We start from the raw sequence: 72,089 nt of genomic DNA on the forward strand, positions 1-72,089 counted from the left end.
CTGGTATGTTTTCCTTAATAGACAATAGACAATAGGTGCAGGAGTAGGCCATTCTGCCCTTTGAGCCAGCACCACCATTCATTATGATCATGGCTGATCCACCACAATCAGTATCCTGTTACTGCCTTATCCCCATAACCCTTGATTCCACTATCCTTAAGAGCTCTATCCAACTCTTTCTTGAAAGTATCCAGAGACTTGGCCTCCACAGCCTTCTGGGGCAGAGCATTCCATACACCCACCACTCTCTGGGTGAAGAAGTTTCTCCTCAACTCTAGTCTAAGTGGCCTACCCCTTATTTTTAAACTGTGTTGTGGTTCTGTTCGCCGAGCTGGAAGTTTTTGTTGCAAACGTTTCGTCCCCTGGTTAGGCGAAATCATCAGTGCTTGGGAGCCTCCTGCGAAGCGCTTCTTTGATGTTTCCTCCAGTGTTTATAGTGGTCTGTCCCTGCCGCTTCCGGTTGTCAGTTTCAGCTGTCCGCTGTAGTGGTTGGTATATTGGGTCCAGGTCGATGTGTTTGTTGATGGAGTTTGTGGATGAGTGCCATGCTTCTAGGAATTCCCTGGCTGTTCTCTGTCTGGTTTGCCCTATGATAGTAGTGTTGTCCGACTGGGACAACACTACTATCATAGGGCAAGCCAGACAGAGAACAGCCAGGGAATTCCTAGAGGCATGGCATTCATCCACAAACTCCATCAACAAACACATCGACCTGGACCCAATATACCAACCACTACAGCGGACAGCCGAAACTGACAACCGGAAGCGGCAGGGACAGACCACTATAAACACCGGAAGAAACATCAAAGAAGCGCTTCGCAGGAGGCTCCCAAGCACTGATGATGTCGCCTAGCCAGGGGACGAAACGTTTGCAACAAAAACTTCCAGCTCGGCGAACAGAACCACAACAACGAGCACCCGAGCTACAAATCTTCGCACAAACTTTAAACTGTGTCCTTGGGACTCACCCATCAGCGGAAACATGCTTCCTGCCTCCAGAGTGTCCAATCCTTTAGTAATCTTATACGTCTCAATCAGATCCCCTCTCAGCCTTCTAAACTCAAGCATATACAAGTCCAGTCGCTCCAATCTTTCAGCGTAAGATAGTGCTGCCATTCCGGGAATTGACTTTATGAACCTACGTTGCACTCCCTCAATAGCCAGAATGTCTTTCCTCAAATTTGGAGACCAAAACCGTGCACAATATTCCAGGTGCGGTCTCACCAAGGCCCTGTACAGCTGCAGAAGGACCTCTTTGCTTCTATACTCAATTCCTGTTGCTATGAAGGCCAGCATGCCATTAGCTTTCTTCACTGCCTGCTGTACCTGCATGCTTGCTATCATTGACTGATGTACAAGAACACCTAGATCTCTTTGTACTGTCCCTTTACCTAACTTGACTCCATTTAGGTAGTAATCTGCCTTCCTGTTCTTGCCAACAAAGTGGATAACCACACATTTATCCACATTAAACTGCATCTGCCATGCATCCGTCCACTCACCTAGCCTGTCCAGGTCACTCTGTATTCTCCTAACATCCTCCTCACATTTCACCCTGCCACCCAGCTTTGTGTCATCAGCAAATTTGCTAATATTACTTTTAATACCTTCATCTATATCATTAATGTACATTGTAAAAAGCTGCGGTCCCAGCACCAATCCGTGCGGCACACCACTGGTCACCGCCTGCCATTCCGAAAGGGAGCCGTTTATCACTACTCTTTGTTTCCTGTCAGCCAACCAATGTTCAATCCATGTCAGTATTTTGTCCCTAAAACCATGTGCCCTAATTTTGCTCACTAACCTCCTATGTGGGACTTTATCAAAGGCTTTCTGAAAGTCCAGGTATACTACATCCACTGGATCTCCCTTGTCCATTTTCAGAGTTACACCCTCAAAAATTCCAGAAGATTAGTCAAGCATGATTTCCCCTTCATAAATCCATGCTGACTCTGACCTATCCTGTTACTGCTATGCAGATGTGTCGTAATTTCATCCTTTATAATTGACTCCAGCATTTTTCCCACCACTGAGGTCAGACTAACTGGTCTATAATTCTCTGTTTTCTCTCTCCCTCCTTTCTTAAAAAGTGGGACAACATTAGCCACCCTCCAATCTGCAAGAACTGATCCTGAATCTATAGAACATTGGAAAATGATCACCAATGCATCCACGATTTCTTGAGCCACCTCCTTCAGTACCCTGGGATGCAAACCATCAGGTCCTAGGAACTTATCAGCCTTCAGACCTAACAGTCTCTTCAACACCATTTCCTGCCTAATATAAATTCCCTTCAGTTCAGGTCCTTCAGCCACTATTATATCTGGGGGATAGCTCATGTCTTACCTAGTGAAAACAGATCTAAAGTACCAATTCAACTCTTCTGCCATTTCTTTGCTTCCCCGTAATAAATTCACCCATTTCTGTCTTCAAGGGCCCAATTTTAGTCTTAACCATTTTTTTTCTTTTCACATGCCTTTAATATCCGCCTCTATATTTTTGGCCAGTTTACCTTCGTACCTTATTTTTCTTTGCATATTTCCTTTTTAGTTATCCTCTGTTGTTCTTTAAAAGCTTCCCAGTCCTCCGATTTCCCAGTCATCTTTGCTATGTTATACTTTTTTCCTTTGTCTTTATATGGTCCTTAACTTCCCTCGTCAGCCACAGCCACCCCTGCTTCCCCTTAGGATCTTTCTTCCTTTTTGGAATGAATTGATCCTGCATCTTCTGCGTTATACCCAGAAATACCTGCCATTGTTGTTCCACTGTCATCCCTGCTCGGGTATTGCACCATTGAACTTTGGCCAGCTCCTCCCTCGTAACTCCATAGTTCCACTTATTCAACTGAAATATTGTCACTTCCGATTCTATCCTCTCGCTTTCAAACTGCAGATTAAAGCTTATTGTATTGTGGTTACTACCTCCTAATGGCTCCTTTACTTCGAGGTCCCTGATCAAATCCGGTTCATTGCACAACATCAGATCCAGAATTGCTTTCTTTCTGGTAGGCTCCAGCACAAGCTGTTCTAAGAATCCATCTCGGAGGCACTCCACAAACTCCTTTCTTGGGGTCCAGTACCATCCTGATTCTCCCAATCTACCTGCATGTTGAAATCCCCCATAATAACTGTAGTAATATCTTTGCAACAGGCCAATTTCAGCTCCTTATTCAACTTACACACTACATCCAGACTACTGTTTGGGAGCCTGTCGATAACTCCCATTAGGGTCTTTCTACCCTTAGGATTTCTCAGCTCTATCCATACTGACTCTACATCCCCTGATTCTAGGTCCCCCCGCGCAAGGGACTGAATATCATTCCTTACCAACAGGGCCACACCACCCCCTCTGCCAATCAGTCTGTCCTTATGATAGCACGTATAGCCCTGAATATTCATTTCCCAGGCCCTGTCCACCTGAAGCCACGTCTCAGTTTCCCCACAACATCGTAACTGCCAATTTCCAAATGAGCCTCAAACTCATCCACCTTATTTCTAATGCTTCATGCATTCATATATAATATTTTTAAATTGTTACTCCCCTCACCCTTCCTATCAATCCCTATTTCACTTGACCTTACGGCATGATCCTTTTTCGAGTTTTCTGCTCCATTGATTCCGTTGTCTTTCTTGACTTCTCTTGTTCTAACTTTCACTTTAATTTCCTTCTTAAACTTCCAGTTTGTCCCCCCAGCTATTTAGTTTAAACGCAGCTGTGCGGCAGTGGCAAACCTACCTGCCAGAATGCTGGTTCCCCACCTATTAAGGTGCAACCGATCCCTCTTGTATAATTTATCCTTACCGCTAAACATACCCCAGTGATCCAAGAATTTAAATCCCTGTTTCATGCACCAGTTCCCCAGCCACACATTCAAGTCCATTATCTCCCTGTTCCTGTCCTCTCCAGCCCGAGTAACTGGAAGCAAACCGGAGATAACCACCCTGGATGTTCTGCTTTTCAGCCTTCTTCCAAGTTCTCCGAAGTCCCGCTGTTGAATGTCCCTCCTCTTCTTTCCGACGTCATTTATGCCGACATGCACCACCACGCCTGGTGCTTCATCTTCGCCCTTGAGGATTTCATGCACTCTGTCTGTGATGTCCTTAATCCTGGCACCAGGAAGGCAACACACCATCCTCAAATCCCGTCTGTTGCCACAGAAACCCCTTTCAGTCCCTCTCACTATGGAGTCCCCTATTGCCATGGCTCTGTGTGATGTCTGACTCCTCGGCTCTGCCTCCACGCCAATTTCTGATTGGCAGACCTAACCGCCTCTCGGACTGGCAGTGACATCTATCTCTATGGTTTCCAAGAGATTCAACCTGTTCCTGACAGGTACTTCCCCTGGGGTCTCTTGCACTTGTCTCATCTCCGCCTTCCTCATCGTCTTCTCCCTTCTACTCTCTTCTGGTATGCTCGGCGTAATAACCTCATTGAAGGTCCTGTTCAGAGAGATCTCGTTCTCTCGGATGAACCTGAGGTCATCTAGTTCTTTCTTCAATGCTACAATATGCTCTGTCAGAAGCTGAACGGGTAAACACTTTCCACAGTTATACAAGCCAGCTACACCAGAGTCCCTGACCTCCCACATCATACGTGCAGTACATTGAATCAGCTTGGCAGTCATGTCTTCACCGCTTCAACTGTGGCATAATCACTTCTCTCAAATTCTTTGTCGAAGACTCCTGAGCCAAAGACTCACTCTTTTCTCAACAGAAACTTCCCATGACCCCATGTTTTGTTGCAAGTCTGTGGACTTTTAATTTAGGTTACAGAAGGCCCTATTGTGTAGGACCCGGGGCCTAGAACACACCTACTTAAATAACACTCACCCATCTTCCCAACAGCCTCTGCGCTCCGACTTCACTTCCGCCCAGCTCCCGCCGCTCACTGCTACAAAAAGACCACTGGCTTCGAGGTAAGTACTTAAATAACATTCACCCACTTTCCCAACAGCTCTGCACTCTGACTTCACTTCCACCCAGCTCCCGTCGCTCTCTGCTGCAAAAAGAACAAAACATTGAGTACAGGAGTTTGAAGTCATGTTGTGGCTGTACAGGACATTGGTTAGACCAGTTTTGGGATAGTGTGAGCAATTCTGGTCTCCCTCCTATTGGAAGGATGTTGTGAAACTTGAAAGGGTTCAGAAAAGATTTACAAGGTTGCTGCCAAGGCTGGAGGGTTTGAGCCACAAGGAGATGCTGATCAGGCTGGGGCTGTTTTACCTGGAGTGCGGAGGCTGAAGGGTGACCTTCTAGAGGTTTATAAAATCATGTGGGGCATGGATAGGATAAATTGACAAAGTATTTTTTCCTGGGGTCGGGGAGTCCTGAACTAGAGGGAATAGGTTTAGGGTTAGAGAGGACAAATTTAAAAGGGACCTAAGGGGCAACTTAATCACGCAGAGGGTGGTGAGTGTATGGAATGAGCTGCCAGAGGAAGTGGTGGAGGCTGGTAGACTTAGAACATTTAAAAGGCATCTGGATGGGAATACGAAGAGGAAAGGTTTAAAGGGATATGGGCCAAGTGCTGGCAAATGGGACGAGATTAAGTTAGGATATCTGGTCGGCATGGACGAGTTGGACTGAAGGGTCTGTTTCTGTGCTGCACATCTCTATGACTCTGTGACTCCTACCAGACTTCAAAGGACAGTAAGTGGGATGGGGAGGGGAGGACTTGGTACAAAGCTCAAAGAAAGGAAAGAAATGATTCCCATAGCCCTTCCCGTAGCTGGTCATTTTAACAGTGTTGTGCTTGCATGTCCATGTCTGTCCTCAGCATGCTGCAGTGTTCTACTGAATCACAGCGAAAACTAGAGGAACAACATCTCATTTTCAGACTCAGCAGTTTACAGCCTTCTGGACTAAATATTGAGTTCAACCTCTTCAAATTGTGAACCATTATTTTCATTTATTTTCAGTTGTTATCATGTCCTCTCCTTCCCCCATCCCACTTACTGTCCTATCAAGCTGATAATTTCATGGAAACTACTAAAATCTTTTCTCCACCTGCTATCCCCAACACCATTCAGCCCCTTCCCTCCATCCCCAACAGAATGATAACAGAAATGCTGACCCCTTCACACTTCATTTCAGCTCTGATGAAGAGTCATCTAGACTCGAAACATTAGCTTGCTCTTGTTCTCTCTCCATGGATGCTGCCTGACCTGCTGTGATCTACAGCATTTGTTGTCGTCAGTCTTGTAATCATATTTCATTTCAACTGATTCAGTGCTGAATCATTGGCAGAGGATTTATTTTCTTTCTTTTTCACCCCTCCTGCCAGGCGGAATGCACAGTTTGGAAAACAGGTTAGGGATTTGCGATCCCACCTGTCCAAGCTGCTCAGAGTTGTGTAAGACAGGCTTGATTTGAACTTTCTTCTGTTCCCTGTTGGGCTAATTAAAGCAGTCCTTTGCTGCCAGAATCTCTGTCGTTGACATTGAGGATGAGTCATGCTGAGTGTCATGGTTATTAGCCACGTCCTGCTAATTACCCTGAGGTAATTTGAAGCTCCTGAGTACTGATCAGTTCCAGGTCAATTCTCTCATCACAAAAGATCCGTGAAGAACTCTACTTCTGTGAGGCAATAAAATGAACAATGTGAGACAACAGTGTATTTTGTCTGGGAAGCAACAGACATTCTGCTGAGTGCTAGAAGCAACACTATTGACAGAAATCTTTCCAGCATTATTCGTAGTGTAATAAAGACTGCTATGTGGAAAGATATCGCTGCCAGAAATACAAGCAGTATTTGAAGTCAAAGCACACCAGATGTTTTGGAAACAGGATTTAAATCATTGTACCAGATCTGAGGTGTGCCTGTAGGCATTATCTGCAGTGAAACAAGTATTCATTTTTTTTTAGGATTCTGATTTCCTCAATATCGGAACAGTCATTCTCTAACAAGCAATCAGGGAATCAAATCAAGCCTTTTCTCAACTGAGAAAGTTGGAAACAGAAGAGCAAAAATTAACCAAGACCATTTCTGTGTGCTTTTGACTATTCAGACTGAACTCATCACTGAGTTTTTCAGACACCAGTTAAGATTCGAATGGTTACAAGTACACAAGAAGGACTTGCCCAAAATCTGCAACTTCTCAATGCAAAATAAGGATGACTGGAATGGGAAATGGGAGAAAGTGAGGACTGCAGATGCTGGAGAAGTCAGAGTCAAAAAGTGTGGTGCTGGAAAAGCAAAGCAGGTCAAGCAGCATCCGAGGAGCCTTCATCCTAGATTAGATTAGATTACTTACAGTGTGGAAACAGGCCCTTCGGCCCAACAAGTCCACACCACCCCGCCGAAGCGCAACCCACCCATACCCCTACATTTACCCCTTACCTAACACTATGGGCAATTTAGCATGGCCAATTCACCTGACCTGCACATCTTTGGACTGTGGGAGGAAACCAGAGCACCCGGAGGAAACCCACGCAGACACGGGGAGAACGTGCAAACTCCACACAGTTAGTCGCCTGAGGCAGGTATTGAACCCGGGTCTCTGGCGCTGTGAGGCAGCAGTGCTAACCACTGTACCACCGTGCCGCCCACTAGTCCACTTGAGACCATGGCCCCTAGTCCTAGTCTCATCCACCAGCAAAAACAACTTGCCTGCCTCTATCTTATCTATCCCTTTCATAATTATATATGTTTCTACAAGATCCCCTGATGCATCCTGATGCTGTGACCTGCTGTGCTTTTCCAGCACCACACTTTTCGACTCTGAAAGGGGAAATGGAGAAGTTCACGCAAGAGTTTTAGGAAGTGTTGTTTTGAAGATTAAGTTACAATGGAACAGAATAGAAGAAGCTTGGCTTTGCATCTGGACATGCAATACTTTTCTTGGATGTGCTTATTGTACCTGGTGCCAAAAGTGGAAAATTAGTTATTGCCCCAGCATAGACACCCTCAAGTTTTGGAGTATGGGTCTGTTGGGATCCAAACCAGTGACAAATGATCATCACCAAGCTTGAAAACATCAGATGGAAGGGTCATTTAACACACTTCATGTCGGGTCTGTTTATTAAGTACATGACAGTTGCTAAGAAACCACAAAGAAATCCCCTTGTATCCTATAGATTCCAAGGGAACATAACGAGTCATAGAGTCATAGAGATGTACAGTACGGAAACCGACCCTTCAATCCAACTCATGCATGCTGACCAGACATCCCAACCTAATCTAGTCTCATATGTCAGCACTTGGCCCACATCCTTCTGAACCCTTTCTATTCATATACCCATCCAGATGCCTCTTAAATGCTGTAATTGTACCAGCCTCCATCACTTCCTCTGGCAGTTCATTCCATACACGCACTACCCTCTGTGTGAAACAGTTGACCCTTATGTCCCATTTATATCTTTCTCCTCTCACCCTAAACCAATGGCCTCTATTTCGGAACTCCCCCACTCCATGCCCCTCATTTTATAAACCTCTATAAGGTCACACCTCAGCCTCCGACACTCCAGGGAAAACAGCCCCAGTCTATTCAGCCTCTCCCTGTAGCACAAATTCTCCAACCCTGTCAACACCCTTGTAAACCTTTTCTGAACCCTTTCAAGTTTCACAACATCCTTCCAATAGGAAGGAAACCAGAATTGCATGTAATATTCCAAGAGTGGCCTAACTAATGTCCTGTACAGCCGCAATATGACCTCTCAAATCCTATGCTCAATGCTCACTCCCTCTTTTCTTTAAGAAAATGATGTTATGTTTGCTACTTTCCAAAATATCCTGGCAGGCCCAGTGGAGTTTATAAGCATCTTTTTGCACTCGATGTATAATGACTGAAAGTTTGATTTCAAAAGCATTTGATACAAGATTCAGCATCATCTGTCAGGATCATATCATAGAATGCTTTGCAATTACTTCACCAAATAGAAAAATTGGCATTAAATGTTTTATTATGCTGTTGTTTTAAGATAATGAACTCTGAAATTTGGAACAGTGTCTGGATCTGATGAGAATTTTATGTGAAGAAACATGCTTATTTAATGAGAGTCATGCTGTCGTGCTACTGCTTATAAATTAATCATATTAAATTGCCAAGCTAGTGTTGACATCACATTTTATGGCAGATTTCCATCTGTTTGTAAATATTCACCATCTATTTGCGTTTAAAGTAGTCAACCAAATTTGAAAGCTTCAGCTTCTCCAAGATAGTATTGCTTTCTCAGAGAATAGACAAAGTAATTATCAAAATAAAACAGAAGTATAAGAAGCACACAAAAATAAAAAGAATTATGGGTGCTGGAAGTAGAGTCATATCTGAAACAAAAACAGAAATTGCTAGTGAAATGCAGCACAGTGGGCAGCATCTGTGGGAAGAAAGCAGAGTTAACAATTTGAGTCCAGTGACTCTTCATTAGAACTTAGTTTCACCAACAATTCTGTTTTTGACACTCGTAACTTAGTTTTCTGTTCTCAGAGCTTTCAAGAGCTGTTCACGGGAAGTTAGACAGGGAACTTCCAACTCTTAATGGAGTAGCATCAATAATCAGATTCTAGTTTCCCCAAAAACACAGTCTAAAACTCAAAATTCAAACTCTGACTACTCCCTAATAGACTGACTTTATCTCCACAAAGTCACAATTACCATTCAATATCTGCCACCTGTTTAAGCATAAGGCCTATTCCAGACTTGCTGGAACCAATTCCTTAGTACTTATCTCATTAATAGCCAATCTGCTCTCTGTTTAAACATAATGCTCTTCCCTGGTGATGAGGTGTCTTCAGAACCTTGATCAGGAACCAATCTGTAAGTAATTTCTAGGTCTGGCCTCGAAATAAACAAGAACTTGTTTGGTCTGTTTTCATTTTCATGCAAGCTATTACACACTGTCCAAAGTCATCTTTAACTCCCAGCTCCCAGTTCACAGTTCCAAACCAAAATGATGAAAGAATAAAATAAAAATAATGAAAAAAAGTAAGTGCTCTAATAGTTATAATCAAAAAGGCAGCTCAATATCACATTTTCAAGGACAACAAAGAATGGGAATAAAAGTTAGGCTAGGCAGTGATACCCATAAGGTGATATCTGAGAGTTATTGCTTTACAAATGGTCATCACTATAAATCCTGATACTTTCTGCCCTGGCAATCTGCCATTGATGCAATGAAGGACTTTTTGCCAACAATAGGCTTTTGTACCCAATGAGGTGATACTTAGGTTAGCTCCTATGACAGAGAACCAGGTATAGGTAACATAGTACTGAAAGATTTAATACAACTGGCTGGCTGGCTTTTTGTTTGATGCGAGGAATTTTATTTATTCTAAAATAACAGCAACAATCTAGCTCTAGTAATGCCTGAATTCAAGATAACACTGCTTAGTCAAATTATTCATATAATTTATTTCAGTAAGTACTGTTCCATACTAATATGGTTAACATACGCCACATCTTTTAAAACAAAACAGTTCCGCTTATTATTGAACTGAATACAATTATCATTAACTCCATTTCAGATCCTCCTTAGTCTCCAAAGTTGTATCTTTGACAATTTGCAGACAGTGACTGTGAATCCGTAACCATCTGTTTCTAGCTGACTGGTTGGATTTCTCTTTTAAACAACCTTCTTCTGTGAATTTGTGTTGACTCTCAGTTTTAATCCTTTAACAAAAATAAATGGCACTACGTTTCTTCAGGCGGTTCTACTGTGTGCATGTGAATTTCTTTCGCATAACCTGTCATTTACCTTGCACATGGTTAAGCCAAGGTGAGAACTGATGTCATAAATAAGGAAATAATTAAAGGAATTACTGAATCTGACAGTGTGACAGAAGTGATGCAAAATTAGCCAAGGTAATGGTCATTTACATAAGATTTCAATGATCATGTCATTTTAGCGGCACATGTTCATTCAGTTCTTCATATTATCACTGATTTGTACAACTTTAAAATGACTCAACTTTACCAATGACATTCTCACTATTTATCTTCTGGGGAAAGATAACAAAGGGAAAAAAGGTTAAATAACGAGACTAATATTATGCTTGTAATTTGTTGTAAATACGATAGGTGGATAAAGTGTATTCATTTAGCTAATGTGTTGAATGTTTTTCTTGGTTAAGTTGCTGAAGTAAAGAATAAATCTCCACTTGTACAAATGTACAAGACACCATTTTTCAGGAGAACTCCAGTAGCCCAAATAATTTGGATTTAACCTAATTGAGCATGATGATGGAAAGATGGTATCTATACAAACAGCATTGATGATTTTCTCTTGCTCAGATATTTAGTAAACTAGCAAATTTTTCTCATAACTCACAATACAGCTTAATACTGTTCAAAATGCAGTGAAGGTTATTTTTTTTTTAACTGAGAGGTTTTCCACAACATGGCATTGCTTTTGGTCAAACAGAAAAGAAAATGACTTAAACCAAAATGGTTCATTGATGTAATTTAACCAGCAGATAATACTTCATTTTGTCGAAGGGTTAAGCCTCTTAAAGTATCAAAGTTAAGTCCAAATATAAGTGGCCCTAACTTATCCATTTGGATTAGTTTATGAACCTCTATGAATTCAGAAACCTCTCAAAGGCAACTGTCTCACACTGATAAAGTGTCTGCCAGCAGCATCTTCAGTGCAGTTCATGGCTCCTGTCAGCTAAAGAGAGCACCCTCATTGCTGAAAATTATTCTGATAATACCCATGAAATTATAAAGCTAAATTAGTACTGGAGGCCAGATTTTGGAGGATTATATCATTTTATGAATAAATTGTGTGAAACCTGGAATTTATATTGAACTAGTTCTGAAAATAAGCTGAAATAAATTTCATTTACCACCCCTAGCAAGGGAAAATTCAAGAGAGCTAATTTATAATCACAAAAAGCAACTTTGAACATTAGCTAAGAAATACACCAATGTAAGAAATCTTGGGTACTGCCTGTCTTGCCATTGGAATATAAGATGCAAAGACACTTTTACCTGCTGTTTGTTTCAGTACAGAGCAAGAATGCTATTAACATATATTAGACACCAGTTGACTATTTATCACTTCTTTCAGCTGTTGCACAATAAGCGAGATGAATAGTTATTAAAACAGAGGAACTGTCCCTAAAAATAACTCTCTGCTAATTGCTTCATGGTCAACAAGAACCAATACAAATTTGTTGCCCTCTCTGTAATGAATAGGATTCTCATTAACAAAAACAGCTATTGTAACTGAAGGCAGAGTGATAGCAAGTTGATCTCACATCACAGCATTAGATTAAGTGGGCTTTATAATGAGTTTGTCTGGTATATTATCCATTAAAAGGTGAAGGACTTAAAGGTTAATTGGACTGCATTGAGTATCGTTGCCTGGAGCATAGAACAAAGTACTGTACAATAATAATTAAATATCTTTCTGGAGAACTTGTTGGAACAAAGAAATGACCTTACTATAGCACAACATTAGGTATTGTGTTAACTCAGTTACAAAGCACACAAACCAATAAATTGCTGCAATTGTGAAGTTTCTAGTTAATAAATTAAGAAAATTACAATGCAATAATATGCCACTGAAATAATTTAATGTAGAATCCTATTAAAATGCAGAAACATTAGGAATAAACCAATATTAATTTTTGCTCCCCAGACTAATGGAAATATGGTTTCAACACATACAGTCAAAAGTGTTTTCAGAATTCAATTGCAGTGACCCTGTTGAGAGTAAAGCAAGCAATGGCACTCTTTAACAAGGTGGCAAGGTCTCATGTGAACAGAATCCATAAGTATTTCAATCTGTTACCTTGTAGGAACTCTACTCTCTAAATAATTACTGGTCTTAAGAATTCATATATTTAACCAGGTAACTGGCCACATGAGGCTTGTCAGATCAAATTCCTTAGCTATTTGTCAGAACAGAGAAGCAAAAGATAATTTGAACTCAATACTTCAGCACAGAAACATGATATCGTGTGTCCATAATTACATTTCAAGGATCAACAGACCATTTACTTGGTTAGTTTGAGATTAAAGAAAATAAATCAAATGGGATAAGTGAAAATATATTTGTATGTATCCCAAGTAGATGGTACTAAGCTTGGAAGAATTGTAATCTGTGAGGAGGATAGTGTGGAATTGAAAAAGAATGTGACCAACTTGGTGGAGATGGCAAATAGGTGGCACACAAGATTCAATGCAGAGAAGTGTGCATGGAAGCATTTTGGTCAGAAGAACATTGACAGACAATAGGTGTACAATTCCAAGATGGGGTGGGGGCAGAAGCAGAGGGATTTGTGTATATATGTGCATAGATCATTGAAAGTGACAGGATAGGTTAAGAAAGCAGTTAATAAAGCATATAGTATTGTTGGCTTTAATAAAGGAAATAATTGGGAAAGGCATGATGCGTTGGAGAGAGTGTAGAAATGATTTACAAGGATAATTCTAGGAATGAGGAACTTCAGTTTGGAGAATAAATTGAAGAAGTTGAGATTGCTCTCCTTGGAGAGAAAAAAGCTGAAAGGAGATTTGATAAGGGTTTTCAAAATCATGAATGGGCCAAATAGAGTAGATACAGAGAAAATGTTCCTGCTCATAAAAGAGAAAAAGAACAAAAGGGCATAGGTTTTAAGCAACATGCAAACCAAGCAAGGGTGATGTAAGATGCTGAGTATGGAATGCACTGCTTGGAAATGTAATGTTGGCAGCTACATTTGAGACATTCAAGGAACATTGGGTTATTATTTGGATAGAAATGGTATGCAGTGTTATGGGGAAAAGGCAAGAGATAATCACTCGGTAACAGAGCTGGTGCAGGCACAATGGGCTGAATGACCCCCTTCTGCACTGTAACAATTCTGTGATTTAGGCAAAGTATATTGGGCTGCTTTGATTTTGAGTTTTCTATATTTGTTTCCTTTGGCTCAGAGGTCAGCCCCACTACGGAATATTATTTCTGTATCTTGCATTACCTTAATACTTGCAAATACATTTGTTGTGTAATGGCTCATAACAGATACACAATAAAACATGAAGGAACATGTTCATGACATCATCACCATATCATGCATGTGACTTAGTCTCCAGTCAGATTCTATCCACAGGACCTGTGAAGCTCATTAGGGCTATCAGAAGAGCTATCAAGAAAACTACCAAGAGATCTGTCTGGAGATGTAGCAAACTATGAAGGCACTTAAATCTCCCACCCTTTTAACCTTGGAAAAAAATGTCTGAAAAACAATGTGCATTGTCTGTTGGCATAATCCTGAGCACTATCATTAAAGAATTAATGCTTTTTAACCAATTCCATCTCTTTTCATTTTCACAACGCTGTTTGGTTCATGGTCCATGGGACTGAAGTCAGTTTACAAAACAGATTTTGTTTACATAAGAACATAAAATGTAGAATAGTACAGCGTGCAAACAGGCCCTTTGGCCCACCATGTCTGTGCTGGTCAAGCTGACATCAGCTTGCACGAGGGGGCATAAGTACAAATTGAGGGATGATAGATTTAAGACAGATGTCAGAGACAGGTTCTTTACTCAGAGAGTGGTAAGGGCGTGAAATACCCTACCTGCCAATGTAGTTAACTCTGCCACATTAGGAAGATTTAAACAATCCTTGGATAAGCACATGGATGATGATGGGATAGTATAGCGGAATAAACTAAGAATAGTTCACAGGTCGGTGCAGTATTGAGGGCCGAAAGGCCTGTTCTGCGCTGTATTGTTCAATGGTCTATGTTCTAAGTTTGTCCTATCTTTCCTTATAGCTAATACACTCCAATCCAGACAAATTCCTGGTGAACCTCTTTTGCACTCTCTCCAAAGTCTCTACTTCCTTCCTACAGTGTGGTGTCCAGTACTGCACACAATTATGAAGCCCTTCCTGAAGAAGGGCTTATGCCCGAAACATCGATTCTCCTGTTCCTTGGATGCTGCCTGACCTGCTGCGCTTTTCCAGCAACACATTTTCAGCTCTGCACACAATTATCCAAATGTGACCAAACTAAAGTCTTATACAGCGGGATCATGTCTTGCTAATGTTTATACTCAATGCTCTAACCGATGAAGGCAAGCTCACCGTATACCTTCTATACCATCTTACTCACTTGTGTTGCCACTTTCAGGGATCCATAGACTTACACCCCAAGATCCCTCTGCATGTCAATGCTCCTGAGAGTCCTGCCATTAACTATATATTTCCTCTCCCATTTGACCTCTCAAAATGCATCACTTCACACTTGGCTGGATTAAACTCCATATGCCATTCCTGTGTCCAAATTTTCAACTTATCTATATCCTGTTATATCCTTTGATAACTTTCCTCACTATTCATAACTCCACCGATTTCAGATCATGTGCAAATTTGGTAATCAGACCACCTATATTTTGATCCAAATCATTTCTATATATTACAAACAATGGAGGTCCCAGCACTGATCCTTGCGGAATGTCACTGGTCACAGACCTCCAGTCAGAAAAATGCCCCTCTACAACAACCCTCTCTGACCAAACCAATTTTGTATCCAATTTGCCAACTTCCCATGGATCTCAAGCAACTTAATCTTCTGCACCAGCGTACCATGAGGTACATTTTTCAAATGTTTTAATAAAGTCCACATTGACAACATCCACTGCCCTACCCTCATCAATGATCTTTGTCACTTCCTTAAAAAACTCTTTCAAGTTTGTGAGACAAGACGTCCCCCAAATAAAGCCAAGCTGACTATCCCTGATAAGTCTATTCTTTAAAAATTCAAATAAATCCTGTCCCTAAGAATCTTCTCCAATAATTTCCCTACCACTGATGTAAATCTCACTGACCTATTGTTTCCTGGATAATCTCTGTTGCCCTTCCTAAACAAAGAAACAACTTTGGCTATTCTCCAATCATCTGAGATCTCACCTGTGGCTAAAGAGAATACAAAGATCTCTGTCAAGGCCCTAGCAATCTCCTGCCTTGCCTTTTTCAATATCCTGGGATAAATGTCATCCGGCCCTGGCAAACACTTATTTATTTACCTTAATGTTTATCAAGACACCCAATACTTCCTCCTTCTTAATATTAGCATTCCTAGAATATCAACCTACCCCTCCCTAAACTTATTATCATCCATATTCTTCTCCTTAGTGAACACCAATGCAAAGTACTCAATAAAGGCCTCACTCACTTTCTTTGGTTCCATGCATAAATTCCCTTTTTTGTCTTGAGTGGACCTACTATTTCCCTTGCTACCATCTTGCTCCTAATATTTGTATAAAATACCTTGGAATTTTCCTTAATCCTACTGGCCAAGAACATTTCATTGCCTCGTTTAGCTTTCCTAAGTTCTTATTTAAGTTCTTTTCTGCTTCCTTTATATTCTTCAAGGGACGTGGCTGATGTCAGTTTCCTAAACCTTATATATGCTTCCTTTTTCTTTTTGACTAAAATGTCAATATCTCTTGCCATCGAACCTTCCCAAATCTCGCCATCATTATCAAAAGAGATTAGACATGGTGAATGAATTGTTCTCAATTAGTGTATTTTTTGTTGAAATTGTAAATTAATCAAGAGACACTTAAAATCTTTACTTAATTGTGGAAAGTTGTGAATTCATGTGATATGCATAAACACAAAGGGTGGCGGGGGCAATGGGTTAGCTTGAGTTGGTATGGAGTAAGGATAGGGACTTTAAAGGGCCATGGGGATGGACAGAGAAGAATAGATTGGCAAGGAGGTCCTGGGATCTGGTTATGGAGCATGGACTGGCACAAATGGGAATGGGGACCTGTATGTGGGTGTTAGGGAAAGTTGAAGGATGAAGGCTGATGAGATTTTTTTCTCTTTTATTGTTTCTTCATTATTTGGGCAACATGCCAGTGTACCAAGGCCAGCCTTTTGCCCAATTTTCAGGTGTCAACAAATCCTTTCCAGAGTTGTCTGCACATGTGCCACTTACACATACCACAGCTCCTCCCACCGCCAGCCCCTTCACCTTCACTGTGCAAACAGCTCCCCCTCCCTATCACTGACCATTCCCCCCAAAATTAAAACCCAAATTTCTGGGATATCTTTCCTCCCCACACGAAGTTGGGTTTGTGGAATTGGGATTTGTCATAACTCAGAACTTTCAACCCATCAGCAAAAAGTCAGGCCCAAGTGTCAGAAACAGTGTACTTAACATGTCATATCAAATCAGTCATAACATATCAGAAGCCCATTCTACATCTCATGCAATTTTTATTCCTTTGAAGTCAATAAAGAAAGCAAAATGTGAAACAAGCTAATAATTTACTATTACCCATTTTACATTTTCTTACCAAGATTTTCTTACCTACATGTATATTGACTAAGTTTTAAGTATTAGTATTACCACTGTTTGCTGTCTTCACGACAATGTCTCTTTAAATATGGGTAAGAAACCATGGAGCATCAAACTGCTTCTAATGAATACCTGATAACTTATTACTATTCTGTGGTTTAAAAAAGCTAATCTTTGCGGTTATTTGTGAAACAGAAACTGAATTTTTTTTAACTTGTTGTTATATCTGAGAGATATAGGCACAGCACCACCATGTGGCACTACAGCAATACAAAAACCATATACTGGAGCAGAGGGAGGGGGACAATTGTAGTACAGTGGTAATGTCCCTACCTAAGGGTTAAAAGGTTTAGGTTCAAGTGTACCCCGCCTTAGAAATGGTCAGTAACACATCTGATCATAATTTAAAAGCAAAATACTGGAACTGCTCAACGATGAAAGGAAATAATTAGCATTTCAAGTTGCTTACCTTTCAATTTCCTCTCTACATATACCGCTTGACCCATTAAGCTTTTCTGTGTTCATGACAGCAGTACTAGTTTTATTGGGAGCATAAGCTGGTTGCCTAGAAAATTTGCATATATTTCAGAATAAAATCGACATTAGCAGATGAATGCATGGCTGAGGAGCTGGTGTATGGGAGAAGCATTCACATTTTTGGATCATTGGAATCTCTTTTGGGGTAGAAGTGACCTGTACAAGAAGGACGGATTGCACCTAAATTAGAAGGGGACTAATATACTAGCAAGGAAATTTGCTAGAACTGCTTGGGAGGATTTAAACTAGTAAGGTGGGGGAGTGGGACCCAGGGAGATAGTGAGGAAAGAGATCGATCAGAGACGGGTACAGCTGAGAATAGGAATGAGTCAAACAGTCAGGGCAGGCAGGGACAGGATAGGACTAATAAATTAAACTGCATTTATTTCAATGCAAGGGGCTCAACAGGGAAGGCAGATGAACTCAGGACATGGTTAGGAACAGGGCATGGTTAGGGACTGGGATATCATAGCAATTAAGGAAACATGGCTCGGGGATGGGCAGGACTGGCAGCTTAATGTTCCAGGACACAAATGCTACAGGAAGGATAGAATGGGAGGTAAGAGAGGAGGGTGAGTGGCATTTTTGATAAGGGATAGCATTACAGCTGTGCTGAGGGAGGATATTCCCAGAAATACATCCAGGGAAGTTATTTGGGTGGAACTGAGAAATAAGAAAGGGATGATAACCTAATTGGGATTGTATTATAGCCCCCCAATAGTCAGAGGGAAATTGAGAAACAAACTTGTAAGGAGATCTCAGCTATCTGTAAGAATAATAGGGTAGTTGTGGTAGGGGATTTTAGCTTTCCAAACATTCACAGGGACTGCCATAATGTTAAAGGTTTAAATGGAGAGGAATTTCTTAAGTGTGTACAAGACAATTTTCTGATTCAGTATGTGGATGTACCTACTAGAGAAGGTGCAAAACTCAACCTACTCTTGGGAAATAAGGCAGGGCAGGTGACTGACGTGTCAGTGGGGGAGCACTTTGGAACCAGCGACCGTAGTTCTATTTGATTTAAAATAGTGATGGAAAAGGATAGACCATATCTAAAAGTTGAAGTTCTAAATTGGAGAAAAGTCAATTTTGACGGTATCAGACAAGAACTTTCGAAAGCTGATTGGAGGCAGATGTTCGCAGGTAAAGGGCTGACTGGAAAATGGGAAGCCTTCAGAAATGAGATAACAAGAATCCAGAGAAAGTATATTCCTGTCAGGGTGAAAGGGAAGGCTGATAGGTAGAGGGAATGCTGGATGACTAAAGAAATTGAGGGCTTGGTTATGAAAATGAAGGAAGCATATGCCAGGTATAGACAGGATCGATCGAGTGAATCCTTAGAAGAGTATAAAGGCAGTAGGAGTATACCTAAGAGGGAAATCGGGAAGGCAAAACGGGGACATGAGATAGCTTTGGCAAATAGAATTAAGGAGAATCCAAAGAGCTTTTACAAATATATTAAGGACAAAAGGGTAACTAGGGAGAGAATAGGGCCCCTCAAAGATCAGCAAGGCGGCCTTTGTGTGGAGCCACAGAAAATGGGGGGGATACTAAATGAATATTTTGCACCAGTATTTACTGTGGAAAAGGATATGGAAGATATAGACTGTAGGGAAATAGATGGTGACATCTTGCAAAATGTCCAGATTACAGAGGAGGAAGTGCTGGATGTCTTGAAATGCATAGAAGCGGATAAATCCCCAAGATCTGATCAGGTGTACCCGAGAACTCTGTGGGAAGCTAGAGAAGTGATTGCTGGGCCTCTTGCTGAGATATTTGTATCATGGATAGCCATAGGTGAGGTGCCAGAAGACTGGAGGTTGGCAAACGTGGTGCCACTATTTAAGAAGGGTGGTAAAGACAAGCCAGGGAACTATAGACCGGTGAGCCTAACCTCAGTGGTGGGCAAGTTGTTGGAGGGCATCCTGAGGGACAGGATGTACATATATTTGGAAAGGCAAGGACTGATTCGAGATAGTCAACATGGCTTTTTGCATGGGAAATCATGTCTCACAAACTTGATTGTGTTTTTTGAAGAAGTAACAAAGAAGATTGATGAGGGCAGAGCAGTAGATGTGATCTATATGGCCTTCAGTAAGGTATTCGACAAGGTTCCCCATGGGAGACTGATTAGCAAGGTTAGATCTCATGGAATACAAGGAGAACTAGCCATTTGGATATAAAACTGGCTCAAAGGTAGAAGACAGAGGGCGGTGGTGGAGGGTTGTTTTTCAGACTGGAGGCCTGTGACCAGTGGAGTGCCACAAGGATCGGTGCTGGGCCCTCTACTTTTTATCATTTACATAAATGATTTGGATGCACGCATAAGAGGTACAGTTAGTAAGTTTGCAGATGACACCAAAATTGGAGATGTATTGGACAGCGAAGAGGGTTACCTCAGATTACAATAGGAGCTGGACCAGATGGGCCAATGGGCTGAGAAGTGGCAGATGGAGTTTAATTCAGATAAATGCGAGGTGCTGCATTTTGGGACAGCAAATCTTAGCAGGACCTATACACTTAATGGTAAGGTCCTAGGGAATGTTGCTGAACAAAGAGACCTTGGAGTGCAGGTTCATTGAAAGTGGAGTCGCAGGTAGATAGGATAATGAAGAAAGCATTTGGTATGTTTTCCTTTATTGGTCAGATTATTGAGTACAGGTGTTGGGAGGTCAAGTTGCGGCTGTACAGGACATCGGTTAGGCCACTGTTCAAATATTGTGTGCAATTCTGGTCTCCTTCCTATCGGAAAGATGTTGTGAAACTTGAAAGGGTTCAAAAAGATTTACAAGGATGTTGCCAGGGTTGGAGGATCTGAGCTACAGGAAGAGGCTGAACAGGCTGGGGCTGTTTTCCCTGGAGCGTCGGAGGCTTATAGAGGTTTACAAAATTATGAGTGGCATGGATAGGATAAAATGACAAAGTCTTTTCCCTGGGGTCAGGGAGTCCAGAACTAGAGGGCATAGGCTTAGGATGGGAGGGGAAAGATATAAAAGAGACCTAAGGGGCAACTTTTTCACACACAGGGTGGTACGAGTATGGAATGAGCTGCCAGAGGATGTGGTGGAGGCTGGTACAATTGCAACATTTAAGAGGCATTTGAATGGGTATATGAATGGGAAGGGTTTGGAGGGATATGGGCAGGGTGCTGGCACGTGGGACTAAATTGGGTTGGGATATCTGGTCGGCATGGATGGGTTGCTCTGAAGGGTCTGTTTCCATGCTGTACATCTCTATGACTCTATACACTGCTTGACCCATTGAGCTTTTCTGTGTTCATGACAGCACTATTAGTTTTATTGGGAGCATAAGCTGGTTGCCTTGAAAATTTTGCATATATTTCGGAATAAAATCGACATCGTGAGGTGTGATGCCTGTTCAAACTGAGGTAGGTGTGGGGCCTTTCTCCTCATTCCAACCGTTAGTAAATGTTAATAATTAGCTGTGTTTCAGCAACCCTCGAATAATCGAGGATGCTATTTAGAGTAGAGGTGAAGATTAGAGTGTTACATTTTATTGTGTTAACTTTGAATATTTTTCTTCTCTCTATTAACAAGTTCAAACATTTTATGTACTGAAGTACTCATTTTTTTAAGAAGATAGTTGACTAAAACAGGTGTCGAGTGTGTGGTGCTGGAAAAGAACAGCAGGTCAGGCAGCAGATGAGGAACAGGAGAATCAACGTTTCAGGCATAAGCCCTTCATCGGGTAACCATAAGCCATTGCTGATGATGGGCTTATGCCTGAAATGTCAATTCTTCTTCTCCTTGGATGCTACCTGACCTTCTGTGCTTTTCTAGCACCACATTCTCAACTCTAATCTCCAGCATCTGCAGTCCTCACTTTCTACTACCGACTAAAACAGGTGGAATAGGTAATTGATCTCAGCCTCCTCTTAAGGCCCGCAACATTATACTTGCCAGATTTCAGTCAATATGATTCACTGCACGATATGAATAAGTGGCTGAGAGTACTAGATATCACCAAGCTTCTGGAAACTGACAATAATTTGTTGGTAGTGCTTATGATGTGTTCTCCAGAACTATCTGTGCCCTAGCCAAATTGTTCCTGTGCAAGTACAGTACCAGAAATTGTAACAAGGAAAATTGCATAAAATATCTTAATCTCAAAAAGCAGCCAATTCCTATGTGGCTAATTATGCCCCATCAGCCTACTCTCAATCATCAGCAAGATGATGGAAGAAGTTACTGGTAGTACTATTAAGTAGTGCTTAGGCAACTCTCCTGCTCAGTACCAATACCACTTAGCCCCAGAAATCATGATAGCCTTAGTCCAAACATGGACAAATGACCTGAATGCAAGAAGGGAGGTCAGGCTGTAATTGGTGTTGGTGGCTAATGGGCAAAAACAAGCCAGCAAAAATTGAAACTGGACTGAAATCAGAACAACCCAGATTTACTGATGTTGCAGGAGAGGTGGTTTGGCAAACAGTAAAGAAGACAGTAAAAGACTTCAGAAAAGCATAGCTTAGTGGAACAGACAGACATGGAAAATGCAACTAATTGTGAATTAATGTGAATGAATGTAGTTTGGGATGACACTGAATGGTGTGGATGGACAGTGACACCTAGGGGCTCAAATAAATAACATCCTGAAAGTGAAGTAGCAAATTTAACCAAGAAGAGAGTAGGTTAGGTTGGCGATAAAACGGTATCAGATATCTGACCCAAACCTATTTGCAACTCACCCACATAGCTTTAATTCAGGTGGAGGACAGGACGGGGACAGGGGCATGAATAGCCAACAAACCCTCTTTAAGGACACTCGAATGTGACAATGAGGCTGCTAGCTTCATTCCTGTTCAGCTTTTTCAATTTGAACCCTTTATGGCTCTGTTTCCCAAGCCTTAGGACATCTGATATCGATATCCTGGCGGAAACGGAGTAGATCAAGTAGATAAGTGCCACCTACATTCTGCGTTCTCTGCAAAAAGCTGCAAGAGGCATAAAATTGATGAAATAATAACAATCACATCCAATCAGTGAATGCAATTACATTAAGAAAGCAATGCTTTATCCAACCTCCTCTCTCCTGCCAGGCAGGAGAAATTTACCTAAAAATGCATGGCTCTTTGCACAATGTCTCACAACTGATAATTTCTTTGTGAAAAATACAGTTATCCTGACAAGATTCTGCTGCCAGAGAAGAGGGAAAGTCACATGAAGCTGCAAGGCTCTGTGTTGGATGCAGGAGATTGGGACCTTCCGAGTTCCAGGGGAGATCACCAACACAAGATCCTGATTTCATTGGGAGACCAAAGCTAAGAGAACGTTCTAAGTGCAAACATTGGCCTCTACCATGGACTGTTCAGTCAGCTGGGATATAGGCATAGACAGACTGCCATGTTGTTTCAGTATCCCTGCAGTGGATGTGCAGCAGTTTAATATTATTTTATTTAACAAATTAAAAAAAAACAGTTTACAACAAACAGTTACATTTACAGCTGCATACAAGAGACAGCAATTTTACAAGGGAGAGGAGCAGCAAAGCCAGGCCCCAAACCCTACCATTCAAACAAACAGTTTACAGGGACATGAGGACAAACCTCAAATCCCAGTTTCACAAAGATGCAGCAGTTTAATTTTATTAAACAAATTACAAAACAGTTTACAAAAAACATTGACAGCTGTACACAAAAGACAGCAGTTTTACAAGGGAGAGGAGCAGCAAATCTAGGCCCCGAACCCTACCGTTCAACCATTTTACAGGGAGAGGAGGACAAACCTCAAATCCCAGGTCCACATATGACAAGACAGTGACAATGACATTTGTACATTAGACAATACCGTTACATACAAAAGTGCAGACAATACAGACCCAGTGCAGCAGTTTAATTAAACATTGTGACCAGCTGAAACAGATAATGACAATTAACAAAGGAATGACTATCTCTTTAAGAAAAGGATTGTGGGCTATATAGATCAGTACAAATAGGCACGATTGAGAAGTTCATGTAGCATTTTTGGAATTATTAACAACTACATCATGAAGATTGCTGATCTGCTAGGACCCTGGAAGCATCATGTTAAGGAAGATAACTACTCGTTGAGACGTGATGTAAGATACCTTCTGGCATTTCCTGTTTTTTTTTCTAGTTATTGCCAGCAAAGACAATTTATGCTATTGAATGGCAAGCATTCCTGAGTGAGTGGCTCATCTTTAAAATGAGAGAAGGAACATAGTTAGAAAATAGCTCTAACTGCAGAATAACATCCGCTAACAAGTGGTAAAAATTGGCTCCGTTTACTACTTTAGTGTTGAGCTGTCTTCTGCATTCTACTTTTAGTGGAAGGAGCATTATGACGAATTGATTCTATTTTTTTTGACATTCATATATCATACAAAAGATACGTCAAGACGAGTATAAGCGAATTCATTTGTTACCATCTCAACAACTATAGCTGCTCACAAGAGGGCGCAGGCATAAGCACCTGTCTGGCTATGTAAATCAAAGTTAGATTCAGCAGAGGGTGCAACCCACTGCTGGGGACAATTGGTTCAAATCGATGTCAGTTAAAGCCACTATTTAAATATCCTCCTTTAAATGCATGTAGTCGCCAGGTGAGGTACCTGTTCCCTCGTTCTACAAGGTCAAAGTAGACGTGTTGATTATATCGCATTTCTGGCTTATCTAGCCCGGACCTGAGCAGTTAAAGGTATGTTTCTCAAATTCAAGAAGATGTATTTTGTGCTTAGATTTTGGCTGTTTCAATCTCTAGTAACTACGTTAAAGTTTATAACTTGATGATATATTCTATAGAATTTAAGAACTTATGGCATTGTTCCTACACTCAATATGCCAATAGTCCTTTTGTCTAAACTCTAGTCGCACTTTTTTTTTCTCTAGTAACTCTTACTAATCGTTGAATGGCTTTCTATTCGACGTGTTCTGGAAGCTTTTAGAAAACCACCTGCCCATCTGGATAACGAGTCTAACACTATGCTCGCAAGATTTTTTTTTTCCCCAACAAATCCTCTCTACATGCCGATTGGAAGGGCTACTTGTACAGCAAACGAAGACCTAACTTAGCTCACTTTGTAAGACGCGTCGATTGTACATGGTGCTTCACAGGGCACCAACTGCAGTCATCTGATCTTTTTAAAATCAAAGGAGTGGACTCGGCTAGTCTAGCCAAACTGGCACAAAAGGAATTGCTTCACTTGTTTGGATAGGGGTGTAGCGAAAGACCCAAGTTCTCCGTTAATCGGAGACGGTACCGTGCCTGTAGTGTTGACCTACTCAATACGCTGTAATGTGAAGTGGGCTACCTCTATCTCCTACAAAGCAAATTCAACCTGCTCTTTCTCTGGAAGCTCGTTTGTTTGCTTTAAACCGTTTCCCTCGTGCTAATCGAGTACTTCAACTGACAACGATCTAACCTCTATTTATCTCAAGGTAACTTTTTTTCTAAGTGGTCAAAAATAGGAGTTCTGGTTGGACAAACTTGCCAAGCTTCTATGAAATGAGATTCAAACTAGTTAACTTGCTGATTCACTTTAAACAGTTGAGCCCAAGTTCTGATTCAATAGACCAAATCCAGGATCTGATTCCAAGTTAGATCTAATTCCGATGGGTTCCACCACTAAATTTTGGCATGTTCTGAACTGAAACACTAACTGCCTTTACAATATGGTGTGCCACAACATTGGAAAAATTTTCTCAAACATGTAGCACTTACAGCTGTGTACTTAATACACTCCTGTATAAGTTCTCACTCTTTAAATTACTAAAATTAATCTAATTGACTATTAATGAGCTTTACTGTACTTGAATGGGATTAGTCAACCCACGTCTCCATAGACAAAATGGAGGTTTCATAGAAAATTCCTCATTAGTTCGGTGTGTATCTTGTCAGTCTAGAAGCTCAGATTCCAATTTGAATAATTAGAGTAAATATTTAGGTTTTAAGCCTAATGTACTTAAGGGAGTTACTTAAAATGAGGGTTGTGCTGTTCCCATGACTGTAGGAAACACAACTGACATTGTTCAGCAGTAGTCATGTCTTATCTAGTCAAAGAACTGTTGTGCTCTTAGACTTTGTCAAAGGCAAACTAGTAAATATGCTGGTTTTAACTGAATATTGTGCATACCATAACTAGTGGAATGCTGGAGGGCTTAAGGGAGGGAAGAAAGATTCCTGCGATCTACCCTCAGTGCCTCCATTTTAATGTCACTTAAAGTCTTTTTTGCCCCAAGGAAAAGAGACCTGGTCTCCTCAACTGACTTTTAATACCAGGCAGCATCCCTGGTGAATCTCCAGTGCAGTTGCGTTGCAGTTCATGAACAGAACTGCCATGTTCTGGTTGTGGTCTAAACAATGATTAGTGTTTTGGCAAAGCTCCCTTACACCTACACTTTACACACCAACTGCTTAAGGCCAGCATTCTATGCTGGCTTCACCATTCTTATCTACCTGTCTTGATCTCTCCAAGAACTTCTGAACTGGTGCACCCAAGATTACTTATTGTTCTCCAATACATTACCTCAACTTTGGGATTAAATTCTATCTGCATTGGCTCTACCCAACTTTTCAGCAGACTGAAACCTGAGACCATCCTCCTAACAGCCCCATTGACTTGACTTCTGTAACCTTGCTGATTATACCTTCTACTTTAACACTAAGGTTTTTTGGGGATTATTTATGCATGTTAACAATTCAGTCAAGCAATGTTTTCTATTCAAGAATTGGCAATCCCCAGCAAAAATACAATGTGCTGGCAAAACTGTCTCCAGCACATGAAGAAAGTAGGTGTTAGAGTCACTGGACTCCAACACTGGTCACATCCTGGGGCGGCGGGTGGGGGGGGGGGGGGGGCGGCAGGGGAAGTTGGGATTTGCTTCAATGCAGCATTGAAGGGTGACCATCTTAAGAGGCTTAAAATCATGAATATAGATACTGAATTGCTGAGGTCTTCCCAGGTTGGAATGCAAAATTAGAACCCTTGATTTAAAAGGGTCCTGAGGGGCAACTTTGACCAGAGTGGTGTATGTGGAGCAATCTTTCAGGAGAAAGGAGAGTACAGTTACTATTGTCCAAAATTTTTTTCAGGAACATGCATAGGAAAAGTTTAGCAGGACATATCCTGGCAAATGGGGCCTGGTCAGTTTAGGGAGTTGGGACAAAGATGTAGCACAAACAGACCATATGACTGATTCTACACTAACTGATTTCTTCCCACAAATGCTACCAGACCAGAGTTTCAAAAGCTTTGTTTCTCCCTACAACACATCCATGCTGACTTCCCCTGATCAGTCAATGCCTTTCCAAGTATTGACTTCAATCCTATTCTTCAAACTTTTCCAGTAACTTCCCAACCACTCACTAGTTGGCATCCCTGCTGCCCATCTTGAACAAAAGAATCCTGTTAGCTAACTTCCAGTCTAACACTTGTTTTTCCCCATCAAAATTGAACTCTACCAGGGTTCCAGCAATCTTCCCCACCTATAGCCTAGTATGCATTTCATTGAACCTGAGGATTTAGGCTGTTCAAATATCTGATACCACAAATGTTTTCAGAACCTGTCCAGCCAACTGAAATCCCTGGCAACAATGCATTCTTTCTGAATGCAGATGATGATTTTTGTCATTAAGACATCACTCATGTCCTCTCTCCTCCCAAACTTTCCCTTTTTGTTTCTAACTGATCCTGCTAGTTATGCATTAACACTATTTTATTCTTGAATGCCTTGGTTTTGTCTGTCTGACAGTTCGTCTTTTTAAACCCTCATTTGTTGATTAAGCAATCCTAGCACTTTCTACTTTTGAAGGGCCCCTTCAGTGTTTTTAATGCATATTTTTAAATGCTTCTACTTTAACAAGCTGTCCCTTGACATCCAGGGTTCCCTGGAACTGCTGCCCTTCCCCCTTCACTCTGTAGCACTTTGACCCTCACCATTAATATTAATTCTCAAGTGGAGTCCCATTTAACTAATAGAAATTTGGTGTGGGTGACTGAAGTGTCACTAGGATTGGGTTCCAGGATTGACTGTTTTCCTGGAAAAAATACTTCCAAGTCAGAATAGTGAGTGGCTTGGAGGGGAAATTGCAGGTGGTGATCCCATGTACCTACTACCCTTGTCCTTCATGATTTGGATTTTGATTTTGAGATACTGGGGGCAAAGTCTTAAGGCCTCAATCCCAATATTAGAAGTTTAACTGTGATGTACTGATCTTGAAGTCATTGAAGAGTACAATGGTCCTCTTCTCCTGATCATACTATGGATGAAGTTGCACTATGGATGATTCAAAAAATGTTCTCAATTGTTAAGCAATGAGCCTCTTGGTTTCATTTAAATTCTGTAGCAATACCAGTTTCAAGTTTGATTTTTGTCTTTGCAGGTCTTCACTTTACAAGTGAAAATGGGGTGCTTTACATTTGTGAAAGTTATGATGGTCTTATTCAATCTCTTCATCTTTGTAAGTACACTAATCTTAAAAGATGCAGTGCAAGCTTTCATCTAATTTGAAGATAATTTGAGAATAGCATGTTGGTTGAACATGACCCCACTAATTGAATTCTGCTTGTCTCCTATTTTGTCCTTGCCCCAAATCACCTATTATGCACTTTCTAAATAGAGGTCTGTAACTCTCCTGTTTCAGCTTCATTGCCTGTGGCTAGGAGCTAGAACTTTTTTAGAAAACTGTTTACATTTCTCACTTTATTCCTCACTTTAATTCTCATTCCTGGGTTTTGTTTCACATTAATCTCCCACAAAAGGAGTAAAGGTGACTTTTCCTAACTGTTTAAAAATCACAACACCAGATTATAACTTTACACCCCTGTCCAACATCCACATCTCCAAATCATTTCCTATCTGACATCACTAAAATTTTATAGTTACTTTATCTCCATCCCATCTTTCTGATTGTTTCCAAAGTAAAAAAAAAAATCTAACATTGTTTTACTTGGTCACCAAACCAGATTGCCAAATGGAATTTCTTTTGGCCCTAAATGGCTGGCTTTTTTAAATTCTAAGATTGGGCAATAAATTGTCATCCCTTCAGCCAGGGGAAGATTTTTGTCAGCACCTTCCCTCCAAAATTAATATGTGTAATGAAGAATGACTCATTGACTAAGAGCATAATTCATAATGAAGACAGATTTCATTGAATATCCCATAATCATTTTTGATAGACCAAAACAAAGGTCTACATAACTCTAATTGCTGCAAGACATTCTTTTGTCCTCTACCTTTACCTTTAAGTCCAGATTTAGTTGTAGCCTTCATAAACAGTCAATATGCAAGTCAAATGCAGGGATGTTGGCATACAGGCCAATCATCCCTGAGTGCCAACTCTAGTAGATGAGGTGGTAGATGCTATGTTTCCATTAGTGTATTGTATTAGTGCACACTGTCCAATTATGAACCAGGCTGGACATCTCCCTCAAGAAGGTAGCCCTGATGCTAACTGAGTTGTTTTTAGGCAGGTGTGATACAGCTGGTCAAACCACCTTACTTCAAGTAAAACCAAGTTTATTTACACCACCAAATGAAACAAAGCAAAAAGAATATCACCTAGCTGAAAATCCAACTGACATGATATCTCCAACTTGCAGGAATTTGGAACAGCTCCTTTAACCTTTCTTCTAGAAGGGGACTGCATTGAGGCAAAAGGATTTTTAAAGGGTCTGCTGTTGAGTCTTGGTGGGCTGAAGGGCCTGTTCATTGCTGTACTACTCAGTTTCACTTGTTCATCTACAACTAGATGCAACCCTTGGTTAGTTTTTCAAATTTCTAATTAGATTAATTGGGAGCCCAAGAGAACCATCTGACTCGAGGATCTCTTGCTTGACTTGTGTAACAATCTCCAATATTTTAATCTTTGAAACCATTACATTAGATTCAGCAGAAAGGGTGTAATATAACCACTTTATCTTGCCTTTACTACATAAATGTTACTCTTGCATGGTGAAATTGATCTGATTTTAATGTCTCTTCAATCCTTCCAGCTTGCTGGAGCTGCTCTTCTAGGTGTTGGAATATGGGTCAGCGTGGATGGCAGTTCTTTTATACGAGTCATTGGACCTATATCATCTCAAGCAATGCAATTTGTCAACGTTGGTTACTTTTGCATAGCAATTGGTGCTGTGTTAATCCTCCTTGGCTTTTTGGGGTGCTGTGGTGCACAGAAGGAAAGCAAGTGTCTGCTAATATTGGTAGGTTCAAAATCACTGTACTCATATCATGCAGCAGTAAAAGAGATTATCTATCTGGATAACTCTCTATTCTGTCCCAGCAGGTGAAGTATAAAAATGAATGGGAGCAAAACTTCCCTACACTCAATTATTCTATTTCCTTCTCTCTGGAAAGATTATTTCCCTGGATTAGAATATTAAGGATTTAGAAAATGGCTGAGACGCAATGATCAAAATTCTAATTTGGAATAGATTATGGACTAGAAATGTAGAGGCAAATTATTAGCTTTTAAAATGAGGGCTGGGTAAGTAAATAACAAAGGTCCCCTCCCTAGGTTGGCATCTAAAACTAAAGGGCATAAGTTGAGGGGGGAGGAAATATTTATTTAAAAGGGGGCTAAGGGGCCATTTCCTCATGCAGAGGGTGGGGAGTGTATGGAATGAGCTACCAGAGGAAGTGAAGGCTGGTACAATTACAACTAAAACCCAGCTGGATGGGCATATGACCAGGAAGGGTTTAGAGGGAAATGGGGCTAGATAAACTTTGGATATCTGATCACGAATGAGTTGGACTGGAGGGTCTGTTTTGTGCTGTACATATGACTCCATTCATGGTCTAATCTAACTGGCCTACTCTGTTTCCTGCTAAACATTAGCTTGGTTATTAGTGTTCCAGCTGCTCAACTTCAGAAGCATTTTTGTTTGCTTTCTAGTCTCTATATGACCCTTCTATAGTAAGGGCTGACTTAGCCAGACTACCTGGCTTGGAGAGGAGTGTGCTACCACTGCAATGAACCCCACCCATTTTATCAACTTATTCAGTCATGTATCTATCCTGCATGGTAGGTGTGATTTGATTATTGGCCTGGTCCAGAGATGAGAACACTGTGCTAATAACCCCTTCATATTTAAGAAGGCTTTTTAAAATCAACCAATTCCCACCACTACTTGGGAGTGGAACTGAACCTTGAGAGGTCAGGAAGCCCAATCCCATAGCTTCTTGAACTAACTGTTATTTAGTATTTGCTGTACTGTAACTTGTCTGAATTCTATTATAGACTTCAAATAGCTGGCCTGAATGCCATGATTTGCTGTGAACAGACTAGTAATGTTCCTTTATTTCTCTAGTTCTTTGCCATTGTTCTGATCATCTTTATTGCGGAGATTGCTGCTGCAGTTGTTGCTTTGGTGTATTCTTCCTTTGTAAGTAAAACATCATCTAACTGCTATATAAATGTGGAAGATAATAAAATATAACTTGTGAACTAAATATGTATTTAATGTTGGTACCACACTACAAACCACTTGACACAATTGCCTTGAATATTCTCAATTCTCAGTTCATAGAGGAACTCTTCTCAACACAACCCCAATTGCTTTATTTCAAATGGAGAATTAATTGAACATGGTTGACACTCACTCCTCCTCCTCAGAAATGAGGATTAATAAAGACTCTACACACAGGCTTAAATTTACTTCAATTTGTGTATTGCCTTTGTCACAAGCTATTAATTTCATCTTTGAATTTCCCCATTATGATGTAAGCTTTCTACATGATGCCACTTAGACCTGACCCTCCCTTCATTCTATTACTTGGTTTGGTTTTGGGTGAACTGCCACCATATTTAACTTCAACAGTTTTTAAAATTTTTTTTAGGCAGAAAGTCTTCTACGTGCATGGGTTACTCCAGTCCTACAAAATGACTATGGAAGGAAAAATGATGTGACTGGTATCTGGAATACTACAATGAGTGAAGTAATTACACTTTTTTGTAACAAATTTTCTACTTGGTCCAAATGTTTCACCATACCTCCTAAATTGTGCTGTAAATCAGTTGATTGTTAAATAAGTAGCTGGCTTTTAAATTAAAGCAGGCCTAGTCACTGATACTAGGTTAATAGATGGTTAATTGTAACTTGAGCTCTGTATTTACCACTTAACCACACCTCTGAAAGTGGATGCCATTATATACTCTGGCAATTGTTTTTGAGCTATTGCCAAGAAAAGAATAGGGTTTCTCTTCAATCTTTGTTCACAGAATGAACACTTCAAGACAAATTCAATTAGCACTTTTAGTATTTGAGAATTTTTGCCTGCAGATCTCCAAGTCAGTGTGGCATAGAAAAGCACAGCAGGTCAGACTGATCAAAGGAGCATTAGACTCCTGCTGATTCCTGAAGGAATGTCCTGGGGGGAAGAAAAGAGGGAGTGAGGAAGATGGACAGTTCAAGAGGGTGGTGCTGAGTTGGAGGGCTGAATCTGGGATGAGATGGGGAGGGAAGATGAGGAAACTGGTGAAGTCAACACTAATGCCATGTGGTTAGAGGGTCCTAAGGCAGATGACTCAGAAGCAGACACAGTAGAGGTGTTTGGATGTGCAGGAAAATTTCTATAGGGTGTGAAAGGATCCTTTAGGGCTTAGATGGATGTGTAGGTACAAGTTTTGCATCTTTTGTGGCATGGGAAAGTGGAGGGTGCATTGATTAAGGGTGGCATGGACCCAACAAGGGAGTCAAGAATTACTTCTGTGGAATGCCATGAAGGGTGGGGAGACAGGATGCCAACTGTTTCAGAACATCTTTGGGATACTAAAACAGCCCCACCACACCATAGCTGACCACTTCACACTAAGGCCATGCAAGTCCTCAGTCGCCACCAACCAATCCAAGCCACTCAATGCCTAGAGGGCCTCCCACCTTGAACCTTCCAGCCATGAAGCATCAATTTCACCATTTCCTCATCTTTTTTTTTTCCCCCCCCACCACCTCTGACTCAATTGTCCATCTTTCTTCACATCTGCTCCACTCTGTTCTGGCCTATCACCATCTACCTACACCTTCCTGCTACCTCCCCCTCCTACACCTTCCTGATACGAACTTATGCCTGTAACATTGATTCTCCACTGCTTTTCCAGCACCATACCTCTCCATTCTGATCTGCAGTTTCCCCTAGATCTCAATTAGGGTAAAGTCAAAATTAAATCAATTGTTCCAGGATCTTAACAGGAACTATCCACTTAGCTGCCAAGCAAGGGAGAGATATAATAACCTGGATGTAGGCAATTAAGGGAAAATTGCATTGCAACAGTAAATTCAGATAGTTGATATTCCAGGTATGAGGATGTTGCTGATCTTTTGAGTTGAAACTGTTTCAACTTGTGAAAGGTGATATTGGGGCTTTAGCAAAGATGTGTGGCATTTGTGATAACCTGAACAGAGCTACAATATGTGAACTATCTTTGCTAATTTGTAATCTTTCTTGCATAAAGCTTAATTACTGACAAAATTTATTACATGTAGAATTGAATTCTTTAGTACTAATTTATATTACTTTCTGTCACTGCAGCTAAAATGCTGTGGCTTCAGCAACTACACAGACTTTGGTGGTTCTTATTACTTCAAACACCACAACCAAACCTTTCCAGCATTCTGTTGCAATTCAACAGTTGTTTGTACTGAGAGTGCAGCAGATCAAAGTAATGTACAGGTACAATCTTTGTAAAAGCCTCTAGATTCTCATGGCTTTGAGTCTTTCTTTCAGTATAAAACCTCTAAACAACTGTTCTATATTTAGGGATGTTTTCATCAACTTTTTGACATATTGAAGGAGAATGCTAACATTGTAGGAGGGATTGCAGCAGGAATCTGTGCACTGGAGGTAAGATTTTCCTGTTCTGAACTTCAATCGAGAATCTGTATGAACAGCAAAGATTTGCACTCTAATGAATTTACTATTCACCCAGAACATGCTGTTTAGTTACTCAAGTGCAACTAAAACCTTGGACTTGGTTTGCCACCTCAGCCTGGGTTAAATCAAACTGCATGATTGCCAACTTAAAGATCAATTAGTGTATAACTTTGATACACTCTTGTACCCGCACTTTGTGTTCTTAGAATATTCCTTTGGCAAGAAGATTTGTTGCACACACCTGGCCCTTCAACATTCCTTGTATGGGCTAAGGGTTACAGCAGTTTTTGTTCTACACCAATTGAGCTTTTACAGTTCTAATTGTTTTCACTATGGTGTCTTTTCAGATTGCAGCAATGGTGGTGTCTATGTACTTGTACTGCAAAATTGATGGCAAAGAATGAAATATGAAGAAACATTTCCATAACTTGAGAATGGAACTTCTGACATGAGGACCAGTGCCAAAAAGTGCATGATTGTTTGATACTTGAAGTTGAATATTTTCTAGTAATGTTTCTGTGTATCTTTTACAATAACATGAGCAAATTTGCATCACTTTAATTCACTTTTTGTGCCTGTGAATTGAATGTTTTCCAGCAACCTACTTGAGCTGATGCTAGATACAAAAGCATGATCACAAGGTGGTTTTTCTATCTTGCCACTAAGTAGTTTTTAGGGGTGTGAGGAAGTGAAGCCCTTCAGTGTGAATGAACTGCCTCCTAACCCTCTTGTATCATATGTTCCACTTAGTCTGTAGGATGTGAAAATTGGAAAAAAGCCACTAATATCAATGTTGCAAATGCAGCAACATCTACTGTCAAGTACCTCAAATGATCTTATTTAAAGAGCAAAATAGCACAGGCCATAACAAATGTTACTGCTTATTTGTGCTGTGATCAGTGGAATGCAATTAGAATACTTTTAAATTAAGCAAAGATGCCTTGAACATATGATTCTTCAGTCAATTATTGAACTGGATAAATTATTTAGCATGTACAGCATAAAGCCTACATTCCTGTAGGCATGTGTATATATGCCATAAGATATCAAACTGCTTAGCTCTGGTTATGAAAACCATTTCAAAACCATTTTCATTTGTATAGCTTTTATGTTGTCGCTTTTTTAAACTTGTGAAGCCAATAAAGTTTAATACAAGTATGAAAGCTTTGGACTTTGTATCTAGATAATTCCTTGTATCAAAACTTAGCATGTTTTCATTTGGATTTTTTATTCATATTTTACTGGGGTCCAGGTAGTGCATGGTCTCACTTAGACTTTACTCAATAATATAGTTTTTGCTCTTAAGCTGGGTTTTCAATTTGGCTGGTGAAATTGAGATGCCTATTTAGACCAGATTTTTGGAAGTGTCCTTTCATATCATCACTCTAGCATGTTAGTGCTAGCATCACCTGCTTTCCATGGTGAAAGAAAAATCATGGTAGGAAGTATGCATGTCTTATGCAGCATGAATGGGCATTAACCTCCACTTGAGGCTTAAACATGGCTCAAGCAGTAACTTTAGTTGAGAATCCAAAGTTCTTGCTCCAAATGGTATTTAGTGATGCCTTGCTGTAAACAGCAGTAATTTGGTATGCATAATTTCAATATTGAAGGAATAGTTTAATTCAGTTTGTGCACAATAGAATACTTAATGTCTTTCAGTATTCTGTCATTTTTCCAGTCAAAAGATCTGCATGATTTCTATCCTTAAACTACTCCCTCAACCCTTGATTTAATGGCAAAGTGCTAACAATGACTGCTTTTTATTCCCCTGTATTTAAATTGCTTGTTTCTCAGGTACCCATTTTTCAACTTGTTTGAAATCTCCGTGACTAAAGTCACTCTAACATTTTGTAGTCAATGGCTGACTGGACTGATGTAACCTTTAGCATGTTTTCAGTTCCCAGATGAACTTTCAAAAGCATGCTTATTGGCTACCATGACCACCAGTTTATCTGTAAAATCCAACTCCAGATGGGCTGAAGCCTAAAGTGAGGACTGCAGATGCTGGAGATCAGAGCTGAAAATGTGTTGCTGGAAAAGCGCAGCAGGTCAGGCAGCATCCAGGGAACAGGAGAATCGACATTTCAAGCATAAGCCCTTCTTCAGGAATGAGGAAAGTGTGTCCAGCAGGCTAAGATAAAAGGTAGGGAGGAGGGACTTGGAGGGGTGTCAGAAATGTGATAGGTAGAAAGAGGTCAAGGTGAGGGTGATAGGTCAGACTGGGGTGGGGGCAGAGAGGTCAGGAAGAAGATTGCAGGTTAGGAAGGCGGTGCTGAATTCGATGGATTTGACTGAGACAAGGGGGGGGAAGAGGGGGGAAATGAGGAAACTGGTGAAATCTAAGCTCATCCCTTGTGGTTGGAGGGTTCCTAGGCAGAAGATGAGGTACTCTTCCTCCAACCATCGTTTTGTGGTCTGGCGATGGACTCCAAAGACCTGCATATCCTTGGAGTGGGAGGGGGAGTTGAAATGTTGAGCCACTGGGTGGTTGGGTTGGGATGAACTCAGATTTCACCAGTTTCCTCTTTCTCTCCCCCACCCCCCCCCCCCCCATCTCAGTCAAATCTATCGAATTCAGCACCGCCTTCCTAACCTGCAATCTTCTTCCTGACCTCTCCGCCCCCACCCCAGTCTGACCTATCACATTTCTGACACCCCACCCCAAGTCCCTCCTCCCTACCTTTTATCTTAGCCTGCTGGACAAACTTTCCTCATTCCTGAAGAAGGGCTTATGCCCGAAACGTCGATTCTCATGCTGCCTGACCTGCTGTGCTTTTACAGCAACACATTTTCAGCTCTGAAGCCTTAATTGGTCACTTAGACTTGAGCAATTTCTGGAACCATACTCCTGGCTCATTATGCATCAAGTCTCATTTACCCTTGTAATAGCTGAATTGCTGGCTGGTTCTTTTTAAGAACCTCTTTTATTCTAAGACTTCTCCTGATTACAGCAGTCTCCAAGAGGCTGAAACATGACAACATTGTGTTGTGATTGAATATAGTTATAAAATTACTGGCTGTACCTTCAGCAATTTCTGACCTAAGCGCTCTAGTCAAATTTTCTCCTGAATGGAGACAAACAAAGGTAGAATATGGTGAACTAAACTGTTTGGTTCTGTGCTCCTGTGTAGTGCCTATACTTTTCTGCATTTGGAATATTTTTTACTGTTTTATTTTAATGCAATCTTTAACCAACTCTCTTCCTCTTGACCCTCAAGCTATTGTGAAGCTCCTGTCTCCAATCACTTTTTCCCCTCTTTAAAAGGGGTATGCTTCATTGTCATGAGAAGGAACCCTAAATTGCTTATGGGTACACTGACTGAACTGGATTTTCATATCAATGCAAAAACCAGAGATGGCATGAATTTTTTTAAACAACTCTCCTGACTAGGCATGGCATGTGTAGCAATGGAAACTGCAGGGTGTCAATAAGTCCTTAACTGCCTCTCGTCATTTGACTTTTGGGACTCACTAGTGTGAAATGTATGATGTGCTGGTTAGACTTGGGAGCAGCTGTGAACTTTGGGCAGTCCTGTGGAAACACAATAGGCTGTGGTCCTGGAATACTTTTAATCCTTGAGTACCCTTTTTAGGATTGTTAAAATTGGACATCAATGTTCAAGAGGCACATTAACTTAAACTTTCAAGCTCATTACAATTGTCAAATGAACAGCAAAGTTGACTATTGGAAGTAACCACAAGTGTCAAAGTCAAAAGCAAGTTTCAAAAAGAACTGCTATTGATAGCCTTTAAAACTCCTGCCCTAAAGAAATTCTGGTATCTTATTAAAGGAATGTCAGAGAGTACTGCTATTTCACTCTGTTCATGGGAACCATCCATTATAAGGTTCCTGCCAGTTTATATATTGATCAATATCTGTGTTCATAGACTATTTGAATTATAACTTTGAATTCCAAGGCTTGAATGTTTGTTCTTATAAGGGATTATGTAGTTGAAGGGATGAATTTTTTTTTTAGTAAATTAGTTTTCCTTAAATCTGAAATAGGCATTTATTTCATGCGTCCTGTGGAAACTAAGTGTAAGGAAAACATAAGGGCATAGCTTAGTACAAAGTTGGTACAAGTGCAATAAAGAATTGATATGGGATATTGATTGATATTGATCACAGCATAGGTGCAGTAGAATTAGTTAATGCATAGGTGGTCATGGCAAGGTGAATGGTATGGTCAACCTGGAGAGGAGATGTGGAGTGTTTTTGGTGTGAAGATTGGATGGCTGTTCTATATTTTATTTGCTTGTTTTAATCCTCAATACAGATCCAACACATCAAGGTAGGCCTTCCACCTTTGCACTCATTCAGGGTCATCCTAATCTGTCTTGCAAAGAACCAGCCACCTGTGAATAAAAATCCTAATCTCTGCTTTCTTCTGGAACCAGTTTTCAGGGCGAGAACATATCATAACTGTGCATTCCTGACCGAGCAGTGAAAATCTAGGTCCTAATTTCCAATTTCACTCTCCAGATAATGGAATGTATTGTTCTTCCTATGTCTTTGTCCATCTTCCTTGTGTCTCTTTTCTCAAATCAGTCCCTGTCATATAAACACTAAAGAATGGGTCAAACTGGGGTCACATGACATCCACTAATAGTAATTCCCCTTTTCTGCCGTTAACTGTCTGTTCTGCAGTGGTAATGCTTTGTACTATAGGACCAATGTTCATTTCACACCAACTCGCTGTCATACTTTTGAAATATAATTGCTGTGGTAATGTAGTGAAACACGACTCACATGTTTAGTTTTAGTGTGGCTTTGCACACAGCAATGGGACAATAGTTAATCTGTTGGTGATTTTGATTGAGGTGTCCATGATGGCCAAGACAACATTGCACCACTTGACTAAGGCTATAAGAATTTTCACGTACACTTGGGCGATCTTTCTCTGAAGCCTTTAATTTTGGAGCACCACTGTACTGAAGAGTTAATTCAGATTCTGTCCTTTAATTCTGTTATATCTGTAATGTCTGTTAGTTAAAAAACACACAGACAGACAAAGACCCACATGCACACATATATTTTGTGTGGTGAATTTTTTTGGTACTTTCAGGGTTACATTGCATTTTGCTCAAAAACCACATACATTCATGTAGAACTCTGAGCTCAAAAATTGCATGAATTTATGTAAAACTCTGTTATCTCACTTTTTAGATTGGAATCAATCTAAAAATCAGGTCATAGACAGAGAACACGGGCTAACACCTTCAACATACTGTCTAGTTATCACCATTGTTAACAGCTAACCCGAGAATGCAACTTTTTAAAAAAAAAAGGGTTTTGTGATTTACACATGAAAGAAGTGAAACCATCACTGTATTCTAACAGATGAAAGGCTTAACAGACAATCAGTTTTTCAATGTATAATTTCAGTTACATCACACTGCAAATTTTTGCTATAAATTCTGTGTTACGATCGAGCCCTCCACAATCACCTGATGAAGGAGCATCGCTCTGAAAGCTAGTGTGCTTCCAATTCAACCTGTTGGACTATAACCTGGTGTTGTGTGATTTTTAACTTTGTGCACCCCAGTCCAACACCAGCATCTCCAAGTCATGTCTGTTAGTGTTAACGTAGATTTGCAGATGTCTCTGTGATAAGGATTGACTCATAGCTTGCTGACTTAGAAACATAATGCTGCTATTGTACATATGTTGACATCTAGATGTGGTTCATATTTATTGAATTCTTCCAGTTGCAACATTATTTCAGGGGTTGGGTCCATTAAATCATTTGGATCCTGGTCATAATGGCTATGCCTGCATTAAATCAAATTCCTCCTGAAACAACAGATACTTGTAGAACATGTTCTGGATCAAATTATTTTTGTAATACTTCAATGATTCAGAGTAATGCTGTAGCTAATGATCACATTACATGGGTTCAGTTAATTAAATCAATTTACATGCTAATTTTTTAAGTCCGTGACAAGCTAACAGTGGCAAGATGCTTGTTTGAATAGCAGTTCACAATATTTCCTCAATGACAGTCGATATCACTGATGACTAAATATACTTCAGGCTATTTCCAAGAGAGACCCAATGTCCGTTCTAAGATACATCCAGACCCTCTTCTCACTGGGACCAGCAATGGAGGCCATGACACCCTTGTTCAAAGTTGTCACTCAGGTTAAAGTAGTCTCAGCAGGAACGCCCAACACTAATTGACCAGTGTAAATACCACCACCTGCACTGCACAACTAGAACAAAGTAAGAATGGAGGCCAATGATCTGAGAAAATGAGAGCAGCCTTCCACGGAGGAAACTGAGGGTATTGCACATAAGAGGTATCACCATCACCATCTGCAACACTGGGCACCACAAGCCAGATAGGTCTTAATTAATTCCCAGTTCCGTAGCTAAGAGGTGCAGTAATCATTGTTTGAATGTAAAATGGCTAGTGCTTGAAAGGCTATCAGTTTCTTTTTCTGTTCCAGGAGAGAAATAAAGCTTCTATTTGTTTTTTGTTGGCTTTTGCTGTTGGAGAATAAAAGTCACTGGCTTGAAGCATTTGACGGCTTTCCTGTATTATGGACTAAGCCAGACCCACTCAAAACATTCTTGAGCAAGCAGCTCAGACCATATTTTGCAATTTGTTTCGGTAAGTGTACAGTGAAAGTTACCCTGATTAAGTTAGCTAGGTTGACTACTAGATTTTGAAACAGACAAAAATTTATTCACAAAAATTGCACAATGAAACACAAAGAACAGAATCAAGAACCCCTTCAGAACTCAACCTATCCACCTAGACTTAATTATGCTGTTCCGAATATACACAACAGTTCCAATGAGGAAACTCCCTTTAAACATCAATATAAATGGAACGCATGCTAACAGATTGAAGTCGAAGGGCAGAAAGATATATATATATATATAGAGAGAGAGAGAGAGAGAGAGAGAGCTTCCACACGACTCCCTGTTGAACTTCCAACCAGCTCAAGACCGAACTAAAAACCGCTCAGCCTAGCCAAAGAGCTGATCACTCCCCTTTCTTTATACAGGTCACTTCTAAAACATGACCACTTTGGCCTGAAGTCTCATTTGTTTTCATATAAACAAAAGGTTTCTCAAAATCCTTTTCATCTCTGTACCAAACCAGACTGTCGGAGCCCGGCCCGGTTTATTGTCCCTCTGAAAAATGTCAAGGACAGAATGTCCTTGAGCAAAGAAACAGCTTTTAGTAAAATAAGCACGAGCTTTGTGACTCCTCCACAATTAAAAAAAAAGAACCATCAATACAAAAAGATGGCTTCATTTTTAACCTTCAAATCCTGGTTAGTAGTCAAAACGCACATATACACTATATTAACTGTAAACATGCAAACATGCAAATTCAGGGCACAGCACACCTGCCACCGAATGCCTCCGTATCTCATTAGAGTCTCAATAAGGCATCGACAACATGTTTTCGCAACCTGCCACATGCACAATTGTCAAATTGAATGGTTGCAACAACAAGCTCCATCTAAACAGTCTGGCATTTTTGTCCTTAAATGTTTCCACAAATGTCAATGGGTTGTGATTAGTGTATACGATTGTCTCAGATACATTGCTGGTAATGTAAACACTGAAATGTTGTAATGCTAACACCAAGCTTAAAGTCTCTTTCGTCACCGTTGGATATTTCTGTTGATGAACATTCAACTTCCTGAAAAAATACCTGATGAGTTTTTCTATCCCCTCATCATCCTCCTGCAGGAGTACCATACCGATACTCACGTCACTGGCCTCGATAGGAGAAAGTGAGGACTGCAGATGCTGGAGATCAGAGCTGAAAATGTGTTGCTGGAAAAGCGCAGCAGATCAGGCAGCATCCAAGGAACAGGAGAATCGACGTTTCGGGCATAAGCCCTTCTTCAGGAATGAGGAAAGTTTGTCAGCAGGCTAAGATAAAAGATAGGGAGGAGGGACTTGGGGGAGGGATGTTGGAATTGCGATAGGTGGAGGGAGGTCAAGGTGAGGATGATAGGCCGGAGTGAGGTGGGGGCAGAGAGGTCAGGAAGAAGATTGCAGGTTAGGAAGGCGGTGCTGAGTTCGAGGGATTTGACTGAGACAAGGTGGGGGGAGGGGAAATGAGGAAACTGGAGAAATCCGAGTTCATCCCTTGTGGTTGGAGGGTTCCCAGGCAGAAGATGAGGCACTCTTCCTCCAACCGTCGTGTTGCCATGGTCTGGCAATGGAGGAGTCCAAGGACCTCCATGTCCTTGGTAGAGTGGGAGGGGGAGTTAAAGTGTTGGGCTACGGGGTAGTTGAGTTGGTTGGTCCGGGTGTCCCAGAGGTGTTCTCTGAAACGTTCCACAAGTAGGCGGCCTGTCTCCCCAATATAGAGGAGGCCACATCGGGTGCAGCGGATGCAATAGATGATGTGTGTGGAGGTGCAGGTGAATTTGTGGCGGATATGGAAGTGTCCCTTGGTGCCTTGGAGAAAAGTTGAAACTTTATTGCTGGAACAGCACAGCAGGTCAGGCAGCATCCAGGGAACAGGAGATTCGACGTTTCGGGCACAGGCCCTTCTTCAGGAATGAGGGAGGAGGTGTGGGCGCAAGTTTTGCATTTCTTGCGGTTGCAGGGCAAGGTGCCGGGAGTGGAGGTTGCGTTGGTGAGCGGTGTGGACCTAACGTGGGAGTCACGGAGGGAGTGGTCTTACCTTCGAAAGGCTTCGTGTAATCTGGTGTGGCTAATACTGGGGCAGTAGTTAACACAATGTTTAGGCTCTGGATCAGTGGTGCTGGGAGAGCACAGCAATTCAGGCAGCATCCGAATTGCTGTGCTCTTCCAGCACCACTGATCCAGAATCTGGTTTCCAGCATCTGCAGTCATTGTTTTTACCACAATGTTTAGGCTGTCAAATGCCTTTTGAAAGTCCACTGTCCACTGAAGCTTCTTGCCCTTTTTTTAACAATTCAGTGAGTGCAGTAGCCACATTGCTAAAGTTTGGCGAAAACTTTTGGTAAAATCCTCTCAACCTCAGGGACGGTAGTACTCCTTTTATTGTCGATGGTGTGGGAAATTCCCCAATTACTTTCATTTTCGCATCCTGTGTGGCCGTTTGTCCATGTCCAATAACATGGCCCAGGAAGGTGACTTGGGCTTTGGCAAATGCACTTTTAGCTAGGTTTACCACCAAGCCTGCCTTCCGAAGTTGATCGAACAAGTCTGACAAATGCTGTAAATGTTCCTTCCATGAGTGACTAAAAATCACCAGGTCATTAATATGCACCACACAGTTGGGTAATCCGGCAAAGACCTTATTAGTCAGTCTCTGAAATGTGGCTGGAGCATTTTTCATACCAAATGGTATGACTTTGAACAGATATAGTCCTTTTGGTGTTATGAAAGCCAAAATTGCCTTTACTCTCTCTGACAGAGGTACTTGCCAGTAGCCTCTGAGCAAGATCAACTGAGAAATGTAAGTTGCTTATCCCACTTTTTCAACACAGTCCTCCAACTGTGGAAATGGATATGCATCAGTCTTTGTAAAAGTGTTGACTTTGCGATAGTCCACACGTAACCATTGGGTACCATCTGGCTTTGGCACCATGACTATGGACAAGCTCCAGTCACTGTAAACTCACTTTGATTATGCCATCTTGGAGCATGCACTCTATTTCCTTCTGGATCAAGGATGTTGCTTCATCGGAACAGCATCTCCTACATCTACAATATGCACAATTAGGTTAATACTCCCAGCTTATTTCCATGTATCTCCCCATGTGATAGTAATAACTTTTGCAAGTCGTTTCAATTTTCTTGTGGGAGGTAACTCAATAATTTATCCCAATTTTTGACAACTTCCTCATTGTCCAATTTGATTTGAGGAATGTCCAATTCAGAACCCTCTGAACTTGGTTCTTCATTCTGTGCTGTCATCATTAACATCTTCTCTTCCTTTCCTTCCCAATCAAAATACCTTTTGAGCATATTCACATGACACACTTGGTGAGATTTCTTCCTGTCTGGAGTCCTTATCAAGTAGTTCACCTCACTCAGTTTCCTGTCAATTTGATACGGTCCACCAAACCTTGCTTTGACAGGCTCCTCTGTCACTGGAAGTAACACAATACCTTATCCCCAATTGCAAAATTGCAATTTTGTGATTTCTTACCTGCTTTCCTGTTTCATTGTATGCTGTGGAACTTTTAAATGCTGTCTAGCCAACTCTCCAAGTCTATTCAATTGTTCTCTAAAGTTTGACACCTAGTCTAAATGGGTGGTCTCTGAATTCTGACTGATTAATTTCTCCTTAATCAATTTTAATGGTCCTCTTACTTCATGCCCAAAAATAATTGAAATGGACTGAATTTGGTCAATTCATCTGATCGCAAAAAGTACAAATGGAATTTCCTTATCCCAACCATCTAGATAAGCCTGACCATAAACCCTCAACATGGTCTTTAGTGTTTGATGCCATCTCTCTAGCACTCTCTGTGATTCTGGATGGTGTACAGTAGATTTGAATTGCTTTATTCCCACGTTATCCATAACCTCCTTGAATAGTTTGGATGTGAAGTTTGATCTTTGATCTTACTGGATCTCTATTGAGTATTGAGTAATAAATGAAGTAGTTCCTTTCCAACACTTTTAGCTGTGATGTTGTTTAATGGGATTGCCTCTGGAAATCTAGTCAACACATCCATTATTGTTAATAAATACTTATTCCCACTTTTTGGTTGAGGTAAAGGACCTATGCAATCATTCAAGACTCTTGTGAAAGGTTCCTCAAATGCTGGAATAGGTATTAAAGATGCAGGTTTCATCACTGCCTGTGATTTTCTGATTAGCTGATACGTATGACACGTCTGGCAAAATTCAATTACATCCAGGTCAGTAAAAATGTCTTTGTATTTTAGCCTATGTTTTCCTCACTCCTAAATGACCTCCAAGTGGTAGCTCATGCACCACTAGCGGCGCCTCCTTTCTATACCCTACTGGCAAAACAATTTGATGAATCTCTGCCCATGTCTAATCTGCTTGAATGTGTGGCGGTCTCCATTTCCTCATTCAGACATCATTTGTACAGTAATAACACACAGGAATGCATTCATTTCCTTTCTCAGTAAATGTCTTTTGATATAACTGTTTCAACTCCTCAGCTTTCTGCTGTAATTCAATCAGCTTAGCAGAGCTAAAGATACTGGCATGTTTACCTATTTGCTCCTGCTCTGTCCCACTTATCTGATCAAAAAAAGTCCCTGATAAAGCTATGTCAGCTTCCTTATCTGTGCCTTTTGATCTCTCCTGCTTCAGCTCATGCCTCTGAGATCATGTGACCACACAATCAGGGAAAATTCCTAGATAAACATTCTTCATATCTTCAATTGCCTGCATCTCCACTGGCTTTTCAACTAGAGTAGGCAGCACGTCTACCGGTGAATCAGCGATATCATTTACAAGGGCAAATTGTATTCCTGGAACTAAGAGTTTGTCCAGTACTCCTGCCACAAATTCTCCACTCTTCTCTGGACTCTTTAGCTTCACTTTACATAACTGAGCACTTTTTGTCTAACCATGAATTCTTGTTACCAGTAGCTTTTCTGGCAATAGTCCTCCTCATCCTTCAGCATTAACGACTGAGAGGATCCTGTGTCCCTTAATATTGTAACCTCCTTACCTACTGCTCCTGACCTTTGTGAATAAACTTTACCCTTGCATGTATAATTTTTTAAGCAAATCTGGCACTTCCTTCTTAATCAACCTCTGATCATCTTGTACACTCTGAGGCAGTTGTCTAACTTCCCTTGTGCTGTTTGTTACTAGTCCAGGCTTGTCTGGTTTTTCTACATCCGGCTTTCTCCTAGCTCACCAACACTGTGGTTTCATGTGGCCCACTTTATTTCAAGGAAAACACTGGAGCATTTTAACTTGTTTGCCCCCCTCAAGGGTTTCTTTTTTACCCTGTAGTAAGTTATCATTATGATCTTCACTGAGGTCTACTTTTCCCTTTGCCCCAGTTTCTATCCCTAATGGACTGAAATTTATTTGGGAAACCAAACCGTGTTTTCTGGACCAGCTCAGAATCATCGGCCACTTCAGCTGCTAACTTTGCTGTTTTAACTCTTCCTTTTTCACACAAGTTCGCATTACTTCAGGTAGTTCCTCCAAAATAATTACCTCTCTAAGGGCATCATAGGTATGCCCAATTTTTAAAGCTTTTATCCATCTATCGAAATTACTCTGTTTGATCCTTTCAAACTCAAGACCAGGTATGACCAGGGTCCCTCCTTAGATTTCTGAAACATTGTCTATAGGTTTCTGGTACAAGCTCATATGCACATAAAATGGCTTTTTCCGTATCCTCATACTCCCCAAATACCTCCTCTGATGGGAATACGAATACCTCACTAGCCTTACCTACAAGTTTCATTTGGATCAACAAAATCCACATTGCCACTGGCCACTGCATTTAGCCACCTTTTCAAATGAGATGAAAAAGGCTTCCACATCCTTCTCATCAAATTTAGGCAATGCTTGAACATACTTATACAGTTCCTCACTGGGTTTCTGACTACCAGGGGCTTGCTCATCCTCAGTCCCTTCCTCACTAAGCCTAATTCAGCCTTTATCGCCAGCCTTTTGCGCTGACTTTCCTTTTTAAGCATCAGTTTTTGAAGTTCAAAAGCTCTTTATTTTTCTCTCTCTTCTGTTGCTCTCTCTTTTTCTCTCTGTTCAGCTGCCCTCTCTTTTTCCCTTTTGCTTTAAATTGTAACTCAAACTGTTTCATTTCAGCTACTCTTTCCTTATCACTTGCCTCTAACTCAAGCTGCTTCATTTACAATTGAATTCTTGCCATCTCTATAGATTCTGATGGTTTCTCCAGCAAGTTTAAATGCTGAGCAACTGCTGTATTTATCTCTCCTTTCCTCACAGAAGCAGGCAGGTCCAATTGCAGTTTCTCGGTTAATTCTTGCAACTAGGTCTTATTCACGTTTTGCAAAACTTCCAAAATCACCGCATCCAGATCCAGAAAACGTTTGGCGACTGAAAGAGCCATTACTATCCCAATCTTTGTCTACCCAACCAAACCAACAACCAGAATAAAGAGACTAGCGCCTATCACTCGCTGTTTAAAATCCCGCAAAGAGCCTCCAATCTGTTATGGACTCGGCCAGACAACTCAAAATATTCTCAAGCAGGCAGTCCAGACCATAACTTTGCAATTTGTTCCGACAAGTGTACAGTAAAAAGTGCCCGGAGTTAGTTAGCTAAGTTGACTACTAGATTTTAAAACAGACTAAAATTTATTCACAAAATTACACAACAAAACACAAAGAACAGAATAAAGAACCCCTACAGAACTCAACCTATCCAACTAGACTTAATTATGCTGTTCTGAATATACACAACAGTCCCAATAAGCAAACTTCCTTTAAAAACCAGTTTAAATGGAACACATGCTTACAGGTTGAAGTTGAAGGGCAGAAAGAGAAAGAGAAAGTTTCCACACTGCTCCCTGTTGAACTTCTCACCAGTTCAAGACTGAACCAGAAATGCACAGCTCAGCTAAAGAGCTGACCACTCTCCTTTCATTATACAGGTCGCTTCTAAAACATGACCACTTTGGCCTGAAGTCTCATCTGTTTACATATAAACAAAAGGCCTCTCAAAATCCTTTTCATCTCTGTACCAAACCAGACTGATCGGAGCCCAGCCTGGTTTATTACCCTCTGAAAAAAATCAAGGGCAGAGTATCCTTGAGCCAAGGAACAGCTTTTAGAAAAAAAAGGGACTAGCTTTGTGACACCTGTATGTGATTGTCCCACATTGAACAATGAGGAAATGCTGGGCTACACTGTGCATTCAGGGAAGGATAGCACTTATAAGATGGTTGTGCTTATCGGGAGGGAAGCTGTATGACTTGGTTCTTAAACAGCAGTAGCTGGAAGACTGTGCACTTGTACATGCAATGGAGTGACAGCCATGTCACCTGTGTACCCTTGGAAATGGTGATTTGTGGTTGCTGTCCTACTACCTACATGGTGAAGGGCAACTCCAGACTGCTAATACTGAACCAGGTGCATGGCTTGGGTTCCAAGTTCGTGTCGGCTCCAGGGTTCATGGGATATCCCAGCTGTGGAGAGAAATTCGACCTCTGACAAGTGGGGGCATGGGACGAACAGGGTGCTATAGGTGTTTGGGTAATGGAGTGAGTTTGGAAAATCACTAGGCATCATGGAGGGAAACTCTCTTTGAAACCTGCCAAAATGACACCTCGCTAAATCCTGGTAAGATTCAGCCCCTAAAGGTTTTCACCCAACAAAAATGCGCAATAGATTTGGTTTCTCAATGACATTTATTTACTCAGCGAGTCGTGAGTTCATGGAATGCCCTGCCAGTAGCAGTGGTGGACTCTCCCTCTTTATGGGCATTTAAACGGGCATTGGATAGGCATATGGAGGATAGTGGGCTAGTGTAGGTTAGGTGGGCTTGGATCGGTTCAACATCGAGGGCCAAAGGGCCTGTACTGAGTTGTATTTTTCTATGTTCTATGTTCTATGACATCTAATCACATAACTATGATGACTAGTTGAGTTGCCTTCCTTAGCCATACTGCAAAGGCAATAGCTGATTTTCCAGTAGATGGCTGATTTTAAATCTATTTCCCATTGTTGCTTACCAACACTGGAAATAATAGATTGTCAGGGTTCAAGCACTCAACTATTTCAAACAGAGAGATAGAAAATAATTAAAAATTTGTGCACAATCCAAAAACACCTTTTTATCACTATTTGATTTGCAAGTAGTTTTAAAAATAAGTCTGATGGAGTGATAAAATATGACAGCTCTGATAAATTTGAATAGTCGAGGGAATGTTTATGAATTGGGTATTTCATTAGCTTTCAATTCTTATCAAAGTGACCGAATAAAACTGCTGATTAAATCCGACCTTGACAACTATTTTCCTCCACAGGCAGTGCAATCAAAGGATGTGGTAACACAATTGCATCAGAAAACAGTTTATAGCCTTGTAAATGACCTAGGGACTCAATAAACTAGTTTTGCTAACTACTGTTTGTAACTACGCAATTTCCATGTAAGAAAGTATCTAACAATGCAGCTTTTTAGTATAGAATAAGACTAAGTAAAAATATATTATTTATATATATGTATACATACACACACACATATATATGTGAGTGTGTGGTACACATATATATATATATATATATATATATTTGTTATCTAGGCTTCCAGTAAGCACCAAACATCAAAAGCTGAAATTCCCATGTCGAACTGTAGTTGTTGTCTCAAGAGCAAATGGGAAAACAGCTTTAAGTTTCAGAATGACCAGTTCAATTTCTATAAAGATCTCCCACTGTCATTGTAATTTCGGAGGCTCTTGTAACATCTCTGCCAAAATTCCATTTTATAGTACGACTATGGAAATTGATTAGCATCCTATCGATCATTTTCAGCATTCACTCCCTCCACCACCTACACGCAGTGGCAGCAGTGCATGCTATCTACACAATGCACTGTGACAACTTACCATGGCTCCAACACCAACTTGCAACTTCTGCCACACAGAAGGAAGAGCAACAGATTCATAGGAACATCACACCATCTACAAGTTCTCTTTCAAACCACATACTGTCCTGACTTAGAACAATATTGTTTTTCCTTCATTGTTGCTGAGTCAAAATCCTGGGAGCTCCCTTCCTAACAGCAGTGTAGGTATACCCACCCAGCATTAAGAAGACAGATCACCACCAGCTTCTTACTAGAGATGGGTAATAAATATTGGCCTAGCCAGTGACGCCCATGATAAATAAAAAAAGTTCACGCTCAAAAAGTTTTTGATTTATATTTATCCTTCTCCTTTTTTCTCTGTTTATTTCCTGCTCTCTTTCCTTCTCTGCATATCTCAATCTGCCTGCACTCTCCTTCAAATCTGTTGTGTTGCATTGAAGAAATTATCAATTGATCAGATTAGACTAGACTACTTACAGTGTGGAAACAGGCCCTTCGGCCCAACAAGTCCACACCGACCCGCCGAAGCGTAACCCACCCATACCGCTACATTTACCCCTTTACCTAACACTACGGGCAATTTAGCATGGCCAATTCACCTGACCTGCACATCTTTGGACTGTGGGAGGAAACCGGAGCCCCCGGAGGAAACCCACGCAGACACGGGGAGAACGTGCAAACTCCACACAGTCAGTCGCCTGAGTCGGGAATTGAACCCGGGTCTCTGGCGCTGCGAGGCAGCAGTGCTAACCACTGTGCCACCGTGCCGCCCACTTATTAAAAATACAATGGCCTGTTTCCATACTGTAGGGAATCTAATCTAAAAAAAATTATTACTTTAAGGAAGTAACAGAGTTTAAAGTGAAGGTAATTACTCACTTACATGTTGTAGGTAATTGATCTTTGACTTGATCATCTATTCTTTCAATCAAAACATTTTTGAGTTTGGATGAGGAATTACCTCTTGACTTTCTTCCGCAAATATGTTACATATCAATCATTACTCTCTCAAGTTTTAAAACTTGAACTTCAAACCAAGTAATAAACACATGACGTTTGCGCATATGGCCCAGATTGTGCTGAAGTGAGTTATCTCACAACATGCGCTGTTAGACCTGTTCCTATATCTTTTAGCTTATAATGTTTTTGTCCTGTAACTAGTTGGAAGTGCAATCTGCCAATGGCATAGCACAGACCACAGGGCATCTAGGACTTTAGTGAACAATAAAACCAATAGCCATCTCTGTTACTGCCATGTATCTCTCCCTGTCACCAGCTCAGATATTTCCACAGTGTATGCTTCAGAGGGTAGCTCAAGGGAATCTGCACAGGGTGAGAGAATTAGAAAGAGTGGCCTGCAGACAAGTCAGGGGATAATGTTGCATTTGAGTTGTGCTGGAATGGAGCAACATACTGATAAAGATAGATGGAAGTGCGCACAGAAAGGTTTGGTGCATTGGCAGGTCTACAAGTAAACCTACAATCGCTGTCGAGGAACTTTGAAGGTTCTGGCACTATTCTTGCAAATATCTGTCCATAGAGCTTTGAGCTCATCCTTTCCAGTGTGGAAGTGATGGCCAATTCCGTGACCATATTTGTGGACCCACTGTCTAATGGCAGCACCATGGGTTTTTGAGTGCAGAGGGCTCAGCCATGCTGACTGTGTCCACGCCAGAGGCAAGTGCAGCCTCTTTGGCTTTAAGTACCACCATGAAGACCGTGACAGGTAGAGTGGAGGTGAAGGGCCTGGCCACTTCCAGAGTGTGTTGAGAGCAGATTTCTGAGGGATTTCATATGGTTCCTGCTTTGATTGGTTGCCAACTGACACAGCATTGTATGTTTTTCAGGAAGGGATGCCTGGAATGAAGTCAAGGTCCCTTACCACCCTGTCACCTTGCCTTTGGTGTTGAGTACCGATGGCGAGAACGATGGAGTGCAGATCTGTGTGGATATCCAGAAGAGTCTGAGAATGCTGGACCCAGAACTCTCCATGGCAGCTATTGACCTGTCCATGGAGGCAGCTATACTTTTGAATTGAATTGAATTGAATTGAATTGAATTTATTGTCTTGTGTACTGAGGCATAGTGAAAAGCTTTGTCATGTGAGCAATACAGGCAGATCACAAAGTTAAGTAGTATAGATAAGTAAATAACAGGTAAACAGGAGCCAAAACAAAAACACAGACACAGGCAAATGTTAAGAGTTTGTGAGTCCATTTAGTATTCTAAAAACAGTAGGGTGGAAACTATTTCGAAACCAGCTGGTGTGTGTGTTCAGGCTTCTGTATCTTCTCCCCAATGGTAGAGGTTGTAGAAAAACATTGCCAGGGTGGGATGGATCTTTGAGAATGCTGGTGGCCTTTCCTTGACAGCAGGCCTGGTAGATGGATTTTATAGATGGCAGGTTGGCCTTTGTGATTGTCCAGGCTGAGTTCACCACTCTCTGTAACCATCTCCGATCTTGAATGGTACAGTTGCCACACCAAGTAGTGATACATCCAGACAGAATGCTCTCGATGGCGCAACTATAAAAGTTAGCAAAGGTATGTCTGACTGTCCCAATTATGTTACTACAATTGTGCAGCCTTTGTATCAGGATGCCTGGCACCCAGGATGCCTGCTGCTCCTCTGCCAACTTGTACCGTTGTATGAATTCTAATTGCTGATGCTCCCAGCCACGGGCTCAGCAGGTACCTGGTCACTGGCAGTCCTGCAGGTGCCAATGGCCTGAAAAACTTTCTCTTCATCTAGCTATTGAGATGTGGCACTGAAGAGCAGGTGCCCCGACTCTAAAGTCAATGAAATATGCCCTGACGTGACAGTATCTGAAAGCTTCTCCTGAAAGGTGATAGAGGAGATGTGGTGAAGAGCAAACCTCTTTACTACAGCCACAGTGGACAATCTGCCTATCCCTGCCAAATCCAAAAGAGAAAGAAGGTTGTAAGTAAGTGTTATAGACCACAGAACATAGAACATAGAACATTACAGCACCGACCTGTGGAATCCATCTGAAGCTAATTTATCCTACACTATTCCATTTTCATCCATATGTTTATCCTATGACCATTTAAATGCTCTTAAAGTTGGTGAGTTGACTATTGTTACAGACAGGGCGTTCCACGGTCCTACTACTTTCTGAGTAAAGAAACTACCTCTGACATCTGTCCTAGATCAATCACCCCTCAATTTAAAGCTATGTCTGGGTGGGTTACTCTTCGGAGGTTCGATGTGGACTTGTTGGGCCGAAAGCCCTGTTTCAACACTGTAGGGAATCTAATCTAATCTAAATCCCATCTGGCCAAGGTGACTTATCTATTTTCACACTTTCCAGAATTGCTAACACTGCCTCCTTGTGAACCTCAATCCCATCCAGTCTAATAGCCTGTATCTAAGTATTCTCCTTGATAACATTGCCTTTTTCCAGTGTGAATACTGACAAAAAATATTCATTTAGCGCTTCCCCTATCTCCTCAGATTTCATGCTCAACTTCCCACTACTATCCTTGATTGGCCCTAATCTAGTCATTCTTTTATTCCTGATATACCTATAAAAAGCTTTAGGGTTTTCCTTGATCCTATCTGCCAATGACTTCTCATGTCCCTTCCTGGCTCTTCTTAGTTCTATCTTTAGGTCCTTCCTAGCTAGGTTGTAACTCTCAAGTGCCCTAACTGAGCCTTCACGTCTCATCCTAACATAAGCCTTTTTCTTCCTCTTGACAAGAGATTCAACTTTTTTAGTAAATCATAACTCTCTCACTCGACTACTTCCTCCCTGCCTAACAGGTACATACTTATCAAGGACACACATTAGCTGTTCCTTGAATAAGCTCCACATTTCAATTGTGCCCATCCCCTGCAGTTTCCTTCCCCATCCTATGCATCCTAAATCTTGCCTAATCTCATTACAATTGCCTTTCTCCCAGCTATAACTCTTGCCCTGTGGTATATATCTATCCCTTTCTATCGCTAATGTGAACATAACTGAATTGTGGTCACTATCACCAAAGTGCTCACCTACCTCCAAATCTAACACCTGGCCAGATTCATTTCCCAGTACCAAATCCAATGTGGCCTAGCCTCTTGTTGGCCTGTCTACATATTGTGTTAGGAAACCCTCCTGCACATATTGGACAAAAACTGACCCATCTAAAGTACTGAACAGTAGTATTTCCAGTCAATATTTGAAAATTTAAACTCCCCCATAACAACTACCCTGTTCTCACTCCAATCCAGATTCATCTTTGCTATCCTTTCCACTACATCTCTGGAACTATTCGAAGGCCTATAGAAAACTCCCAACAGGGTGACCACTCCTTTCCTGTTTCTAAACTCAGCCCATACTACCTCAATAGATGAGTGCTAAATCATCCTTTCTGCCACTGTAATACTGTCCTTGACTCACAATGCCACATCTCCCCGTCTTTTATCCCTTCTCTGTTCTTACTGAGACATTTAAATCTCAGAAGCTGCAACAGCACTTCCTGTCCCTGCTCTATCCATGTATCCAAATGGCAACGACAGCAAAGTCCCAGATACCAACCCAGGCTTCCCGGATGCTCTGGCGTTGAAGTGGACACACTTTAAATCACCTTTCTGCTTGCCAGTGCCTTCTTGCCACCTTGAAACCATATTTCTGACCTCCCTACCTTCAACCTCCTGGACATTGGAACTACAATTTAGGTTCCCAATGCCCTGCTGAATTAGTTTAAACCCTCCTGAAGAGCATTAGCAAATATCCACCCCCCCCCCCCCCCCCCCCCCCCACCCAAGATATTGGTACCCCTCTGGTTCAGGGGTTGACCATCCTGTATGTAGAGGTCCCATCTATCCCAAAATGAGCCGCAATTATCCAGGTATCTGAAATCCTCATCCTGCACCATCCCTGTAGCCACACTTTCAACTCTTATCTCTCCCTATTCCTCACCTCGCTAGCACGTGACACAGGTAACAAAACAGAAACTAAAAACTCTGTTTGTTCTAGCTCTAAGCTTCCACCCTATTCCCTGAATTTCTGCCTTAAATCCCCACCCCTTTTCCTACCTATGTCGTTGGTGCCTATGTGGAACAAGACTTGGGGCTGCTCCCCCTTCCCCTCAAGAATCCCAAAAACATGATCCAAGACATCATGAACCCCGGCACCTGGGAGGTAACATTCCAACCATGAGTCTCTCTTGATCTCACAGGAGCTCCTATATGTCCCCCTAACTACAAAGTCCCCAATGATTAATGCTCTCTCCTCTCCCCTCTTCTCTTTTGTGCCAGAGACCTGTACCATATGGCTTACCCCTGGTACGTCACCCCCCCCAACCAACAGTATTCAAAACAATGGGAACGGCCATAGGGGATCCCTGCACTGTGCCTGTTCCCTTTCAATCCCCTGACTGTAACCCATCTGCCTTTTTCTTATAAACTGAGGCAGATGGGAAATATACTGACTGTGCGCTATCCAGAGTCAATGGGCTTCTCTGCTGAGCAGGCTCCTTCCACCCCAGCTGCAGAACCAGGGAGTACACAAAGATGTAGTGGGAGCGAGAGAAGGAAGAAAACCTATTAAGGGCACTTTGGTGGCACAGTTGACAATGGTTTATAAATGATTGTGAACCTTTGCATAACTTTATGCCTTTATCCGTGGATCTATTCGTTATTTTCTCTGTGTGGGGTCAAATAACATTGTTACACCTTCAATGTCACTTCATGGTCACAGTCAAGAGTATGGTGCTGGAAAAGCACAGCAGGTGCTTTTGGAGGAAGGCCAATTTTGACGGTATTAGGCAAGAACTTTCGAAAGCTGATTGGGGGCAGATGTTCGCAGGTAAAGCGACGGCTGGAAAATGGGAAGCCTTCAGAAATAAGATAACAAGAGTCCAGAGAAAGTATATTCCTGTCAGGGTGAAAGGAAAGGCTGGTAGGTATAGGGAATGCTGGATAACTAAAGAAATTGAAGGGTTTGGTTGAGAAAAAGGAAGCATATGTCAGGTACAGACAGGATAGATCAAGTGAATCCTGAGAAGAATACAAAGGCAGTAGGAGTATACTTAAGTGGGAAATCAGGACAGCAAAATGGGGACATGAGATAACTTTGGCAAATAGAGTTAAGGAGAATCCAAAGGGTTTTTACAAATACCCAAAGAGTAACTAGGGAGAGAATAGGGCCTCTCAAAGATCAGCAAAGCGGCCTTGTGAGGAGATGGGGCAGATATTAAAGGAGTATTTTGCATCAGTATTTACTTTGGAAAAGGGCATGCAAGATATAGAATGTAGATAAATAGATGGTGACATATTAAAAATGTCCATATTTCAGAGGAGGAAGCGCTGGATGTCTTGAAATGCATAGAAGCGGATAAATCCCGAGGACCTGATCAGGTGTACCCTAGAACTCGGAGGGAAGCTAGAGAAGTGATTGCTGGGCCCCTTGCTGAGATATTTGTATTCATCGATAGTCACAGGTGAGGTGCTGGAAGACTGGAGGTTGGCAAACGTGGTGCCACTGTTTAAGAAGGGCGGTAAAGACAAGCCAAGGAACTATAGACCAGTGAGCCTGACGTTGGTGGTGGGCAAGTTGTTGGAGGGAATCCTGAGGGACAGGATGTACATGTATTTGCAAAGGCAAGGACTAATTAGGGACAGTCAACATGGCTTTATGTGTGGGAAATCATGTCTCACAAACTTGATTGACTTTTTTGAAGAAGTAACAAAGAGGGTTGATGAGGGCGGAGCAGTAGATGTGATCTATATGGACTTCAGTAAGGTGTTCGACAAGGTTCCCCATGGAAAACTGATAAGTAAGGTTGGATCTCACGGAATACAGGGAGAACTAGCCATTTGGATACAGAACTGGCTCAAAGGTGGAAAAGAGAGGGTGGTGGTGGAGGATTGTTTTTCAGACTGGAGGCCTGTGACCAGTGGCGCACCACTGGTGCTGGGTCCATTACTTTTCATAATTTATAAAAATGATTTGGATGTGAGCATAAGAGGCGACACGGTGTCACAGTGGTTAGCACTGCTGCCTCACAGCGCCAGAGACCTGCATTCAATTCTCGCCTCGGGCAACTGTCTGTGTGGAGTTTGCACATTCTCCCCATGTCTGCGTGGGTTTCCTCCGGGTGCTCCGGTTTCCTCCCACAGTCCAAAATGTTCAGGTTAGGTGAATTGGCCATGCTAAATTGCCCGTAGTGTTAGGTGAGGGGGTAAATGTAGGGGAATGGGTCTGGGTGGGTTGCTCTTCGTAGGGTCGGTGTGGACTTGTTGGGCCGAAGGGCCTGTTTCCACATTGTAAGTAATCTAATCTAATAGTAAGTTTGCAGATGACACCAAAATTGGACATGTAGTGGACAGTGAAGAAGGTTGCCTCAGATTACAACAGGATCTTGATCAGATGGGCCAATGTGCTGAGAAGTGGCAGATGGAGTTTAATTTAGATAAATGTGAAGTGCTGCATTTTGGGTAAGCAAATCTTAGCAGGACTTATACACTTAATGGTAAGGTCCTAGGGAGTGTTGCTGAACAAAGAGACCTTAGAATGCAGGTTCATAGCTCCTTGAAAGTGGAGTCATAGGCAGACAGGATAGTGAGGAAGGCGTTTGGTATGCTTTCCTTTATTGGTCAGAGTATTGAGTACAGGAGTTGGGAGGTCATTTTGTGGCTGTACAGGACATTGGTTAGGCCACTATTGGAATATTGTGTGCAATTCTGGTCTCCTTCCTGTCGGAAAGATGTTGTGAAACTTGAAAGAGTTCAGAAAAAAGTGGATAGGTGGGAAGGAAGATGGACAGGTAGGACAGATCATGAGGGCGGTACTGAGCTGGAAGGTTGGAACTGGGATAAATGGGGGGGGGAGGGGAAATTAGGAAACTGGTGAAGTCCACATTGATGCCATGAGGTTGGAGTGTCCCAAGGCAGAAGATGAGGTGTTCTTTCTCCAGGCATCAGGTAGTGGCAATCGAGGAGGCCCAGGACCTGCATATCCTCGGCAGAGTGGGAGGGGGAAGCCCCATGGCATTATTGTGGATTTCACCAGTTTCCTCATTTCCCCTTTCCCCACCTTCACCCGGTTCCAACCTTCCAGCTCAGCACTGCCCTCATGACCTGGCCTACCTGTCCTTCTTCCTTCCCACCTATTCGCTCCACCCTCCTCTCCAACCTATCACCATTATCCCCACCTCCATCCATCTATCACACTTTCAGCTACCTTACCCCCCAGCCACACCTTGCTGTCTGTACAGTGTTTTTGCTGACCCTACAGTGTTTTGCTGTTCCTACAGTATGTCTGCTGTCCATATAGTGTGTTTGCTCTCCCTACAGTGTGTTTGATTAGATTAGATTACATGATTAGATTACTTTACAGTGTGGAAACAGGCCCTTCGGCCCAACAAGTCCACACCGACCCGCCGAAGCGCAACCCACCCATACCCCTACATTTACCCCTTACCTAACACTACGGGCAATTTAGCATGGCCAATTCACCTTACCTGCACATCTTTGGACTGTGGGAGGAAACCGGAGCACCCGGAGGAAACCCACGCAGACACGGGGAGAACGTGCAAACTCCACACAGTCAGTCGCCTGAGGCGGGAATTGAACCCGGGTCTCTGGTGCTGTGAGGCAGCAGTGCTAACCACTGTGCCACCGTGCCGCCCACACGTTTACTGTCCATACAATGTATTTGCTATCTGTACAGTGTTTTTGCTGACCCTACAGTGTGTTTTTTGTCTGTACAGTGTGCTTGCTGTCCATACAGTGTGTTTGCTGTCCGTACAGTATGTTTGCTATCTGTACAGTGTGTTTGCTGTCTGTACAGTGTGTTTGATGCCTGTACAGTGTTTTTGCTGTCCCTACAGTGTGACTTTTGTCTGTACAATGTGTTTGCTATTCATACAGTGTTTTTGCTGTCCATATAGTGTGTTTTCTGTCTGTACAGTATGTTTGCTGTCTGTACAGTGTGCTTGCTGTCCATACAATGTGTTTGCTGTCCGTACAATGTGATTGCTCTGTGTACAGTGTGTTTGCTGTCTGTACAGTGTGTTTGCTGTCCGTACAATGTGATTGCTCTGTGTACAGTGTGGTTGCTGTCTGTACAGTGTGTTTGCTGTCCGTACAATGTGTTTGTTGTCCGTACAGTGTGATTGCTCTGTGTACAGTGTGTTTTCTTCCCATACAGTGTGTTTGCTGTCTGTACAATGTGATTGCTCTGTGTACAGTGTGTTTGCTGTCTGTACAGTGTGTTTGCTGTCCGTACAATGTATTTGCTGTCCGTACAATGTGATTGCTCTGTGTACAGTGTGTTTGCTCTCCGTACAATGTGATTGCTCTGTGTACAGTGTGTTTGCTGCCCGTACAGTGTGTTTGCTGTCTGTATGATTGCTCTGTGTACAGTGTGTTTGCTGCCCGTACAGTGTGTTTGCTGTCTGTACAATGTGATTACTCTGTGTACAGTGTGTTTGCTGCCCGTACAGTGTGTTTTCTGTCTGTACAGCATGTTTGCTGTCCGTACAGAATGTTTGCTAGTATGCAGTGTGTTTGCTGTCCCTACAATGTGTTTGCTGTCTGTACAGTGTGTTTGCTATCTATACAGCGTGTTTGCTGTCTGTACAGTGTGTTTGCTATCTATACAGTGTGTTTGCTAGTATGCAGTGTGTTTGCTGTCTCTACAGTGTGTTTGCTGTCTGTACAGTGTGTTTGCTGCCCATACATTGTGTTTGCTGTCCGTACAATGTGATTGCTCTGTGTACAGTGTGTTTGCTGTCTGTACAGTGTGTTTGCTGCCCATACATTATGTTTGCTGTCCGTACAATGTGATTGCTCTGTGTACAGTGTGTTTGCTGTCTGTACAGAGTGTTTGCTGCCCATACATTGTGTTTGCTGTCCATACAATGTGATTGCTCTGTGTACAGTGTGTTTGCTGCCCGTACACTGTGTTTGCTGTCTGTACAATGTGATTGCTCTGTGTACAGTGTGTTTGCTGTAACCATACAGTGTGTTTGCTGTCCGTACAATGTGATTGCTCTGTGTACAGTGTGTTTGCTGCCCGTACAGTGTGTTTTCTGTCTGTACAGCGTGTTTGCTGTCCCTACAGTGTGTTTGCTGTCCCTACAGTGTGTTTGCTGTCTGTACAGTGTGTTTGCTATCTATACAGTGTGTTTGCTAGTATGCAGTGTGTTTGCTGTCTCTACAGTGTGTTTGCTGTCTGTACAGTGTGTTTGCTATCTATAAAGTGTGTTTGCTGTCCATACAATGTGTTTGCTGTCTGTACAGTGTTTTTGCTATCTATGCCGTGTGTTTGCCATCTGTACAATGTATTTGCTTCCCGTACAGTGTGTTTGCTGTAGGCACAGTGTGATTGCTGTCTGTACAGTATGTTTGCTATCTCTACAGTGTGTTTGCTGCCCATACAGTGTTTTTGCTGTCTATACAATGTGTTTGCTGTCTGTACAGTGTGATAATTGTCTGGACAGTGTGTTTGCTGTCTGTACAGTGTGTTTTGCTATCACACAGTGTATTTGCTGTCTGTACATTGTGATAATTGTCTGGACAGTGTGTTTGCTGTCTGTACAGTGTGTTTCCTGTCTGTTAAGTGTTTTTGCTGCCTGTACAGTGTGTTGGCTGTCTGTACAGTGTACTTGCTGTCTGTACAGTGTTTTTGCTATCTATACAGTGTGTTTGCTGTCAGTACAGCGTGTTTGCTGTCAGTACAGCGTGTTTGCTATCCATACAGTGTGCTTGCTCTCTGTACAGTGTGTTTGCAGTCTGTACAGTGTGTTCGCTGCCTGTACAGTGTGTTTGCTGTTCGTGCAGTGTGTTTGCTGCTTTTACAGAGTGTTTGCTGTCTGTACAGTGTGTTTGCTGTCTGTACAGTGTGTTTTCTGTCTATACAGTGTATTTTCTGCCTGTACAGTATGTTTGCTATCCCTGCAGTGTGTTTTCTGTCTGTACGGTGTGTTTGCTGTCCATACAGTGTGTTTGCCATAGGTACAGTATGTTTGCTGTCTGTACAGCGTGTATGTTGTCCATACAGTGTGTTTGACGTTTGTCCAGTGTTTTTGCTGCCTATACAGTGCACCCTGCAATACAAGGTTGGTCTTTTAGAATGTCTCGCTCGTGTATTGGAAGGGTGTCATGATGGCCTGAAGAGATTGCCATGTTGAATGCCAATGTCCATGGACAAGGCGTGCAGGGGCTGGTGCCTATGGATCATTTCCTGTGTTGTAGTTTGATCATATACAACATGAGGTGAAAGTGAAGACTGCAGATGCTGGAGATCAGAGTTGAGAGTGTGGTGCTAGAAAAGCACAGCAGGTCAGGCAGCATCTGAGGAGCAGGAGAATCGACATTTTGGGCAAAAGCCCTTCATCTCCCAGACCCTACACAACCTCACCACCTCAGGGGATCTCCCACCCCCAGCTTTCAACTTCATAGTTTGGGAATCTCACACCGCCCAGTTCTGCCTCCTACCCAAGATCCACAAGTCTGACTACACCAGCCGACCCATCGCCTCGGCCTGCTCCTGCCCCACCAATTTCTTCTCCACATATCTCGATACTGTCCTATTCCACTCCCCTCCCGTTCCAGGAACTCCCCACACCACCCACCCACACCCTGTACCTCCTCCAAGACTTCCGTTTCCCTGGAACCCAATGTCTCATCTTCACCATGGACATCCAATTCCTATCCATACACCTTCAACCACCATGACCAGGGCCTCGTTTCTTCCTCGACCGATGTCCCCACCAGTACCCTTCCACTGACACTAAGTCGTTTGGCTGAACTGGTCCTCACCCTCAACAATTTCTTCTTCGAATCCTCCCACCTCCTCCAGATGAAAGGGGTAGCCATGGGCACCTCGATGGGCCCCTGCTATGCCTGTCTCTTTGTCAGCTACGTGGAACAGTCTGTCTTCCTCAGTTACACTGGCCCTATTCCCCACCTTTTTCTCCGTTACATTGATGACTATATCGGCACCACCTTGTGCTCCCACAATAAGATTGAACAGTTCATCAACTTCACCAACACATACCACCTCGACCTTAAATTCACCTGGACCACATCAGACATCTCCCTCCCCTTGCTGGACCTCTCCATCTCCATCAACGGTGACTGACTCAAAACTGACATTTTCTACAAAACCACCGACTCCCACAGTTACCTGGATTACACCTCCTCCCACCCTATCTCCTGCAGGAATGCTATCCTTTATTCCCAATTCCTCTGCCTCTGCTGCATCTGTTCCCAGGAGGACCAGTTCCACCACAGAACACACCAGATGACCTCCTCCTTTAAAGACCGCAATTTCCCCTCCCACATGGTTGATGATGCCCTCCAACGCATCTCATCCACTTCCCACACCTCCGCCCTTGAACAACACCACTTCAACCCTAACAAGGACAGAACCCCCCCATCCTCACCTTCCATCCCAACAACCTACACTTATATTGCATCATACTCCACCATTTCCACCATCTACAAATTGACCCCACTATCAGAGATATATTTCCTGTCCCACCCCTATCTGCTTTCCGTAAAAACCATTCCCTCCGCGACTACCTAGTCAGGTCCACACCCCCTAACAACCCACCTTCCCCTCCCGGCACCTTCCTCTGCCACCGCACGAATTGCAAAACCTGCACCCACACCTTCCCCGTCACCTCTGTCCAAGGCCCCAAAGGAGCCTTCCACATCCATCAAAGTATCACCTGCACCTCCACACGTCATTTTCTGTATACATTGCTCCTGATGTAATCTCTTCTACATTGGAGAAACAGGACGCCTACTCACAGAGCGCTTCAGAGAACATCTCCGGGACACCCACACCAACCAACCCCAACGCCCTGTGGCCGAACAGTTCAACTCCCCCTCCCACTCCACCAAGGACATGCAGGTCATGGGCCTCCTCCATCACCACTCCCTAACCTCCCAACGCCTGGAGGAAGAACACCTCATTCTCTGCGTCAGGACTCTCCAACTCCATGACATCAATGTGGATTTCACCAGTTTCCTCATTTCCCCTCCCCCACCCTACCCCAGTTCCAGCCTTCCAGTTTCGCACCACCCTCATGACTTGTCCCACCTATCAATCTTCCTTCCCACCTATTCGCTCCACCCTCCCCTCTGACCTATTGCCTTCTCCCCCACTTCCATCTACCTATTGCATTCTTAGCTACCTTCCCCCTAGTCCCACCTCCCTCCCATTTACCTCTGGAGCAAGTGGTGAGTAGCATTGGACAGGTGGCCACACTGATTTCCATATTGAATTTCCTTGATGTCTAGTATATTTGGTGAGTTTGGTAAGAGAGAAAGCTGAATATTAATGAGACAAAAACATTTAACAAGCAATAATGCCCTTAATTGGCAATATGACACTGCCTAACAAGAACCACCTTGCAGTTTGTGAAAAGCAGAAAAGATGAAGCAAGTTGTTCCTATTAGCAATGGATTTTTTGTCTGGATTTGCCACACACCTCACTATAACCCACATCACTCAGACCCTTATAAGATTCTGCCACCGTTTTCCTTTAACCTCTTGCTTGGTCGAGTGTTTGATGAACTGCCTGGCAACAGTCAAATTAAACTCAATATCAATAATTAGAATTGCAAATGTCAATCACAATCCAAATAATCACAATGGACTGTGTTACAGTATTCCAAGAGTACAATTTGCGGGTGGGGTGGGGCATAATGGCTTAGTGGTATTAACACTAGACTGTTAATCCAGAAACCTAGATAATGTTCTGGGAAAATCCCACAATGGCATATTGTGGAATATGAATATGAATTTAAAATCTGGCATTATGAATCTTATGATGATTCTGAAGCCATTGTCAATTGTTGGAAAAACCCATCTGGTTCACTAATGCCCTTTAGTGAAGGAAACTGCCATCCTGACCTGATCTGGACTACATGTGACTCCAGATCCACAACAATGTGGTTGAACTCTTAACTGCCCTCTGGGATGGGCAATAAATACTGACTTAGCCATTGACACCCTCATCCTGAGAGTGAATAAAATAAACCTTTGAACAAAATATTAATTCATAATTCTGATTTCTGATATCTGAAAGATAAAGGGTAATGAAATTTTTACAAGCAACCTAATTGTTTCAAAGGATGAAACATGAGTGAGTACGGGGAAAAGCAATCTTGCAAAATTATGCTGATTATATCTTGACAATGTTTTTTGCAGCTTATCTTCCTTCTGCTTACGTTTCTGACATAAGATAACATTCCACTTGTTCAGTTGCCAGAGGCAAATCCTTTGGACCTAATGACCTGCAATCTAGGTTTTCAAAGGAAGTAACTGCACAAATATTGGTTGCTGTACTTTACATCTTCCAGAAATCCTTAGCATTTAGAATAGTTCCCCAGTATTGGAACATAGCAAGGAAAGATAGAAAAGCTCAAATAGGAATGATAGGACAGTTAGCCTTACATGAGTAATAGAGAAAATGTTATAAAATCTATTAAGGATCTGGCAACACAGACACTAAGAAAATCATACATTGATTAAGCAGAGTCAACATGTATTTAAGAAAGAGAAACCATGTTTAACAAATCTGTTAAGAGTTTTTGAGGATATACGTAGGAACATGATAAGAGAGAACCAGTGAATATGGAGTAACTGGAATTTCAAAAAGCATTCAACAAGGGTTACTATATAAAATTAGGATTTATGAGATTGGAAATAAAATGCTAACAAGGAATTGAGGTTTCTGGTCAGTGTATAATGGATCGATATTTGGATCTCAGCTAATTTCAATCTTGTGTTAATGGACTTGGATAATGTACCATGTAATGTATCCAAATATGCTGCTGGATCACAGGTGGGAAAATAAGTGTAGAGAAAGATGAATAGAAACTTCAAAGGGATGTAGGAAGGATGATTGGGCAAAAACATGGAAAATGGAATACAATTTAGAAAGATGAGAAGTCTTCTACTTTGTAAAAAAAAATTTTAAAGTGAATATTACAATGTTTGCAATAAGGTCAGCCAGATGGACCTCAAGGAATATAAGTTCCCTGATTGGGGCTGTTACTCGTGTTGACAGATATAAACAGAAGTGTCAGAGGTTCATTTCACTCTGAGAACTGGCTCTGAGGAAGCCAGACCAGTGTCAGCAACTTCCCATGTGTAAATAAAGGGCGACTTAGTGATGGGATACTGTCCTCTGTTGAATTATTTCATAAAATCATAAATAAGCAATCATTTTTACATAGTTTTTGTTAACAATGGTAAAACACCTAGTATTACTTTACTTAACAATTATTAATAAGTTGTAACTCAATTAAGTTGCTGGTTTAATTATATGTTGAGTTTTGCCAATATATGGCATATTTTACACTGCTGTACTACATTCTTATAAAGCCTTGACCATGTAAAATGCCTGCTTACTGATGCTTGTGTTTTTTAGATTCCTATGTGTTCTGTTGGAAAACTTTCATGTGCTGCCAGTAATATTTCCTTTTGATATGTGGGTTTTATCACTGCCAAATGACCAATCTTATATTTTTCATCCAATGATCCATGACAATGCCTCTATTTCCTCACCAGAACATCATATTTTGTGTAATAGCACTCTGGAATTCCCATGGACTCAGCTTCAGTGTGAGCTGTCCATGCTAATTTACTCATCTCCCAACATACCTTCTGAGCCTTAATTAGTGAAGAGAAGCCAAATACTTCCTTTGAATTATCCCCTTCCTTAAATAAAGTTTCAGCTACTCTGACGGTATAACTTTGACCTCTGGTGATGGACTTTGTTCAGCCATTTCTCTGGTCACCATACAGAATGGAAAATATCTGCAACCATTCTGTCTCATAAAGTTCAGTTACACTTCCCAGATAATGGGTGAAGCAGTAACCTCTACTCCAATCAACTATTGGCCAGGAGTAAATCAATTCCATTCATGGGTAATTTTTTAACAACCCCTATTACTACTGTTATGGAGTTACATTCTAATTGTACTTTATATGCAACTTGAATATACTGTCATTTAACCCATTTATTATGCTAAGTATCACCATTGTAATAAAGAGGGATACCTTCATTTGGAGTGCCCAAAGGATTAAAGAAAGCCCATTGGACCTATTAAGATTTGTAAGAATGAGTCCAAGAAAGCACCTTCAAAGGAGAATATCATGGACCAATTTGTAGCTTTGTATATCCACACTTCCCAATATATTGCCAAGCAAAAATATCCTTCCTTTCTGTTTTTCACACCAAATGTATAAGTTCATATCTCGCTACATTATACGGCATCTGTTATGTGTTTGCCCATTTGTTCATCTTGTCTAAATACCTTCCTTGCAGCATCCTCACAACCCTGCCCAGTTTTGTGCCACCTGCAAACCTGGAAATGTTTCATTTGGTTCCCTTATCCATGTCATTTATATATCAAGAATAGCTGGAGCTCTATGCTCTGATCCTTGTGGTGCCCCACTAGTCACTGCCTGCTATTCAGAAAAAGAGCCATTAATTCCCATTCTCTATTTCCTGTCTCTCAATCATTTCTCAATCCATGTCAATGTATTGCCCCATCATCATGTGCTGTAATTTTGCCCAATAACCTTTTCTGAGGATCTTATCAAAAACCTTCTGTAAATCCAAATGTACCATGTACACTGATTCTCCTTTATCTATTCTACTAGTTACATCCTCCCAAAAACTCTAGTAGGTTTATTAAGAATGATTTGATTTTCATAAACTCAATCCCAGTAATGGTTTCCAAAGTTTCTGTTACCACATTTTTTTATAACACACTCAAGGATTTTCCCTACTAAGGTGTATGTGGTATATATAGTATTTATTTCTAATGCTCATATCCACCAATCAAAATTACTTTAGTTAATACTTCCAAGTACAACTTAAGTTTTTCCAAGCTATTTCTTTAAATTGTGAAAGTTTTACCTGAATTCTTCAGGCACTAACTGATTTGAGTCCAACATAGCTTGTTTTACAGCATCATCCTTACAATCCTCCTCTGACAGTGAAGCGTAAATGTCAGGTGCTCCATCTGAACATTTTCTATGAACAACGTCCAGTTTTTTTTTTTGGCCACCTCTTTGGATTCTCTACTTTCTCAAATGACATAAAGATCACCTCCACAGCCTTTTCTCAAATTTTGCAAATTTTTCACAAACTTAAAAGATTATCTTACTGGATTTTAGATCATGACTAGGTTTTTCCAAATTGGAGCCTCAGCATTTGATGTCTCTTTTTTTGTGACAGCATAATTTTAAGCTCCTTCTCCTTTTTCTTTTTCTTTATTCTTTTCTCTCCTGAAATGCTTATCCTTTTTCTTTCTCTTCAAACTCAAGTCTTTTCCATTCCAGTTCCCCTTTTATCTCCATTTCTACTTTCATTCTTTTCTATTCCCTTCCTATCTCAAGCAGCTTCAATACCTTTTCACGGTCCAGCTGCTTTAACTATAGCATCAATTTTAACTGACTCCGATGTCTCACAGCTTGAAGTATCTGGTCTCTCTTGTATTTCTTCCAAACTCAAATGCTGTGCTAGTACTTCTATTTATCTCTGCTTTCCCATCTCTAGCAGGCAATTCTCTGTGAGACTGTGGTGCTGGAAAAGCACAGCAGGTCAGGCAGCATCTGAGGAGCAGGAAAATCGACGTTTTGGGCATAAGTCCTTAATCAGGAATTCTCCTTCCAAGTTATTTGCTATTTAATCAACCTGTCTTTTGTGATCTCACATCAGTTCATTAAAGACATCACTTCCACTTGTGGAAAGGCTTTTGCAGTTTTTTGGACTATCATACTTCTGAATGAAGTCATTTTATCCCTCATCACTTACATTAAATCCACACCAAATTTTATGTTGTTCTTGTTCCAGAATTTCTCAGAAAAGCCCATAAACTTCATCTTGACCCATTAGCTTCAGAGATTATCATTACTGAACTACCACCCAAGCCATAATATATTGTGGGAGGCAATTTCTTCATTCATAAAGAAGAACATATAAGATCGTGAGGGGACTTGACCAGGTGGGTGTTGAAAGCATCTTTCTTCTTGTGTGATGATCTACACCAGGGGTTATAGTTTAAAAATAAGAAGTCATCCATTTAACACAGTGGTGAGGAAACAATTTTTTTTTCTCTGGGACAGTTTCAAGTCTTTGGAATTCCATCCACAACAGGCAATGGATACAGGATCATTAAATATGTTTAAGGCAGAGTTAGATAGATTATTGATTACCAAAGAGATGAAAGATTATCAGGGATATGCAGGACTGTGTAGAGTTGTACTTAAAATCAAATTAAGCATGATCTTATTGAATGACAAAGCAGGCTTTAAGGGCAGAGTGGCCTTTATTTGTCCTGATGGGTGAATGAGGAAACCTTCTAGCAGCATGTCCCTCTTTTCAGCAAGATCCGAATTCTGTACAAGCAGACAAAATGTTCTGTTTAATGAGAAAAGTTAATTGTGAATTTTCTTTAGTTTAAAAACAAGGTAATGACTGAAGCCGATATATTGATACATGAGAAGTAGTATATTTTTGAATTCAATGTCAGCTTGTGCAGCTGTGTAAAATGTAATTTTTCTAATCCTGTGAGAAGCACAAGACATCAGTTGTAAACCAGGCTTTAGGTCCTCATCAGCATCGACAATAGGACTTGGGCCAGCAATATCTTTTGAGGGCCCAAACTTATTATGACTTCAGATGTACTTTCAAAGTTGATCAGTCGATCGTGAGAACCTCTTCCTCATGGCCAAGATGTCTAAGACCAGAGTAATAGAGTAAATGGTTTAGAGGAGATCTGAGGAAATTTTTTTTTCACTCAGAGGGTGGTAGAAATATGGGATGTGCTGTCTGAGAGGATGGTGGAAGTAGGTAATCATACATTTCAGAAGCATTTGGATGAATATTTCAAATGCTGGACCAAGCTATGGATCAAGTGCTTGGGATTGGTGTAGCCTGGTTTTTGTTGGTCAATATAGACATAGTGGGCCAAAGGGGCCTGTTTCTATGCCAGTCATGGTTTGGAGGTGCCAATGTTGGAGTGGGATGTACAAAATTAAAAATCACACAACACCAGGTTATAGTCCAACAGGTTTATTTGGAAGCACTAGCATTTGAAGCAATCTGGTGTTGTGTAATGTTTAACTTTCTTTCGATGCTGTATGACTCTATAAGTCTATGCCCGTATGAGCTGTCTAAATTGAACTTCTTCTGTGTCTGAAAATTGAGCGCAACCAAGTCCAGTTTCCACTCATTTTGAATTGTACTGAGCATTTGATAATTGTAACTGCGAAACTAAGGGTCATAAACAAACAATCTTTTGTTTACATACTTTTGATTAACAATGGTAAAACACCCAATATTACGTTCCTTAGCAATTGATAATAAATTGTAGCTCAATGTCACTGAATGACAATTGGACAATACAGCCTGTCACATGTGCTTGAGCTTTTCAATGTAGTTTTGCGTTAACGTTGTAAAAAACTTGATCCAGATTCTTTATATAAGTGAAACAAAGCTATTGCTCTCCTCCCAAGGGCACTATTTGTTTCAGTATATTAAAATGGACTAACAACTGTTGCATACTAGATTTGTTAGTTTTACTAGATTTTCTCATAGATATTTCCAAATTACTATTATATTTTTGTTCAAACTTCTTCTGGTATTTTCTTAGTTTCTAGTCAAAAACACCCAGCAAGTTGATTCTCCAGGAACTGATGGGTAATGCTGTATAATGACATCAACACACCGATTTCAACATAATCAGCTGATCGGAATAATAGCCACATGTGATTCATTGATCCAAATACTCTAATCATCCAGCCTTGAACAGACAAAGTAACAATTAGATGACTTCTACTCTGGAAATTCCTGCACAATTTGTTCCTGTCTTGAAACAGGCAAGACCTACTCAGGTATCCTGGCAACCAGCAGGGGAGCATCGCTTGATTGGTTTTGTGTCTGACAGGAGTTGGGGTATGGTCAGCTTTGGTGGGGAGGTTCGGGTCAGGTCCAGGGGTGGGTTTCCTGTCCAGCAGAGTGGAGTGGGTCAGGTTTCATGGCAGTGTGGGGTCAGGTTTTGTGGACACAATGTTGGTCAGGTCCTTCGGGACATTAGTGCCATGTCCCGAGAGGTCTGGTTTCATGGTTGTGCCAATCTGCATGTTATCAGGTTGGGTTTGATGGGGGCAAAGGGAGCTCAGACCAAGGGAAAAGAGTGAGGGGCTGGGGGGCAGGTAATGGGGGAGCTGGGCTAATTGGGTCCTGGGCTATTAGGGTTTTTAGGTGTCAGGGCCTTAATGGTCTGTTAAGGTGTCAGTTTAATAGCTACTCAGGAGTTAGAGTAGATTTTTAATCCTCTATCTTTTCCTGGATAACAATTAAACTTAAGTGAGTTGAAACCCTCCATATTCACTTCAAGGGGGATCTTTCTGGAAGGGTGCAGACACAGGGTATGGTCAAATTCCTGGCCAGTTTCCTCCCAGTGGGCTGTATCAGGATTTCCACATGGTTCCACTGTGCAACTTGTGTCTACCCTATAGAAATCGCATGTGACATCAGAATTTCTGAGCCAGTGATTTTTTCTATCTCTTTAGTAGAGACATTGTTTGATGAATTAGATTATAAACAAATGCATTTCAAACTCTCTAATGAATGTTGCAACATCAACTCTCTGTGTAATGCCACTCACAAAAAGAGGAGTGAAGACTGAGAATCCTGGCTTGTTTTTACTTTCTCAAGCTGCTCACTGGAAGCTTTACAGATTTTACAGGGCAAGAAGATAAGCACAATCACCACACCATGTTCTATTATTAAAAGTATAGTCAAGGACTTCCTATCAGAAAGATGATGTCAAACTTGAAAGGGTTCAGAAAGGATTTACAAGGATGTTGCCAGGGTTGGAGGATCTGAGTTACAGGGAGAGGCTGAACAGGCTGGGGCTGTTTTTCCTGCAGCGTCGGAGGCTGAGGGGTGACCTTATAGAGGTTTACAAAATTATAAGGGGCACGGATAGGGTAAATAGGCAAAGTCTTTTCCCTGGGGTCAAGAAGTCCAGAGTTAGAGGTCATAGGTTTAGGGTGAGAGGGGAAAGATATAAAAGAGACCTAAGGGGAAACGTTTTCACGCAGAGGGTAGTACGTGTATGGAATGAGCTGCCAGAGGAAGTAGTGGAGGCTGGTACACTTGCAACATTTAAAAGACATTTGGATGGGTATATGAATAGGAAGGGTTTGGAGGAATATGGGCTGGGTGCTGGCATTTGAAACTAGATTGGGTTGGGATATCTGGTCGGCATTGACGGGTTGGACTGACGGGTCTGTTTCCGTGCTGTACCTCTCTATGACTCTGTGACTCTATGACAGAGGACATAATTGGATTCTAATCTACATATGGCTAACGATTGTACATTTTGCAGTTAGTCAAACTTGACTGCTTGCTATGGCCTGAATCAAAATGTCAGCCAATGGAAATTAAGTGAAAATTACACACGCTCCTGCGCTCATTCCCACCCCCAGCTCCATCTAGCCACAAGCCTCAAGCAATGAATGCAATCTGTTACATAAAGATCTAAACTGGGCCATTATTTGGCTTTAAACCTTTTTGGCAGCATAACAGTTTATTCCAATTTTGCACTCCAAAATTAATAGCCCTTCCCCCCATCTCCCAAGTTTCATTGTGGTGTTTTAGCTGGCTCTAAGATCCAGTTTATGAGCCTTGAGTTACCCCATTTGCACCAATACCATAAGGGCCAAAGGGGATGCACCTATGGGTTTGACATTCGCAGGGTCCTCAGGATAGCCAGACTGCAGGCTTTCAGGTTCAGCTGTTGTCAGGATCAGCTGAGCTGAGTGGAAAGGAAATGCTTCTGAGCCTCTGAAGAGTTGCTTTGATGATTACTGCCACTGGCAATGATTTTTTACAGCAATGTTTTCCATTTCTGCCTCTTGCATGTGGACTTGCTTCATTCCCATAGCTTTTAACTGCTCTCTGGCTTGTTACCTGAAGATCATTAACATTACTCTTCAAGAAATTATGGCAGCTCTTTCTTTGCCACTGCATCAAGCCCTGACACTTCTTAGACCCTTGATGTAGGTGAACCGTGTTGTGAGATACTCTGCCGCAAAAGTATTCATGTGACATCAGGTCACATTGGCAGAGAGTGAATTGAATGAAATGAGCTTTGTTATAAAGAAGGGTCATTGGACTTGTAACATTAACTCTATCTTCTCTCCACAGATGCTGCCAGAACTGCTGAGTTCCTGCAGCAATTTCTGTTGTTTCAGATTTCAGATCGATAGTTCTTTGTTTTATACTATTGGAATTGCTTACCTGTTACTCTGACCACAGGGCTTGTTGAGGAAATAAGTATCTTATCTACTTTTTGTTTTGTTCATTATTGTGTTGTTATAGCCAACATGTTGATTCACCATAAACCAAGCCAGAAATCCTCTGCCATAACCTTTCTGCTAATGTGAGAATTAGATTATTCTTAGTCACAGTCATCACAACACCTCACTTTCACCATCATCCCCACCCTAGTAAATCACAAGATCATAAGAAATAGGAGCAGGTTAGGCCATTTGGCCAATTGAACCAGATCCACTATGTAATAAGATTATGGCTTTTCTGATTTGAATATATTCTTTCACTGAATATGAGCATTTCTGGCTTGCCCAGCATTTACTCTTGTGAAGATGGTGATGAGCTACCTTTTTAAGGCTCTGCAGTCCACTTACTGCAAGTATATCTATACTCGGTTTGGAAGACAGTTCCAGGATTTTGCCACAGCAACAATGAAGCAATGACAACTTAGTTATATGGCTTGGCGGGGAAGCTGCAAGTGGTGGTGTTCCCATGCATCTGCTGCCCCTGGCCTTCAGGGTCGTAGAGGTCACAGATTTGAAAGTTGATATCAAAGGACCCTTGGTGACTTGCTGCAGTGTCTTGTCGATAGTTCACATGGCTGCTATAGTTCGTCAATGGTGGCAGAAGTCTGTTTCAGCCAACAAAATATGTAACAACC

The 72,089-nt window shown here is 41.5% G+C and overlaps 1 protein-coding gene across 2 annotated transcripts; it reads left to right on the top strand.

The window, feature by feature from the left end:
* Positions 1–23,744: 23,744 nt before the first annotated feature.
* Positions 23,745–34,777, top strand: LOC122554319 (tetraspanin-1). Of its 2 annotated transcripts, none has more exons than XM_043699152.1 (8): positions 23,745–23,850; positions 28,134–28,211; positions 29,746–29,952; positions 31,060–31,134; positions 31,589–31,687; positions 33,278–33,418; positions 33,506–33,589; positions 33,967–34,777. In XM_043699152.1, the coding sequence occupies exons 1-8, from the start codon at positions 23,779–23,781 to the stop codon at positions 34,021–34,023; spliced, it is 813 nt and encodes a 270-aa protein (XP_043555087.1). In that variant the 5' UTR covers positions 23,745–23,778; the 3' UTR covers positions 34,024–34,777. The 2 variants fall into 2 exon arrangements, with proteins under 2 accessions (XP_043555087.1, XP_043555088.1); XM_043699153.1 differs by lacking the exon at positions 23,745–23,850 and adding an exon at positions 24,345–24,449.
* Positions 34,778–72,089: the final 37,312 nt, after the last annotated feature.

This window comes from Chiloscyllium plagiosum, chromosome 11 (assembly GCF_004010195.1).
Source record: "Chiloscyllium plagiosum isolate BGI_BamShark_2017 chromosome 11, ASM401019v2, whole genome shotgun sequence".
Taxonomy (NCBI): Eukaryota; Metazoa; Chordata; class Chondrichthyes; order Orectolobiformes; family Hemiscylliidae; genus Chiloscyllium; species Chiloscyllium plagiosum.

What these genes read in the sequence shown, in the direction of transcription:
- LOC122554319 (XM_043699152.1), top strand. Translation starts at nt 23,779, where the DNA reads ATGAAGATTGCTGATCTGCTAGGACCCTGGAAGCATCATGTTAAGGAA. An exon ending in TATTCAATCTCTTCATCTTT is followed by an intron (nt 28,212 to 29,745) that starts GTAAGTACACTA and finishes CAATCCTTCCAG; the next exon opens with CTTGCTGGAGCTGCTCTTCT. An exon ending in CAGGAATCTGTGCACTGGAG is followed by an intron (nt 33,590 to 33,966) that starts GTAAGATTTTCC and finishes GTGTCTTTTCAG; the next exon opens with ATTGCAGCAATGGTGGTGTC.